Raw genomic sequence first — 69975 nt, forward strand, 5'->3', positions numbered from 1 at the left:
TTCTAGTGTAGCCTTCAATTGCTACAGGTATTGGCCTATTACCACCATCAATATGGTTATGGTTTAGCTTTCAATTGTTCTAGTGTAGCCTTCGATTGCTACAGGTATTGGCCTATTACCACCATCAGCATGGTTCTGGTTTAGCCTTCAATTGTTCTAGTGTAGCCTTCGATTGCTACAGGTATTGGCCTATTACCACCATCAACATGGTTATGGTGTAGCCTTCAATGGTGCTAGTGTAGCCTTCGATTGCTACAGGTATTGGCCTATTACCACCATCAATATGGTTATGGTTTAGCTTTCAATTGTTCTAGTGTAGCCTTTTATTGCTACAGGTATTGGCCCATTACCATCATCAACATGGTTATAGTTTAGCCTTCAATGGTGCTAGTGTAGCCTTCGATTGCTACAGGTATTGGCCTATTACCACCATCAATATGGTTATGGTTTAGCCTTCAATTGTTCTAGTGTAGCCTTTGATTGCTACAGGTATTGGCCTGTTACCACCATCAACATGGTTCTGGTTTAGCCTTCAATTGTTCTAGTGTAGCCTTCGATTGCTACAGGTATTGGCCTATTACCACCATCAACATGGCTCTGGTTTAGCCTTCAACTGTTCTAGTGTAGCCTTCGATTGCTACAGGTATTGGCCTATTACCACTATCAACATGGTTCTGGTTTAGCCTTCAATTGTTCTAGTGTAGCCTTTGATTGCTACAGGTATTGGCCTATTACCACCATCAACATGGTTCTGGTTTAGCCTTCAATTGTTCTAGTGTAGCCTTCGATTGCTACAGGTATTGGCCTATTACCACCATCAATATGGTTCTGGTTTAGCCTTCAATTATTCTAGTGTAGCCTTCGATTGCTACAGGTATTGGTCTATTACCACCATCAACATGGTTCTGGTTTGGCCTTCAATTGTTCTAGTGTAGCCTTCGATTGCTACAGGTATTGGCCTATTACCACCATCAATATGGTTCTGGTTTAGCCTTCAATTGTTCTAGTGTAGCCTTCAATTGATACAGGTATTGGCCTATTACCACCATCAACATGGTTCTCGTTTAGCCTTCAACTGTTCTAGTGTAGCCTTCAATTGCTACAGGTATTGGCCCATTACCATCATCAACATGGTTATAGTTTAGCCTTCAATGGTGCTAGTGTAGCCTTCGATTGCTACAGGTATTGGCCTATTACCACCATCAATATGGTTCTGTTTTAGCCTTCAATTGTTCTAGTGTAGCCTTCGATTGCTACAGGTATTGGCCTATTACCACCATCAACATGGTTCTGGTTTTATAGCCTTCAATTGTTCTAGTGTAGCCTTCGATTGCTACAGGTATTGGCCTATTACCACCATCAATATGGTTCTGGTTTAGCCTTCAATTGTTCTAGTGTAGCCTTCGATTGCTACAGGTATTGGCCTATTACCACAATCAATATGGTTCTGGTATAGCCTTCAATTGTTCTAGTGTAGCCTTCGATTGCTACAGGTATTGGCCTATTACCACCATCAATATGGTTCTGGTTTAGCCTTCAATTGTTCTAGTGTAGCCTTCGATTGCTACAGGTATTGGCCTATTACCACCATCAACATGGTTCTGGTTTTATAGCCTTCAATTGTTCTAGTGTAGCCTTCGATTGCTACAGGTATTGGCCTATTATCACCATCAATATGGTTCTGGTTTAGCCTTCAATTGTTCTAGTGTAGCCTTCGATTGCTACAGGTATTGGCCTATTACCACCATCAACATGGTTCTGGTTTAGCCTTCAATTGTTCTAGTGTAGCCTTCGATTGTTACAGGTATTGGCCTATTACCACCATCAATATGGTTCTGGTTTAGCCTTCAATTGTTCTAGTGTAGCCTTCGATTGCTGCAGGTATTGGCCTATTACCACCATCAATATGGTTCTGGTTTAGCCTTCAATTGTTCTAGTGTAGCCGTCGATTGCTGCAGGTATTGGCCCATTACTACCATCAATATGGTTCTGGTTTAGCCTTCAATTGTTCTAGTGTAGCCTTCGATTGCTACACGTATTGGCCCATTACCACCATCAATATGGTTCTGAATTAGCTAGCTTCAATGGTGCTAGTGTAGCCTTCAATTGCTACAGGTTTTGGCATATTACCACCATCAACATGGTTATGGTTTAGCCTTCAATTGTGCTAGTGTAGCCTTCGATTGCTACATCTATTGGCCTATTACCACCATCCATATGGTTCTGATTTAGCTAGCTTCAATTGTGCTAGTGTAGCCTTCGATTGCTACAGGTATTGGCCTATTACCACCATCAACATGGTTCTGGTTTAGCCTTCAATTGTTCTAGTGTAGCCTTCGATTGTTACAGGTATTGGCCTATTACCACCATCAATATGGTTCTGGTTTAGCCTTCAATTGTTCTAGTGTAGCCTTCGATTGCTACAGGTATTGGCCTATTACCACCATCAATATGGTTCTGGTTTAGCCTTCAATTGTTCTAGTGTAGCCTTCGATTGCTGCAGGTATTGGCCTATTACCACCATCAATATGGTTCTGGTTTAGCCTTCAATTGTTATAGTGTAGCCTTCGATTGCTGCAGGTATTGGCCCATTACTACCATCAATATGGTTCTGGTTTAGCCTTCAATTGTTCTAGTGTAGCCTTCGATTGCTACATGTATTGGCCCATTACCACCATCAATATGGTTCTGAATTAGCTAGCTTCAATGGTGCTAGTGTAGCCTTCAATTGCTACAGGTATTGGCCTATTACCACCATCAACATGGTTATGGTTTAGCCTTCAATTGTGCTAGTGTAGCCTTCGATTGCTACATCTATTGGCCTATTACCACCATCCATATGGTTCTGATTTAGCTAGCTTCAATTGTGCTAGTGTAGCCTTCGATTGCTACAGGTATTGGCCTATTACCACCATCAACATGGTTCTGGTTTAGCCTTCAATGGTGCTAGTGTAGCCTTAGATTGCTACAGGTATTGGCCCATTACCACCATCAATATGGTTCTGGTTTAGCCTTCAATTGTTCTAGTGTAGCCTTCAATTGCTACAGGTATTGGCCTATTACCACCATCAACATGGTTCTCGTTTAGCCTTCAACTGTTCTAGTGTAGCCTTCAATTGCTACAGGTATTGGCCTATTACCACCATCAACATGGTTCTGTTTTAGCCTTCAATTGTTCTAGTGTAGCCTTCGATTGCTACAGGTATTGGCCTATTACCACAATCAATATGGTTCTGGTATAGCCTTCAATTGTTCTAGTGTAGCCTTCGATTGCTACAGGTATTGGCCTATTACCACCATCAATATGGTTCTGGTTTAGCCTTCAATTGTTCTAGTGTAGCCTTCGATTGCTACAGGTATTGGCCTATTACCACCATCAACATGGTTCTGGTTTTATAGCCTTCAGTTGTTCTAGTGTAGCCTTCGATTGCTACAGGTATTGGCCTATTACCACCATCAATATGGTTCTGGTTTAGCCTTCAATTGTTCTAGTGTAGCCTTCGATTGCTACAGGTATTGGCCTATTACCACCATCAACATGGTTCTGGTTTAGCCTTCAATTGTTCTAGTGTAGCCTTCGATTGTTACAGGTATTGGCCTATTACCACCATCAATATGGTTCTGGTTTAGCCTTCAATTGTTCTTGTGTAGCCTTCGATTGCTACATCTATTGGCCTATTACCACCATCCATATGGTTCTGATTTAGCTAGCTTCAATTGTGCTAGTGTAGCCTTCGATTGCTACAGGTATTGGCCTATTACCACCATCAACATGGTTCTGGTTTAGCCTTCAATTGTTCTAGTGTAGCCTTCGATTGTTACAGGTATTGGCCTATTACCACCATCAATATGGTTCTGGTTTAGCCTTCAATTGTTCTAGTGTAGCCTTCGATTGCTACAGGTATTGGCCTATTACCACCATCAATATGGTTCTGGTTTAGCCTTCAATTGTTCTAGTGTAGCCTTCGATTGCTGCAGGTATTGGCCTATTACCACCATCAATATGGTTCTGGTTTAGCCTTCAATTGTTATAGTGTAGCCTTCGATTGCTGCAGGTATTGGCCCATTACTACCATCAATATGGTTCTGGTTTAGCCTTCAATTGTTCTAGTGTAGCCTTCGATTGCTACATGTATTGGCCCATTACCACTATCAACATGGTTCTGGTTTAGCCTTCAATTGTTCTAGTGTAGCCTTTGATTGCTACAGGTATTGGCCTATTACCACCATCAATATGGTTCTGGTTTAGCCTTCAATTGTTCTAGTGTAGCCTTCGATTGCTACAGGTATTGGCCTATTACCACCATCAACATAGTTCTGGTTTAGCCTTCAATTGTTCTAGTGTAGCCTTTGATTGCTACAGGTATTGGCCTATTACCACCATCAATATGGTTCTGGTTTAGCCTTCAATTGTTCTAGTGTAGCCTTCGATTGCTACAGGTATTGGCCTATTACCACCATCAATATGGTTCTGGTTTAGCCTTCAATTGTTCTAGTGTAGCCTTCGATTGCTACAGGTATTGGCCCATTACTACCATCAATATGGTTCTGGTTTAGCCTTCAATTGTTCTAGTGTAGCCTTCGATTGCTACAGGTATTGGCCCATTACCACCATCAATATGGTTCTGAATTAGCTAGCTTCAATGGTGCTAGTGTAGCCTTCAATTGCTACAGGTATTGGCCTATTACCACCATCAACATGGTTATGGTTTAGCCTTCAATTGTGCTAGTGTAGCCTTCGATTGCTACATGTGTTGGCCTATTACCACCATCCATATGGTTCTGATTTAGCTAGCTTCAATTGTGCTAGTGTAGCCTTCGATTGCTACAGGTATTGGCCTATTACCACCATCAACATGGTTCTGGTTTAGCCTTCAATGGTGCTAGTGTAGCCTTCAATTGCTACAGGTATTGGCCTATTACCACCATCAACATGGCTATGGTTTAGCCTTCAATTGTTCCAATGTAGCCTTCGATTGCTACAGGTATTGGCCTATTACCACCATCAACATGGTTCTGGTTTAGCCTTCAATTATTCTAGTGTAGCCTTCGATTGCTACAGGTATTGGCCTATTACCACCATCAACATGGTTCTGGTTTAGCCTTCAATTATTCTAGTGTAGCCTTCGATTGCTACAGGTATTGGCCTATTACCACCATCAACATGGTTCTGGTTTAGCTTTCAATTGTTCTAGTGTAGCCTTGGATTGCTACAGGTATTGGCCTATTACCACCATCAACATTGTTCTGGTTTAGCCTTCAATTATTCTAGTGTAGCCTTCGATTGCTACAGGTATTGGCCTATTACCACCATCAACATGGTTCTGGTTTAGCCTTCAATTGTTCTAGTGTAACCTTGGATTGCTACAGGTATTGGCCTATTACCACCATCAACATTGTTCTGGTTTAGCCTTCAATTGTTCTAGTGTAGCCTTCGATTGCCACAGGTATTGGGCTATTACGACCATCAATATGGTTTTGGTTTAGCTGTCAATGGTTCTAAAATATAGCCTATAATTGCAATAAAGTTTTCTTACAAATCTGTAACAAACATAATACTACATTCTCTGTGAATTCAAATTCTAGGACTATGTCATGTCTTATTACCAACCGAGTTTGATTTATATTTATTATTTTTCATTAATCATATATATACGTTTATTGTTTATTCATGTTTGTTTTGATTGTTTTTAGAATAGTTTTTTTTTTCTTTTTAGATTATAGTTTTTAAATTTCTTTTTGTAAGACCCTTTTTATCCTCTCCTAAGGATGTTATGCGTCTAATAAATATTACATTGTATATGCAGATCATTTTTATTGGCTGTTTTACTTGAAATGAACCCTTCTTACAGCTAATCAGCATCAAGCACACATTGAAATGAACCAATCACTTTCAGACTTGCAAATTTTTGCAGATCACTGCATATACATCACCTCAAAACAAGTCCTTGCATTTTTTAAATTCTTAAGAGCCCCTGGAAAGAGATTACATTCCCATTTTTTTTTAGGTTCTCTAGAGGGGCTGAAATTCCTTTCAGGACCAGTTCTCACATCTTGAAAATTCCCCCTGTCAAAACACAAGCCAAGATGGTCCATGCATGGGTTGGCTGCTGAGGACGTTTTGTATGGGTGTTTACAAAGTAGCTTAAACTTTTCTGTTGATGCACTGTGTTTTTTTTTCACCTTCAAGATAAGGTCCATTGAGCGAGAACTTTACAAGTTTTGTGTAGTTTTCATTTGACTGTACCGGTTCTTGAACTTCTTGAAAGTGTACTGGGGGTTTACCTCACACTTCATTGGGCTCCATTATAAAAAGTAAATCTCTTGAAATTTGACAAGTGCTCATTATGACTGTCCCATTTCATCAGGGAGATTTTTTTCCAATCTCTCAATGATGTCTGGACTGCTAGAAATATATAATACATGTATGTGGACAGTCAAATTTGTTATGTTTAATGTGATGCTTATATCATTGTGTTTTGTGCATTTATAGTTTTTTCCTTTTGTTTATTTTAGCACCCTACCCCTCGTGCATGCACACACACTAAGATCAGATGTATTCAGTAATATTGACTTCCACCCCTATAATGAATGGTATGACCTTGATGTAGTACTTCTGGAATCCAGCTAAAAAAAAAAAAATTGTTGAGGATGGAAGGAGAGACTGGAAGGGTCATGTATCGGTCATCTCTTCATTTTTAACGTGAACATTCTGAAATGAAAACATCTACCTGTATTTTTGGCTTTTAAAAAATTCTACCTTTACAAAGAGGTGTGGATTCTCTGGTGAATTCAATCATCCAACAATAACCATTGAAACTTGTTGAGTGATCTATTTTAGTTTTGACAAGTCATCCCTCCTTCCATTGTAAGTCAAAATGCCTATTTCTTGCATTGAAAATAAGTTAAAGTGCAATGCCCTGAGGGAACTTATGTTGTATCCATCAATCAGATTCAACTCCTGAACTGGGTTGTTAATGCCTCAATATAAAGACAGAGTGTTGGTTTTCTGCTCACCATGATGAGCTGCAAAGTTTGTTTAAGATAAAAAGACCCTTTAGTATAGTGTTAAATTGAACTGTAGTTTTAATATTCGCATATTGAGCTTGTCTAGGATAGTTGAAAAAAATATGTCTCAAAGTTGAAATGTTACAGGACACTTTTAGTTACAAGTTTCTTGATATGATATGTTATTAATGTTGAACTCTGTTGAGGAACTTTTCCTTGAGACGCTCCATCATAAACCAAACAATACAAGTCACAAGTCATGTGATACAAACTAGAATATAATGTAATAAGATATAATGACAATTGTTTTTTAAACCAAATTTCACAGGAATCATTTCATTCAATAGAATAACTATGTGCAAGTTCTTGCTTGTAAATTCTATCCTATTCTATTCCATTCAATTCTATTCTATTCTATTCTATTCTATTCTGCACAGTTCTATTCTGTTTTGTTTTACTCTATTTTGTGTTATTACAGTATTATTACTATTCTATTCTATTCTATTCTATTCTATTCTATTCTATTCTATTCTATTCTATTCTATTCTATTACCCACTATTACCCACTATTACCCACTATTACCCACTATTCTCCTCTAAACCTGAATAGACAATAGACAGTGTTCAACTTGGTTGCATTTTCTCACCACGTACTGGTATAGATGGTTAAGATGCACTCCACTGTCTTGTATGGTTTACTATGCTAAAATACTCAAGTATAACCGTTTCTATTCTATTCTAATCTAATCTCAACTCTAATTCTATTCTATTCTATTCTATTCTATTCTATTCTATTCTATTCTATTCTATTCTATTCTATTCTATTCTAATCTAATCTCTTCTATTCTATTCTGTTCTGCACAGTTCTATTCTGTTCTGTTTTACTCTATTTTGTATTATTACAGTATTATTACAGTTCTATTCTATTCTATTCTATTCTATTCTATTCTATTCTATTCTATTCTATTCTATTCTATTACCTACTATTATCCTTTAAACCTGAATAGACAATAGACAGTGTTCAACTTGGTTGCATTTTCTCACCACGTACTGGTATAGATGGTTAAGATGCACTCCACTGTCTTGTATGGTTTACTATGCTAAAATACTCAAGTATAACCGTTTCTATTCTATTCTATTCTAATCTAATCTAATCTCTATTCTACTCTATTCTATTCTATTCTATTCTATTCTATTCTATTCTATTCTATTCTATTCTATTCTGCACAGTTCTATTCTGTTCTGTTTTACGCTATTTTGTATTATTACAGTATTATTACAGTTCTATTCTATTATATTCTATTCTATTCTATTCTATTACCTACTATTATCCTTTAAACCTGAATAGACAATAGACAGTGTTCAACTTGGTTGCATTTTCTCACCACGTACTGGTATAGATGGTTAAGATGCACTCCACTGTCTTGTATGGTTTACTATGCTAAAATACTCAAGTATAACCATTTCTATTCTATTCTATTCTAATCTAATCTAATCTCAACTCTAATTCTATTCTATTCTATTCTATTCTATTCTATTCTATTCTATTATATTATATTCTATTCTGCACAGTTCTATTCTGTTCTGTTTTACGCTATTTTGTATTATTACAGTATTATTACAGTTCTATTCTATTCTATTCTATTCTATTTTATTCTATTACCCACTATTATCCTCTAAACCTGAATAGACAATAGACTGTGTTCAACTTGGTTCCATTTTCTCACCACGTACTGGTATAGATGGTTAAGATGCACTCCACTGTCTTGTATGGTTTACTATGCTAAAATACTCAAGTATAACTGTTTCTATTCTATTCTAATCTAATCTAATCTCAACTATAATTCTATTCTATTCTATTCTATTCTATTCTATTCTATTCTATTCTATTCTATTCTATTCTATTCTATTCTATTCTGCACAGTTCTATTCTGTTCTGTTTTACTCTATTTTGTATTATTACAGTATTATTACAGTTCTATTCTATTCTATTCTATTCTATTCTATTACCCACTATTATCCTCTAAACCTGAATAGACAATAGACAGTGTTCAACTTGGTTGCATTTTCTCACCACGTACTGGTATAGATGGTTAAGATGCACTCCACTGTCTTGTATGGTTTACTAAGCTAAAATACTCAAGTATAATCGTTTCTATTCTATTCTATTCTAATCTAATCTAATCTCAACTCTAATTCTATTCTATTCTATTCTGCGCAGTTCTATTCTGTTCTGTTTTACTCTATTTTGTATTATTACAGTATTATTACAGTATTATTACAGTTCTATTCTATTCTATTCTATTCTATTACCCACTATTATCCTCTAAACCTGAATAGACAATAGACTGTGTTCAACTTGGTTCCATTTTCTCACCACGTACTGGTATAGATGGTTAAGATGCACTCCACTGTCTTGTATGGTTTACTAAGCTAAAATACTAAAGTATAATCAGTTCTATTCTATTCTAATCTAATCTAATCTAATCTCAACTATAATTCTATTCTATTCTATTCTATTCTGCGCAGTTCTATTCTGTTCTGTTTTACTCTATTTTGTATTATTACAGTATTATTCTATTCTATTCTATTCTATTCTATTCTATTCTATTCTATTCTATTCTATTCTATTCTATTCTATTCTATTCTATTCTATTCTATTATCCTCTAAACCTGAATAAACAATAGACTGTGTTCTACTTGGTTCCATTTTCTCATCACATACTGGTATAGATGGTTAAGATGCACTCCACTGTCTTGTATGGTTTACTAAGCTAAAATACTCAAGTATAATCGTTTCTATTCTATTCTATTCTAATCTAATCTAATCTCAACTCTAATACTATTCTATTCTATTCTATTCTATTCTGCGCAGTTCTATTCTGTTCTGTTTTACCTTATTTTGTATTATTACAGTATTATTACAGTATTATTACAGTTTTATTCTATTCTATTCTATTCTATTCTATTACCCACTATTTTCCTCTAAACCTGAATAGACAATAGACAGTGTTCAACTTGGTTGCATTTTCTCACCACGTACTGGTATAGATGGTTAAGATGCACTCCACTGTCTTGTATGGTTTACTATGCTAAAATACTCAAGTATAACCATTTCTATTATATTCTAATCTAATCTAATCTAATCTCAACTCTAATTCTATTCTATTCTATTCTATTCTATTCTGCACAGTTCTATTCTGTTCTGTTTTACTCTATTTTGTATTATTACAGTATTATTACAGTTCTATTCTATTCTATTCTATTCTATTCTATTCTATTCTATTCTATTCTATTCTATTCTATTCTATTCTATTCTATTCTATTCTATTCTATTACCCACTATTATCCTCTAAACCTGAATAGACAATAGACAGTGTTCAACTTGGTTGCATTTTCTCACCACATACTGGTATAGATGGTTAAGATGCACGCCACTGTCTTGTATGGTTTACTATGCTAAAATACTCAAGTATAATCGTTTCTATTCTATTCTATTCTAATCTAATCTAATCTAATCTAATCTCAACTCTAATTCTATTCTATTCTATTCTGCGCAGTTCTATTCTGTTCTGTTTTACTCTATTTTGTATTATTACAGTATTATTACAGTATTATTACAGTTCTATTCTATTCTATTCTATTCTATTCTATTTTATTCTATTACCCACTATTATCCTCTAAACCTGAATATAGACTATAGACTGTGTTCAACTTGGTTCCATTTTCTCACCACGTACTGGTATAGATGGTTAAGATGCACTCCACTGTCTTGTATGGTTTACTATGCTAAAATACTCAAGTACAATTGTTTTTATTCTATTCTAATCTAATTAATCTCAACTCTAATTCTATTCTATTCTATTCTATTCTATTCTATTCTATTCTATTCTATTCTATTCTATTCTATTCTATTCTATTCTATTCTATTCTATTCTAAGCCTGAATAATGACTAAGAAACTTTCTAAATTAAATTCAATTAGATGTACCGGGATGTACTATAATAAAGATTCTGAGTACCATTTATATTGTGACTTAAATCATTCGTCTGATGACAAGGCTCTGCTTGTGCAATGTTTGAAAACATGTACCAATCACCGATCCGTGAAGACCAATCTCTTGTACAAACACAGGTGACTCACACATAGAGGGGCTGTGGAAAGACAAATGTTTATATTTACATATTGACTTGATCACCTGACCCGTAATGACGGTCATTGTGCTATAAGGTCAGATTTCAGTTTTTCTTACAATCACACGGCGTCGCTACCTGTAAAATTACCCGATGTTTGCACAGGGGGTGGGTGAAGGTCTTCCGTGTTCAGTGTCAATGTGTGCATGGATGGAAGAAAGTAAATAAATGTCAATATTTTACCTGTATTTTGTTTGCATTGTACATTCACTGGTAGAAACCCACTGTTGAATGTGTTTTCTTTCTCGGTTTATCAATGGTCAGTAATAAATTAGGTCTATTGATGTTTTGAAGAATTTACATATAGAAATGAACAAAATGTATATTGCTTGGCAGACTGTGAAATGAATATGCATATTTTTAGAGGTATTGCACTACAATTATACTCCCTATAAACAACATGGTAAAAACTTAGATTGCAATAGAATTACATCTCACACATGTAGACAGAGAGTCAGTTATACCCACAAAGTTTTAAGTTTGTTTAGAGTTTTTTTTTTTTTAAATCAAACAGTAAACACAGGGGTTGAAGGTCCCAATAATAAAGCCATGGCAGTATGGTTGACGTAGCTGACTGAATGTGGTATTTCAGACGTTGTTTAGTTTAGTTGATGCCTTTGCAGGTGCCCATGTACCCTGCTGTCTTTAAACAAATTACAATCCTAGTGGAACCCTATAGTACTCCCAGTTTCTGATAATTGTGTCCTTGATTGTAACTCTATTAACTTTCCTCTCAGGACATGGCCATCCGAATTTCTTAAAGTTTACGTATTTGTTTCATTGGCTACATGAGACTATGAATGTGATGGCTTCTTTGAGTTGTCATTATGGATAACAATAAAAACACTCTGTATGGCGAACATAATTATAATTATGTATCAAGAAAATCATACATACTATAGCACCCATTAAATACATCCACTGATCATCCCCATCAAAAGGCAATTCTGATTCGAACAGTTACATACTGGAAAAAAATATACTGATGCATCTAAGGAAATAGGCCAGAAACAGAAAGTTTATTTTGAATGGCGTAAACAAGATGTAATCTTTAAGGGCAGGTCATCCCAAGGATCCAGGTATATGGTCTTCACACGGCAGTCAGTGAAACATAGCCCAATAGCTGATAGTTTTGAATCTATATTTTTACCTTATCTTATGGAATATTGATGGATTTGCATATGCTTAATACTGACATTTCAGGGATTGTTGTTTATATTCATTTTAATATTGCATGCAGAAAATGCTCTTTAAAATATACTTTTTCTCATGCTTTTGATTTGCGTGTAAACTATTGTTTTACATCTGGTTGTCTGACATGTACAGTTATTTTGGAGTTGCCGAAAATCCCCAGATAACCGTATTCAGGAATGCGGGCCTTGGAGCAACGCATGACTGAGTTCAAAGAAACTGTCATTGTGAACAGGTGAATAACAAAAACATAATGTCACCGAAGGTTATCTCATGCCGCTGCCTTGAAAGAAATAATAAAGTGATAAAAAACCTGAATAATTGATTGTGAAAGAATATAAAAAAAAAAGTATGTTTTAAAGTATGAAAGCCTTAAAAGGGAGGAATTGAACATACATCACGCCCCAACCTATGATCACTTTCTTCAATGGTGTTCCCTGGGGAAAGTCAGCGTGGAATCAGTGGTTGGTGCCAGTAATTGCTCTGATCTATGTTCCAAATTAGATATCAGTGCAGAAAGGTGAATGGTTAGGTGAAAAAGAAATAATTGCGTTTGTTACATGTAAGCAAGAGCATTCCAATTAGTGTCAAGATTCGACACGTCTTTGTGCCGCAGTATCAGCGCTATCTCGTGCTACCGAGCTTCATTATAGCATTATTTCCATGGTAAACCCATGATCTAAATTTGATGATAGATCATCACGCTCGCTGAATACGTAAGAAATCGTAGTAGTGTGGGGGGGTCCATTAATTATTATAAAACATTCTTTTTAATTCACAGCGAGTGACATACTATATGATTCTCATCACTAGGCGAGTGAGATCTTCTGAAACTAACGACGGAAAGATTGACTCTTACGTCACAGCTATAATTAGCTGCTAAAACTTTTTCCTGAATTCACAATAAAACTGTTTGGCAGAAAACCAAAACAACATGAATGAAGGCTTCCTGAATTGCGTGTTTTTTTTTTCACACTTCACTGCTACATTCAGATCACGTACCTATGTACGCCGTCTGCGAACACCTGTGTCTTAAAAGGTGCCAGTGAATACGTCCACAACAAACTTTCAAGTGCAGAATGGTTCCCCTTCATTCTCCAAATTAGTCTTTAAGTAGAATTACAAACTCTTGCCATCATACTAAATGACAGCAGTAAGTGGCCATTTCTCTAACTCCAGTAGGAACTCTTTTAACAAAAAAGCCTTGATCATAAATTTAAAGAATTGACAAGCTGCCTATTATGGTTGGGAAATTTGAGGTACCCTTTCTCTGCACTCTGCACTCTGTGTGAAAATTTGACCCAATTTGTCAGCCACCTGTTGCAGCATTGCCTACTGGTATGCCATATCTTTCTTGACTTTGCTTTATAGCCATTTGGCAGTTGCCAGTGACCAACTACTTTTAGATTCAGATAAAACAATGTAGGTAATTTTCTCCACTATTAGTTAAGAGTAAAGTCAAAGCAATTATTATTCTGTGAATATGATTATTTGAAAACTTATTAGCCCTACAGAAAGGTATATACAACTGTAAAGCATATGGCTTTATGTAAATGCTACACTGAAGTCAACAAAAACATGTTTTTACTTATAAATATACTTATAATTACTTAACATTATAATCATTCATATCTAATAACCCACACTTTCTCATTATAATTACAGAGGTGTTTCTGTGGTCAAAATAAGTAATATTTTAGTATACAACACAATTTTGGGTATATATGCGCTTCCACTGGAGATGCGCTTTTAATTGGGAAAATATGGTATTTCAACTAAAATTGCTGTGTTTTTTGCATTTTATAACTTTGTAAATGACCAGTTGTGCGACCAGATATTTTTTTTTCTTGCATACACTAGCTCTAATAGCACAAATGTGGTATACAAAATGACTGATGTTGCAAAAAATTGTGTTGCCATAGTTACATAAATGTAATCAAATGAATCTTCAAATATGCCAATTAGATATTTGTATATTCTTTACAAAACTGTACATGCCTGAAGTCTGAATATAATAACCAAAGATATCAGGAGGATTTATATTCAAGCTTTGTTGTGACAGAAAATTTGCTGCTCATACTTTTAACTTCATTAATATGAAAAGTAATTTTCATCTTCAATTATTCCTAGCAGTATAGTTACGTAACAAAAGGTAATAGAGCACCTGATCTTTCACATCGTCAAGCGTACATTAGTCTTATCTACGTCTTATCGTTAAGGAAACTGATCTTAGGCACTAACAAACGAGTGTGAATAAATGAGTTGGAGTGATTCAATTATTTAAATTTTTAAAATCCTTTTGAGTTTATTATATAATATCAAAATATAATGTGAAAAAAAATGAGTTGTCAATTTAACCAAATTGATGCTGTGATCTCCAGATTATGATCTTGTAACCGACTTAAATATTATGTAATAGAATGCTAATCTGTTTTAACACCTCATGTACTGTGATAATCTGATTCTAGTATGGGTTCTGATTAATCTCTGTGTCTGTAGCTTTTGACATCCGTGTGTTGAATCTCGGAAGCCTCAGTACCCTAGTGATCATCATTTTACAGAATTGTACCACCCCATGCTGTGAAACTCCCCAGTCTGATGATCAATCAGACTGGGGAGTTGACCTTTGACCTAAAAAACAAATTGTATATTTACTTCAATTTGGTTTCTGTTTATACAGAAGAATGTCTAGCCATTTTTAAAAAAAAAATAATAATACCGGTACATCAATTTTTCATACCAATGAAATTTTGATTATTGCTCACTTTATTTTTTGTGGCAGCTAGCGGAATGGAGCAAGTCAGCCTAGCGTAGTGATTGTATAGGCAACTACTAGACCAATGGCAATGTACTTTCAAAAAGACAACCTGTCGTCTATTGTCAAGGTACACCAAATTTAATAGGGTGGGAATAACATGTTTACAAGGTTACTGTCAATGCCATTTCAACTGCTCTTGATTGTCTGACTGACTGATAGTACATATGGCAACAGATTTTCCCCTGTGATAACAAAATCTCTTATTTCAAGTTTAAATGCCATGGGCACACCTTGTCATGGTTTATTGTTAAAGGGCAGTGAGCCAAATATGTCAGTCATGAACAAAGTTGGGCCAGATATCTATTATAACAAGAATATCGTTTTATATTAAATGATCTAAAAGGAAGTCAGGAACAGAACAGATTGTACTAAGGGATGAGCCATTTGACTTTATGGGGGGGTTATTCCATGCATGATAAAATAAATTTCATTGAAAAACTATTATGTTTAAATTCTAGCATGCAACAAATCTTTACAAAATTTTTTATACAGCATTATCCCCCCCCCCCCTCTCGTTTACAAATGACCTAAAAACATTGTTATTACTCCATTTCAGAAATACAATCTTTCAGCCGATTAAAAATTCTTCACTAGGCAAGTAATCACGCTTGCATATTAGAAAGTGTTTATTTTATTTTTTGATATTGGGGAAACAAATTCTTTTTTCTCATGTTGGATTCTGTAAACTCCTGCTGGGAATACAAGTACAAGTTATTCCCTGTTTGGTGTCTGTCAACGCTGAGTACTTTGTTTGCAAAAGGTTTACAATTTAAGTGATTTGGGAGTACTTGAATACTCTTGCCATTGTCTTTAGGAGATAATGATCTGAATTTAGTTTGCTCGCTAATGTTCAGCTATTTGAAAAATGTTTTAATTATTTTTTAGAACGATAAATAATAAACAAAATCAGGGCTGATTTTATAAAAAGGCGAAATAGAGACTAGACTGAAATTGCAAAACGCTTAGCTACCGCTTTCAAAACATCCTAAATTGTGTGGCGGGGCAATCTCAACTGGATACAGTCACGACTGTTAACCTTTCCACCACCAGACTTTCACGCCCAAATTTTTCTGCACTATTTTTCTTATATTCTTCAAAATATATTTCTGGTAATGAATGAGCTCTTTGTTTTTGTTTATTGCGATTTGTAGTTCAATATTTCTACTATTTTCCCTGACCCAACTTTTATCTGCGTATTTTGTTACTCTTCAAAAAGATATCAGTCGTACATTTCGTAACGAACCCCTCTGTGATTGAGAAGTCAACATAATTATTAATGACGTAAGACATTTTTGTTGAGGTTTCTTTCGTTTCAAATTAATAAAACAATATTGATAACATTATTCAGTTATTTAGATTGATACAGGGAGTTCATGACAGCCAGGTTATTGTATGTTCGAGATATTCAAATAAAATACTGTAAAATACCTTACTTTAGATGGAGTTAATTTTCGCTGAAAAGTCTTTTTGGGTATTTTGTATGGAATTTATTTTCACTGATTTTTGATGAGTTGAATGTAAAATATAGGAAAAAAAGTATATTCGCTGGATTTTATTTTCACTGAATCACTTCTTCAGTGAAAATAGCGAAAAATTAATTCCAAGCGAAAATAAAGTATTTTACAGTACCGTAAGTATGGTTATTTCCTCTATATTTCTGGTTGGGAGGGAAGGAGAACATTGTTGGAATACTGGTTTTATACACGGTAGTTGAAAATCCCAATAAATACTGGATTGAAAAAAAAATTTTTAAATGATTCCATTTATCCATTTCATTTATTTAGTTAGAATATAATTTTTAATTGATCAATTTTTAATGGGTGATGGTCGTCATGTAGCACATGTTCGAATTTCATGTAAAAAACAACATATTTTACACGCATTGTGTATGTCGCTATGAGTCCCATATCGAACAGAACGCAGAGCGATGACCATATGCATCGCCTTTTAAGTCCTTGAAATTTAAATGAATGTGCATGAGAATGAGACTGAGTGAGTTTACATTATTATTTATTATTCAGCACAATAACTCCCTATAAAGAGTGGTTTTCTCGTCGTTTAATAAATCTTAATCATAAGATACAAATCTTCACTAATTTCTGAGTCAGACAAAATTGTGTATTTTTGGATTAGTGATCTGGTCAACATGATCCTTACAGGGTGGCAGTCGTCACAGCGAGTCATGTCGATGTGAGTCCCATATTTCAGTAAACAATGCATGTATAAAATACATGTTTATGCGAAATTCAAACATAACAATGACCTTCAACATTTAATACAAAGAGTCATGGTATTAAACATAAATTACTTTTAAAAAATTAAACCGTAAAAATTTATTGCAACAAAGATATGAAGGTCGTAGAATATTGAATAAAAATACCTAAAAATAAAAATACCGCATTCCTATGCAAATCAAGGTACCATAAGAGCATATGAAGTTGCTAATAATTCCCTGATATCCTCTATGTTTAACTAAATGTTGCCATGACGATTCCTATACATTTGCTCATAATTTCAATGAATTTATCATCAATTGTCATGTCAGTAGAAATATACGCTAAAAATGCTGTACTCGACCTATATTTATTAATTATTCAAAGCTGAACGTAAAATCTAACACGATATTGTGATAATGTACGAGTTTGTAATATCCGTGATCTGATATATACATTATATGGCACGTACTTGGATTATTTTATAACTTTGTTGGAATTTGACTCTAATTGCCGCTGCATTGCCTCGATATGATTTACTGGAATTTCATCAATTTGTTCTTAATATTGTTAGTACATTACATCTTCTGTGTAACATGTCATTGTTTTGGCATTTTCACTCCGCATATATCATATTATGGTCACGTAGTTGAGATGCACTTTCATCAATTTTGCGAAATTGATGAGCACATTTGAGATCACTCTTTTTTTCTGCCTTTTCATTTTGCTAGCATGGTATATTTGCATTGTACATTTCAACCAACATAATGGTAATCAAAATGAACTGTAAAAATTTCCATCAGACTTATTTCCTTTGCATCCATGGTATACAATAGCATGTAAGACAACTTTTTAAGAACCATATCAGTTTTTCGATATGGGGCTTAAAAAATCTGATAATATTCTCTAAAAGTTGTTGTTATAATATTCTTGAAAAGTTTTTTTATATGACTCTTGAAAAGTTGTCAGATTCCCCCCCCCCCCAAAAAAAAAAAAAATTGGAGCCTTTATCTAAATCTGGGATTTTAATCAGATTAGTGAGAGTCATATCAAATGACTTTTTCAGAATGATATTCTGAGATACAAGAGAAAAATTCTCAGATATGTTGTCAGATATAGTTTTAAAAAAGTTGTGTTACCGGTATATGGTTCTCAAAAAAAAAATTTTACCCTGTATCTACATGGAATTTTAATCAGATTGGTGAGAACCATATAATTGGTGAGTGCTGTATAAAAACTATTCCATCAATGTCAATAAAAGATTTTATCCAGACTTGTATCAGCTGTGTATCTTCATCAGAATTTTGTCTTCTTGTACTTGATAGAAAAAAGCCATTTATGTGATTAATATACTCTAATAGCTTATCAAAATCTATTATTTATCGAAAGCGAACAGCTTTGAAACTTGTTGGTACGTAAAAACTATGTAAACCATCCAGCTACCATAATTTTAGATGGAAATCCGGTTACCATAGAGACCGTCTCTGTCCTCCTCCTCATAGGTCACTGTAATGTCAAGTTAATTATGGTCATTGTCCTTTTATTGAACTTGTATAAGCAAGTGAAATGACATTCATACTATGCACGCTGTGGTTTACCACGAATAAATGACCAATTCTGACAAGGTTTATTGACATATTGTCACTTGTCGAATTGGTAGGGGGAAATTGAGGTAGTACGGTAGATTTATTCTCACGGAAGGCTATGTTAAATTATTTATTTTATGCGTGTCGCTGTAATGTCAAGCCGAGATTGAAAACTACTGATAGCAACGTTTGTGGCATGTAATTTGTACAGACTTGAGTGGACTATTGTGTAATATATGACTGATACAATGTGTTCAAATTGTCTGACGAACCAATCACATCATTAAGGGCTGCACCAATTGAAACCATGGGGTGGGCCAGACAAATTGATGACATGAATGTTACTGTTTCATCAGAGCAATAAAGCATAGTTAATTAAAGAGTCAGAATTTTAAGTTTTGTATACACATGAAATGAATTAAACATTGTATTTGTCACATGGGAGTGATATCGAACATGTTGCAGCAACAACTGTGTGCTTTAATTCGCATTTGGGGGGGGGGGAGCAGTAACATGGCAATTGTTTTTAACACCACCATAAATTACACAAGGGGTACCCCTTGTTTGAATAACACGCCAAAACTAGTATTAATATCATCACTCTCAGTCTGCTGCACAATTCTGATTGCATAAATTGTCCGAAATTGAACGCACAATGTGTTCACATGTATTTCATCATCATTTAGCTATTTTTAGATTGTGAAAATTCCATTGTTATTTAATTCTACAAATACCACCTTACGCTGTAATGATAGGGATTAAAATACTTCTGGCCCTTCCGTGCATACTGGGGCAAAGGTCAATGCAAATAAAAACGCCATACATCATGGCTTACAATTGAAATGCAATATTTAATATTTTATTTATTTGCTCATTTTACTGTTACATTCAAATTGATTTGAACAATATGGCAGCAAGCAACAACACAATGTGTTTTAAGTCATGCACATTTCAGATAAAATTCATTTGAAGAATTGTCACATTTTTCCTTTATTTTCCAATTTTATTAATCAATTAATTAATTAATTAAATGTTTATTTATTTATTTATTTATTTATTTATTTATTTATTTATTTATTTATTTATTTATTTATTTATTTATTTATTTATTTATTTATTTATTTATTTATTTATTTATTTATTTATTTATTTATTTATTTATTTATTTATTTATTTATTTATTTATTTATTTATTGTATAACAGTGAACTTTGTATTCAATGTTGGGGTCATAATAAGATAATAGAGTAATATTTAATCAAGTTCTGATATTCTGAATACTGATAATATTGGCACCTGGAACTGAACCCTGTGCATTTAATTCTGTCTATTAAAACCAAACCTCAGCATTACTCAAATAATTTATTTTACCTGGAATAAATTTTAGCTGAAAATACTTTATGGCTTTTTTTGATGAGTTGAATGTAATATATAGAAAAAAATGTATATTCATTGGATTTTATTTTCACTGAACTATCAATCGAGAATATAGAAAAACAAAATTCCAAGTGAAAATAAAGTGCATTAAAAGTACAATACACTTCTGTAAACAAAACAAGTCTGTTAATCATTTGGGATTCAGTTTTTGACGTGTTTCACCAGTGTGCTTTTAATAATGTAAAGTAATTTTTTTAAAGAGAAACTGGACTTAAAATTAGTTTCCCATTCAATTTCACGAAACCAAGCCTGGAGGTTTAAAGCATACGAAATAAATTCCCACGCACAGATGCAACAAAAGAAGAACATTTTTTACAACCCTGTGAACTTTTCAGCGTTAATGTCTTTTTTACGTCTATCTAAATGATCCTAATAAACTTGAAATTGAAACCCAATGGTTTCCACTCATTCAACCATTATCAATGCCAACTCATTAGTCCCATTCATCATATTCAGACAATTGCTCTGTCGGAATGTAGTAATTATATCCCAAAAAAGCAGGTATTCTGAAAACTCATGATTTCCCACTGTTTTCAGGGAATCGCCGCTGTGTTCCCACTCATCATGACTAAAGAAAAAATTCAGCACCATAGTTAATTTGTTTTTTAGTAGCATTTTGTCGATTTGTTGACAGTGTTTCAGAAATGTTACCATTAAAGTGATCAGTCAAGTGAAATAGAGAAAAACATCCAAACAAGGCTTCCGTATTTTTGCATTGGCAAGTGAAAACAATTTTTTGCATTCAACTCTTTGACGGCCCATCATTTAAAAATCTTCATCAAAATTTTTAAAAATAAAAAAAAAAAAGGAAAGGAGTAACAAAAGTTGATTTGGGGGTTCAAAGAAATAAAAATAAAACACAATTTGTCACATTTTCTAACAGTATTAAATTCAACAGAACAGATGCTGTGATTCACCACTTTATACCATCTTGGAATCAACAACTCACAGACAGAAAGGAATTATAAGTGCCGCTAAAAATCATACCTGTATATTTGTATGATCCTAAGAATCATGATTTGGTGTAATAATATTCATGCATTCTTAGAGATAATTCCCTTTGATTGACATCAATAAAATGTTAGTAATACAATACTTATAATACTAATGAACGGTTGCCATGTTCAACAACTTGTAGGTGATTTATGCATTCTCTACATATATGAACAATCATTAAACATAATAGTTCATGCTAAGTCTAAATGTTTTCATGATTTTTTCCATGGAAACTGACCACAAAAAAACCTTTTATTTGAAAACAGATTCAATAGGATTATACTTTAATCTTGTAAAAACTGCCACAATGAGCTAAGCTGTGAGTTGTAGTATTCTGTCATCTGGTAACGAAAAGATCTTTTTTATGTTAATTAGCTTTGTTATGCAAACACACATGCACCTGATTGGTTGAAGTTCTCCAGGTACCTGTCATGAGTTGCCTGCATGATATACACAGTTATCTGCAAATGAAAACAAAAATTACCAGCTGTGACCAAAAGGTAGTTAGGGAATATCAAAAAATATTATAGATGAGGTGCGTAACTACGTATAACATTCATACGTTATGAATAATTCCCCGACCACGGCTCAGATGCTGACGACCCCCGTAGGATTGTTGCTCAAACCATGTATCAATAACGCTATCTGACATTTATATTTTTTTTATTTTATTTTTTTTCCAGGTGACAGTTTTTAATCAATATTAAAGGTAACGTGTAACTTTTTTTTTTTATGGGTAAATTACAGGTGTGTCTTACTTTTGATAAATTAATTCATAAAATCACAAATTATACTTCATCTGCAGTAGTTATTCCTTATTTTGTTTTCATGGTTTTCAGTTAAAAAGCACGTACCTGAGCCTTGTTTAAGAATGCTCGTAAAAAAGAATGACGCTGCAGAGTTGGTCAGAATTTGATTGGAATGTTATGTATAGTTACAAGGGCTTGGGGGCTGTGGGGAGGGGAGGGGGAGGGGGAAATGATTAGGGCTTATAAACTGCATGGAAAGGGATCATATTATGAACTGCATAGGAAGCCTCATTTGGGCTTACATTTTGTGTGAATCAAAAGGGGGGGTGTCATTTTTAAGACCATACACAAGCTGTGTGAGGGGTCACCACTAACAATAATCGAGGTTCATTTCCATATATTTAAATTTAGTACATGAAAATAGCGATAATTATACACCATGTTAAATATATTGCGCAACCAGCAGAAATCAATTTTACATCAGATTAGATCGAGTTTAATTGAGCACTGACATCAAATCATTCACAGTTACATTGTCTCAATACCCCACAGGTATAAAAAAAAAAGAGAGAGAAACAAAAAATGGAAAAAAAAAAAAGAAGTTAAGTAATGATTAGAAAGATAGAATTTCTACAGTCCTTATTTCCCTACAGTAGGGAATATTGTTGCATTGACGTCAACTTCCATATATTACAACATTGTGTTCTATTCCTATTATATACTACTCTGACTGAATCCAAGCACCATATTTTCCTTTTTTTTTAGTTTTGTATGTTCATAATCTTTCTATCTGTTGCTACCGGTAATTACTGTAATCCATACTGTGCATACACTTACCTTCTTTTTTATTTTAATTTTATTATGCTTTCATTTTGTCTTCATTTGTATTTTGTCTTGCCATTTTGAATGTATTTGAAAATTTATAGGGCATGATTTCAATAAAGGCATCATTATTATTATTATTAGAGGTGTTTCTATGGTGATAATAAGTAACATTTTAATGATTTTTGTATACAATAAATGCAAATTTCGATTTATCGGTATATGCTCTTTTATTAAAGATGCGCCTCTAATACATTAAATATGGTACCTCTCTCATAGCTACCACCCCATTCACTCTAACTGTTCTTCCAATCATGTATTGATGCCTTTATATGTTTGAGCTCTTTTTTTATTCTTAGCTTTTAGTTTTTTTTTTCTATTTTGCTTTTTTTTAAATAATAGTTTCTTGACCAGTGATACTTGTTTGTTTTTCTTCATGCAAAAATTTGTGTCAAATGAAATATCTACTTTTTCTGAGAGTCGCTTGAATTTGGAAGGAAGTCTTAAAATTAATTAAATACGGCACAATAAAAACAAACCAAGTGTATCCTTTTAATTTTCTATTGCATTGGAAAATACAACAATTCACCTGTTTGTTTGTTTGTGTGTTTGTTATGTAAATTTCACTTGTCTCTAAAGTTCGCATCAAAGTGTAGAAATTCATTGAAGATTAGTGTATACCCTGGGTGAGTGTGCCACAGACTCAATGGTAAGACCAATTCCACTGGCCGAGATTCATTCACTAATAATGAATGCAACTTTGGGGGAAGCTTGGTTAAGGTCTGCAGGTGCTTGTGTTCGACCGAGCCTGGTTGACCCCAGGATAGCGCATTACAAATTGCCATTTGATAGGGAGATGGCCACACAGCCCTGTCATGTAGTCCCAAACATGAATATGACTTATGTGGCAAAATGCACTGTGTCAGCACTTGTACTTACAAAAAAAAAGTCGGGAGAGACAACAGTCCAGAACTGTCACCTGGCACAAAAACATTAAAAAAAAAATTTAGAAATTCATTGTCAGATTAAATTTAAATGAACAACTCTATATATGGACTGACCTCCATATATGGGCTGGTCTCATGAATCTTCATGTTAATTCTGGGAGGTATTCAAGTGAATAATTCTAGTCTTAGAAATAAAAAATGCATGTCAACTTTGGTCAACATTTACAGATTTTACACCCACATAACTATTTGATAATTGTAATCAAGACTTGAAGTCAATAGAAAATTATGCCCATTTGGTCCAGAATTTAATAAAAATATAAAATAATACATAAAAGCGGGAAACCAATAGACTGTTTGCTGAGGCTCATCACAGCTTTTATTGGGGGGGGGGGGCAAAATTTTCAGGAAGAAAAAATTAAAATTACAATACAGGTCAATTTAAAAAATACAAATTAAAAAAAATTTAAGCCTGCATTGATTTTACAAATCAAATTTATATTTTATATTGTTTTATTTTTGGGTGGTGCAAAACTAACCCAAATTGGAAATCAATTGAATTAATTAGAATTCATGAACTAAAAATACATTGGTATTTTTTTAGTGTTTCTTTTTATGTTCTAGTTCAATAGGTTCATGAATTGCATTTTGCCGTAGTACCGTATTCCGTGTTAGGAACTACGTGACAGGGCTGTGTGACCATTTTCCCATTATATCAAAAGATATTTGTGAAGACAGTTTCGTGTGATAATTATGCTACCAGTGTTCCCGGCACCTTTAAACTTAAATGACTTAGAACCGAACGTAAACAACTTTTCATGAATTCATCCCACGTACATTCTGTTGCAGGTGACGCTTGTTAATCAGGGCCGTTCACAATGACTGACCAGCGTGTGGTATGCACCCTTTGCATGCAGTAGTGAGAATGGAAAAAAAAAATGAAAGAAAACTCAGGATGCATGCATTTGCCATCACTGGAATCCACAGTAGATTGGAAACAAAGTGCCCTCATCAAAAGTCAAAGGTTACAATCACAGTACAACTAAAGCACAGAGTGCTGACAAGAGAAAACCATAAATTGCTACATTCTCTTTACTGACATATACCTAATTAAATCTTCTATTCAGACTATATCAGCATTCATGCCATGTTTATTTATTAGTGTTTTTGTAGCGAGTGACTGAGCATGGCTCATTTTAACCTCAACCGACCGCAGCACAATGAATGTATGGTAACCACACAATAGACAGTGTTCAACTTGGTTGCATTTTCTCACCACGTACTGGTATAGATGGTTAAGATGCACTCCACTGTCTTGTATGGTTTACTATGCTAAAATACTCAAGTATAATCGTTTCTATTCTATTCTAATCTAATCTAATCTAATCTAATCTAATCTAATCTAATCTAATCTAATCTAATCTAATCTAATTCCAAACTATTCTAATTTTCTATTCTATTCTATTCTATTCTATTCTATTCTATTATTCTATTCTATTCTATTCTATTCTATTCTATTCTATTCTATTCTATTCTATTCTATTCTATTCTATTCTATTCTATTCTATTCTATTCCACTATCCTAGAAGTCTTGTATTGGCCTAATCTATCATTTCATCACATTCCTTATCTCTGCTGAACCATTTCCAATATTAATAGACCCGATTGGTTCCATTGCCAGTAATTCCCAAGGTATGATGTAAAAACATTAGTCAGTGAAAGCGTAAATGGTGTGTCACATTTTAAGTTGTATCAATTTACCAAAATTTATATAGCCTTGGTAGTTGTATGGGAATTCCTCTACCTCTTCTCTGCTACACAAACAGCTCCATAATTGTTAAAGGCTAAAGGTCAATATTGGTCCCTATCCAGGGTTCCTATTACCACCCACACTCACATTGAGCTACGCCTTTTCTCCCCTATCCTGATTCAACCTTTTCTCATCCAGGAGCCATAGCTGCAGATACTATATACCATGTCTTCATTCCATACTCAACCACTCCTTTTTTGATCCAGGAATCATAGAAAAAATTGAATTGGAATGAAGACATCTGTCTATGTCCAACCATACCTTTCCTAATCCTGGAACCATACCACATCTTCATTCTAAAATACTCAACCACTCATTTCCTGACCCCAGAATCAAAGAAGGGATATATTAATCCCATTTCAACTTTTTCTATACCCATGCAACCACATCTTTCCTAACCCAGCAACCATAGCTCATAGCCCATACCTTCATTCCATTTAATTCTTTCCTACACCCAGACACCTGTTGATTATCCCTTATTCTAATTGAACTACTGGTATAACCCTTTTTCCTTGTCTACCTGTTCAAACAACATGCATCTAGACCAACTGATATTTCATTAATCAAATAAGTGCAATTTTAAATTTCCTTGTAATATCACAATCCAAAATGACAATCATTTTGTGAAATGAATTCAATAGATTTGAGTCTGAGTATATAGCTATAGTTTGGTAATCACTGGTTTTGTTGATAGACATTACAATTAATTGTTGTCAGAAGGTCATATGATAATTAATGCCCAAGTTCACAATTTCTTTCATTCCATCCCACCTCAAGTAAGCATATTTGTTTTAAGAAAAATCGGTGCTGTGTTTATTGTTATCTTTTTCATATTTTTAACCCTTGTAAAAACCAAAATGTTCTCGAAATGAAATGTGCATAAATTCCCCCAAAATGCAACTCTAGCCTGTTTAAAGCCAAAATACAAAAACATGCACATGCATGTGTTGAGAGATACTATAACAAATTCATGCCTGTATTTACGCAGTCTGTATGTCACTTAGTATTTAGTTTATTTCCCACATACAGGACAGAGACATTGTTCAGTTCAATAGACTGTTTCTTTCAACAAAGATTAGTGAGAACTGAATACAATGAAGACATTGTACTGTATTGTCATACGCAGCAAGTTTATCCATCGATTCCATCGAGCATTGAATTCCACCGGTGCTCCAATAATGCTTGTATCAGTGCATACAAGCTGACATCTCTGATTCAAACTTTTTTCTTTAAAAAGAAAAATAACTATGTATGTATATTCACCTAGGAGGTATCTTCAAAATTATAGTGGAAATTTAAGTTCTACAGGTATACAATTTTAGCAAAATAAAACAAAAATAATAGTTGTGTATATGTATAGTCATGCTTGGAGTCCCATTAAAAGAGACAAAAAGTTTGATTTTTTGATTATTCTCATGAACTTTCGTTTCTGTATTATGCAACACGAGATAGACGTGGTACATACCACACAAACAAACTCAACAGTCTGACAAAAAAAAAAAGAAAAGACAAATTTAGAAAGCCACCAACAAAACGTTGACATAAATTTTATAGCGGGTTGTAACTGATCGGTTCAACCCAAGGGCAGTGACCTACGTTGTGGGAAGGTAGGTCGAAAGCATTGATATCATGCTACTCATTAGCACTGATGCCTAGTTACAATCAAGTAAAGACCCGTCTGACTTGCAGTATGGTGGTACCAAACTATGCTGTACCATCATGCAATAGAGAAGGTTCAACGGACCCGTCACAGGTTAACGGAACGTTGCAGATGAAATGCGTAAACAAATTTTTACAGTTTTGCAATTCTGATAGTCTCAAATTGTGGGGGGATGTCGGAATATCACACAGTAGCAGTACGGAAGATTCTATTTTTTCTGAGGGGAATAGGCCTTAAAGGTGGGGGTCAAGCACCTTTAGGTCATACAACCTTTTGTTTTCTACTTTCCTAATGTTCACTTATTCCATTGTATATTTATAATCTGAAAATATCAATTTTGTCCCTTAATATGATATATTTTATCTGAATGGTTTATTATTAATATGAATTTGTACCACTATGCAGAAATACACTGATCATATGAACACTGCAGGTTAGAGAACAAAATGATTTAATTAGCATGTGTGGTTTCAATCTCTTTACGCTGCAGGTATGCGGCATTAATCAATTTGACTTACAATATGAAATTTGAATTAATAACTGGTTATGCATAAAAAATAAGAAATTTGTTTCTTATTTAGAAATAGTTCATTATTTAACATCATTTGTATATCTATATATCACTGTGACTTGATCGTATCAACATCCCGCAGATTTGCGATGCATTTGCAGAAGTTGTATTCAAATAGGATTGCTTACTTCTTTCACTGAGGTTTACATGATGATACATCAACTATATTTGTTTTTCATATTTAAATTTATAGAAATTGTGTTGAAATGTAACGATCTATTTAATTAATAATATTGGCAATGCATAGGTGCATATCAATCACTATAATGTGCTAACCCTATTGTGCGATCTTTTGTTTTTGTGACCGATAAATACGTACTGTTGCATAAGGCATGTCAATGTATGCACGTAGCAATTTGGACTTTGCTCTATTTCATCAGATTGTGTTTAAAATATTATTTGTTTTATTTTTTGTGCTTCCCAAATTCCAATTGTGTCATATTAAATAGTTCAATTCAATTAAAGAATATGAAGATTTATTAACTTTTTACAAGTTTTTTTTTTATTATTTTTTATAGCCCTGGTTAAATTGTATATAACCAAATATCACCTTTAGTAGTTGTCTGTAATTTACTTTGACCTTTCACCTAATTAAATCCCAATTGTGGCCTGACCAAAACTGATAACAGTTGAGGCCATAAAATTCATAGAACAAAATTTTAATATTTTTTGATTAATGAAATATAGATCCCAACAGATCAATCACAGAACAACATCCTCTGCTATTAAAATAATTCTCGTAAAATTGTATTTTTTAATTCATTTGCATTTGATTTATTTGCATTCGATCCCAGCTCAGCGCACAGTGGATGTCATACATTTTTGTGCTAAAATTATGCAAAATTGCATTGAAGATTCAATCGTTTTTTGTTTTGTTTTTAAATTTAGAGCAAAAATTTGGTAAATGGAAAATTACTTCCTAAAAGTGATGGATAATTCCAATGAAATTTATTCTCAGACTCATGAATAATTGAAAGTTAAAACTGATCTAAAATTGATTGTATTGCTCCTACAGAGCAATCAAATTAAAGTTTTAGTAATTGTGTATGCTTCAAATCTATTGATCTTGTTTGTATCTTACAGGTGCTCGGGGGGTGGGATGTGCAACATTCCTGAATGCTATTGTTACAAAGATCAAGGGACAAACAATGATGATGAAAAAATGGAATGCTATTTGAGGGGGAAAAACAAGTCTCTTGATCACTCTCTCAAGAAGATCTCATCAGCAATCATTTGCGTGTAAGATCTATTAAAAGGCATTCACAAAAACAAATTTAAAATTTCACAAAAGTCTCACTACTCCATAATTATATGATTTTCGCCGGCTTATGCAACAAAATAAAATCAGTTTACAACCGAAAAGCTTGCGATTTATATGGTATATATATATATATATATATATATAAGTTTGAAACTATTAAAAAAATGCAGTTCCTCTTCCATTTAGCCAAGTATATGTCACATACCTGCTATGCATCGTGGCTGGGGGTATACATGTATATGTCTTCGCCAACTAATAGTCTACATGCATTGTAAACAAAACTGGGAGGGTCTATTTCAAAAGGTTCCCAATATAATGTACCATAATCATTTCAGAAAAAATGGTACCTATACATAAATCATCTCAGTTAACAATTCGTTGTATTTTTTTAACAATAAATGTCCGTATGACATTCCATTCCATTCCTACCACATCAATTAAGTTAGAAATAAATGTCATTCTCATCGTTTAACTGAATTCATCACATGCACCCATTGCGCTTTCATTTGTTAGGTTTGTCACAGTACTGTCAGAATGAAAAAGGTTTTTCCTGCCTGAGGCAGTACGGCTCAACAAAAAAAGCTGCCTTTTGCAGATACATGGCTTTAACAAACAGATAGGTTTAGAGCATTCTTCATACCTATCTATTGACCCATGTATTATCTCTAGGCGCTTTTGTAATTTTTTTTCACTATGACTAAATTTGCTTGAGCTATGAATATTTTATACTTTGTGGTTCTGTCATTTATACGTACACTTTTTATTAGCTATTTTTACCAGTCTAGTAACTTTAATTTGTCAGAACACAGTGAAGAAGTTTATCGTACTTGTTAAAACTTTATGAAATCTTTTTTTTTTCTTCAATGTAATGTAGATTCAGCCAAAATTGAGGAAGAAATTTTTAAAAATTTGCAAAATGTTGGTCCAGCTCAGTGTATATAGAACACTTCTCTAAACTGAACACCTCTGTAAACTGACCAATTTCCCAGCACTTATTGGTGTTCAGTTTGAACAGGTCTCAGTGTATACAAAACACTTCTCTAAACTGAACACCTCTGTAGATTGACCAATTTCCCAGCACTATGTAGTATTCAGTTTAGACAGGTCTCAGTGTATATAGAATACTTCTCTAAACTGAACACCTCTGTAGATTGACCAATTTCCCAGCACTATGTAGTATTCAGTTTAGACAGGTCTTAGTGTATATAGAATACTTCTCTAAACTGAACACCTCTGTAAACTGACCAATTTCCCAGCACTATGTAGTGTTCAGTTTAGACAGGTCTCAGTGTATATAGAATACTTCTCTAAACTGAACACCTCTGTAGATTGACCAATTTCCCAGCACTATGTAGTATTCAGTTTAGACAGGTCTCAGTGTATACAAAACACTTCTCTAAACTGAACACCTCTGTAGATTGACCAATTTCCCAGCACTATGTAGTATTCAGTTTATACAGATCTCAGTGTATACAAAACACTTCTGTAAACTGAACACCTCTGTAAATTGAGTAATTTTTCCTGCCTCTTTAGAAATGTTAAGACTTAGTTAGGTAAGCTGTTTGGCCCCATTCTGCATGTAGATGTGGCCTGAATTGTCACCAAAATTAAAATAAAATAGTTTACACCAAAGTTTTGGCAAGAATGTTCTATTTAGTGCATATGTCAATGCTTGTTATTTTCAAAATAAAAAATATAGCTGTTGATAACACATAATTTTATTTATATTTTCTGGTGCAAATATGTGAACATATCCAAATATTTATTTCTGGAATGTGTAATATTACTTGACCTTTGAATGACCTTTGTCACAGGCGTCCAAATTCTGGGTTGGTTTATCAATAACGTCACATTCTTTGCGCCTCACCTAAATAGTTGCACTTTAGTAGAGATTGGATCAGTTGATGAATAAATGTGTGGATATAGGAGATATGTATCTGTAACCATGATCACACTTTATAAAAGGTATCCTACAATCAGAAATCATTGAGAAAACTCTCCAAACTTGCCATGTTTTAGTCCATATTTGTACACAAACACCTATTCAGGGCTTTGAATTACAGATTTTTTTGTTTTTTTATTCCTATATACTGTCATCCATTGCAAATCCTTGCACTGAAGATTAGTATGCGCATAATTTTGGTCAGCAAATTAGAATCCATGAAGAATCTTCGTCCAAAACTCAAATGGTTGACAATTTGAAATGGGGGAGGAGGGGGGGTTATGTAGGAATCTTTTCACATTTACACATATGTCCAGATATTTATATTTGTATACTGTTTAACAGTACATATATTTCAGTGTCTGTTTTGGAAAACATGGTCTTTCACACAACTGCTTGGCTGGTAAATGTTTGAATGGAATTTAAAATTATGCGATACGTACGTGTAGTTGTTTTCTGTGAGCCAGCAGCCGCCTTCGTCATCATGAACCAATTGTAAACGAGCCTATTAGCCACTGACGTATTGAATCATACAGAATATATATCAAGCATCTCAGAAACCTACAAATGGTCGATTTCACTATAAATTGACTCCTGTACTATAAAGGTCACAAACATACATTAGCACACATTGTAACAAGTACAAATTAACTAAATGACCGAATATAAATAATACCCACTAAAACTAAATCAGAAAAGGAAACTGTTTTTTTTAAGCATTTTTTTCAGAATAAAAGGCCTCCCCAACATATACTGATTTCAGACCATACTCCATAAAACTATTAGGGTTACAGATGATAAATTAGGTATCTGTCAAGTTTGTATTTTAAGTTCACATTATAAGGTGTCTTTATCGTCATGGTTACAGAGAGTATTGATGGATTTAACTGACAGTAAATCAGTATTCATAGACTCTTGTCATTGTCATCAACGCCAGGTGAGACGAATCCACAAAAGCAAGATTAAATGTGTGATGACAAGTAAAATGCATTATGGGAAATTGAAGGATGAATTTTTTTTTTTTAGCAATTATCAAATTACATTTGTACAACATTAATTACTGACGGATCAGTAAAAATGACAAACGTCTGGCAAATAACGTTCGTAATCAACGATGAATATTTCATTTACGAAAAGATCAAACAGTCATTTTTACAGCATCTTTGATCAAAGATTCAGCGTTTTTGAATGTCACTGGGGTTTAAGTGTTACTCAGAGTTTTTCACTATCCCCGTCTTAATATCAGTTTCACCAAAATACAAGGCAACATGCCCTGCAACATCTAGGAATTGCAATGCATTATGGGTATGGTTGCTAAGCAATATCCTGCATCTGATTATATGAGTAACCAAATGACATTCTCCCTCATGGGATTGCAATGAATGATGGGTATCTGAGACACATCCAAGACAACGGTTGCTATCCGATATTTTGCAAATTATGGGTAACCACGCAAATATGTCCAAAATACCTTGCATTTCAAAGACCAGGCATACTGCAATAATTTTCATTGATATATCAGAAAATATTATCATCCGCGTATTTTAAATGAAAATCACCAAGTGGTCCCGAAATAGCATTATGAGGCGAATATCAACTTTGTTGGTAAATTTGGCCCTCATTTTAGGTGTGTCTTTTCCACTCGTTGGTTCTGATTGAAGGACTATAGTTTCCAGTCTGTACAATGTGTGAGATCACCAGATAACAATATCACTTAGTGAAATCAATGTTTGAACTTCCAGGCCAGCCCATGAAATGTACATGCTTCAAACACTATTTGTCCAGTTGCCACACCACAGCCTGTGTGGGTTTTTTTTAACCAATGACAGTACAGAGCATACATCAGACGTCAAAACATGGCAATGACAAACAGCTTTATTAGTGCAGGTACCCACAATACCTCAAACTCTTGTCAGTTCAAGTAATATTTAAAATTCTCAACCAAAAAATGTTGATGTTGCCATGTTTTTGCAGGGGGTTGTTATGACGACATAGCTAGGGACTTTTCACACATTCCAGGGAACAAATTGTGCGTGTCCTACCTGAGTCCATATTAGGAATTCTGGCTTTTGTACTGTTTAGATAAACAGATAAAGTAAACTACTACATGCTGTAGAGATTAAACCAATGTCACATTTGAGCACTGTTAAACTAAAAATTCAGGTTGCAATATCCTGTTTTATATTTTGCATGGCTGCCTGGCACCATCTGTTATTTTCAAATGGCAAAATATCTAGCAACTTATTTTCAGGCCACTATGATTGAGTTTTATGTTATGCATCTGTGATAGAGTCAAAAATGTTGATCTTTCTCGATTTAAGAGCTGAACTTGAGACTGTACTTAATTATTGTATTTTTGTGGTTCTAATTTGTTGGGCAATTGAAAGAGTTCAATCATTCATTTTCTTGGGGGTGGAGATAGAATTTGTCATGTTTTTTGACTCCATAATCACTGAAATGTTGATTCTGACTGGAAATCGTATTACTGCATTTAACAAATTGTTTCACTGCCCACAAACCATATTCTGTGTATTAGCAGCTAATACCATATTTGACAGAATGTATTTCTGGCCACAGACCATAATCTGTGTATTAGTAGCACCCATACACTTATGTATATGACAGGTGTAGTGAGTGCCAATGGTCAAAACAAGATGTGTTTTACTGATCCACCATACAATAAATGATACTAAGTACTTGTATTAGATGTGGTATTGAGAATATTAATTCATGTGTTAACTTTAATTACTTTAACTGGTGGCCTTTGTTTTCATGCCTCACAATGGGTCACAACAGAAAATAGAAATGAACAAACCATTTAGGTATTAAGAGGGTTGAGGCCAGTACGTAACTCAACAATATACATTGATTGGGTAAAACATTTTCAGGTTTGTTGCAAGAACAGTTCGACAATGAAGTTTTTTGTCTATATGAATGTACATACCTCAATGTTAAAGTTCTGATTTATCGGTACTTATGAATATCAGAACTTGAATTTAAGAAGCCATCACATCATCTCAATGCCTAAATTGATAAAATGCCCATGACATTTAGGAATATCGAAGACATCAACACAATAGCATTATGATGTACAAACCACGCTAATAACAATACTGTAAAACGGGTCTTTTTAGCTAGCATGTTATTTTAGCTAATTTAGCTAATTTAGCATTTTGCTAATTCAAGATGTCACTAATTTAAAATAAAGTATATTCTCAGAATGAGATTGTTGGAATTTTAGCTAAATTAAGATTCAGTTAATTTATGCATGGAGTCAAATTCTCTAAAATGGCATGTAGCTATTTAAACATGTTTTACAGTAGTCAAGAGCTGCACACTGATATGCAAATTAGGTACCTCCACATATTAAAAATCTCTCCCATACTCAAACATAAAGTGCAAACATAAATTTTTTTTTTACAAGCCATTTTTTTTATTTATTGAGCATTTTTAGAGATATGTATATGTACACCATCAAAGTACCATATATACAATGAGTAAGTGAAAAGGCGACTGAACTTTACATGCAAAAAGTAGATACTGTAAAAAAAAAAAATACTTTACATTTGACAGTTTAAGATAATCAATCTTAATTACCGAATGAATAGACAGAACATAATAAAAACTGTCACACAGGTTGAACAGACACCATGGAGAACGCACACCTACATTCGGTGTTTGGTTCATCCCTGAATTCAAGGGACATTCAATTGACACATACAACTTGAAACAATCACATGCACTGTACAGAGAGAGACAACATGTAGATTTCAGTTTGGTAAACAGGGTCCAAAAATCAGAGGCACTTTAGGATGTGTATTAAATTGGCAAAGCAGTTGGAATATGCTTTCTTTTCAACGAAGTACTTATTTCAGTTTGGGCCAGATGGATTTGATTTTGGACCTTTGGACATAGAAAAGACATTACTTTTGAACAAATCACCTAATTTTTAAAAGTCTAACACATACAACAAGACCTGGAGGAGAAAACTTTAACCTCACCTCCCCATAGAATCGTACAAAGTTCCATGATTATCATTATAAAACCTGTGGAATATTCCACTTGATATTCGGTGGTAGGTAGGATTTTAATCTAACTCTACTGTTTACACTCCGTCATCGCTAACAATGAATGCCACCTAAGAATTGACGCCCTCCGGTGACAAAGTGAAAGCCTGACTGACTGGCAAAAGAACAATTCATCTGCGACCAGTTCCCTTAACCTTTCTTAATGTTTAAGCATACAGCGGGGGAATGTTTCCCCAATCATATGCAAATTATGCACATATCTTTAAAGATCTAAAGTAGGAAAAAGTGAAAGAACCACTTTTAAAAGTAACAAAAATAGAAATTTAAACTTTACAAATTACAATAAACATGCTCTTGATTTGTCTTTTTTTTAACGTTAAAACTTGAAAAGAATCTTGATTACACCTGTTTTTTGTCAACGTACTTGAGTGCTTAGAAAACTTGAAATGTGTGTACCCCCATCATGGAATGAAATAAAATTCTGAGAATACTTTCATTTTTTACTTTAGAAAAAAAAAATTAACGAAGTGTTTTTTTTATCGTTTTATGCTAAATGAAATATACATTGCACTGTTTAAACAGCTAACATGCAAAGTTTGTCTGTTTCAATAGTACGGGGAAAAAACTTTCCAACTTTTGCCCAGGGATGAGAATCGGTTCTAGATCATGGGGAATGGATGTGTGCTACGGTGGAGATTGCGTTTTTTAGCTCAAAATATTGCATCAATAATAAAAATTGGTCTTGCACAAAAAAGAATCCTATCACCCAGTTCATATGAACTGCATATAACCCAGGGCATTGGTGAAAATATTTTTTTTTTCCCCGAAATCTTATTTCCCCCACAAGAGTCCAAATTGTTTAACAACTAACTGAAATAGTTAGTTTTAAATTTGTTTTGATACCAGACATAATGCTTTCATATCTGTTCAGAATTTCCTTTTAACTGGAAAATTACACCTGTAAAATTGAAGATCCATACATAACTAATAAATGTACATTTTCTCCACCATACTATTGAAACAGACAAACACCCCTTTCTAAACATAATACTGGTAAAGTTGTTTTTCAACAAATTATTAAATTTTTGCAGACCAGCTGCTTCTTGATAATGCAAAAAAAAAAAAAAGATTGTCTTAATAAATTTTTGCTGAACTACATAAATCAGTCCTTCTATAGAACAAAGTAATTTGATTGGTTGGAACAGATCACATGATCATTATGTTAGTGATAAGCAGCAGCCAATCACAGATCAAAAGTGAGAAAACCAGAGAAACTTTCCTTTTGGGACATTAATTTCTATCCGTGTGTACTCCAGTGTACTTTGACATCTCAGTACATTAAGAAAAGTGCTTTTAACTATGTTTCTCACCAAACAACCACCACTTTGTTCTAGTAAGGAGTTTTGTGGGATTATTAAAACAGAGGCTGTACCTTTGGAATGTAATGAGGGGGCGGCAATGAAAATTTTTATCATCAACAAACATTTAAAAGCAAGCAATCCTTCAGAAGTTGTTAAAAAAAAAAAAGTCTGACTTTTTTTTTTCATTTGTTCCACGTGAATGAATTTTTTGTATGAAGATTTCATGCAAGGCTGCCAACTATTGTACAGATCTAAGCTGAATATAGGTATGAGTAAACAAGTGAATCTTGGTCCAAGCAAAAAAAAAAAGGGGGGAGGGGGTAATTAAATAGCCCTTTTCACACTAAAGCTTTTATGTTTATTTCGGTCTTCCATTACTCATCAAGAAAGAATTTAACAGGTTAAAAAACTTGTCTAAATAGTAAATAACCCTAACATTTCCACTTATCTCTATTTTATTTTGAGGTTTTGATAGCCGTGTTAATACAATATGGTCTTTGATAAACGATTTTTTCTGACTTTTTATGATATACTACAACATTATTTTTTCAAGCAAGTATAAATACCACAGCAAACGTTTTCAGTCTGCATCCAAATTAGGGTAAAGGGGGAAAACTTATAAAAAAAAATATAAAAATAACTGAACAGTCTTTGGCAGGAAAAAATGCTGGCAATGAGAGCAAGAACTTTTTACATTGAAATTTGTCTGTCTAGTGCCATATTCTTTGATGCTGTCAAAAACATACAACGAAATTAACTGAACGAAATAAAGATTTGTTTTTCACAGTGGATGGACTAAAATAAAAAAAAATTGTACAGAAAAATGCTTTTCAATTTGGCAGTGGTTTTTAGCGTGAATTGAATAATAGCTGAAAAAGGCACTCAAAAATTGAATTAAATTTTCATGGACTTGACACATCAGTGTCAATTTCACCTGCTTTGACTGCAGTCAAATGAATTTTTTTTCTTTGCACTATTATAAACATTTTGAAAGCCAGGAAATAGACTTCCTTCCAGAGAAGACATCCCTCATAAACAAAACACAGCCTCTGTTCTGTCACCCACAAAAATAACCAACTCATCCCTCCCAATAATGATATGTCCAAAACACATCAACAAATCATACCCTACAAATAATGGTATGTCCAGACACATCAAATGATATCCAAGGAATCTGCATAATGGACCATTCCAATATGAGCTATGTAGGGATGAGAAGGTCAATGAAATTATTTTTCAACTATAATATTTTAGGTGATTAAATGAAACTAAGGTAAATTAGTAAAATTTATAAGAAATAAGATCGCAATGGATCAAAAAAAAAAATTATACAATATGCAAAACCAGCAGCATAAATTAATTACATATTAACAATTATTCAAGCAATGTCCATTTCCTAACAAAATTGAAACACAGCATTGAGTATTAAATACCCCTTCCAAATAATAGAATCTCCCTCTTTATTTGTGAACATATGTTGCAGCAACATACAATTTATTTTTTTTCACCCCTAGACAGCCTCATGCCAGAATAATATTCTAAATTTAGCTTCATAACTCTTTAGTTGGATTTGAATGTTATGTAATAAATAACAGCCATAAACGAAGACAATTTTTGCTCGTACTTTGAATTAAATTCTGTTTAAAATTCTGCACATCATGCGTATTCAAATAACCAATGGAGTGTTTCATCCTCGTTCCTTTGGAATCTGTTTCCATGGAAACCACAACCTTCATTCCTGATTTTTTTTTTATCCCCTTACCTATCAACATAGAGTGTGAAATACACAATTTCTACTTTCAAAATCATTTTCATACATACGCTCGTTTTGCCCTGTTTAATATTTCAGTGTTGGAGTTTCTCCCCAGATGAAAAAAAAAAGTATTTAACAGACCAACATCTTTACATAGAGGTCCACGAAATAACATTGGTCAGGCCACTCAACATTTTGGCATGTGCAGAAAAAAATTTGTGCGTTGCCCACAATTTTCCCGAGACAGTGTTCGAGACACCAAACCAAGAAACAATTCTTGTACAAATACAAATTTAAAACATTCACATTCAATTTTTTTTATCTCGTGTCCTGCGTGCGCGAACTTCACCTCTGTATCATTCATGGCTTTCAGTTACTGGCCTTTGACCCTTCACCGGGCATGATTCACCTGCTTACACGAGTCGTGGCAACATTCGACTGTTGCTATGGTCGCTGGCAATGATCTAAAGATGCCTCTTCATGTGCAGCGCAAGGTGGTCGGATCGTGAAAAACATCTGTCACAATGATTGCACTTAAATGGTTTGGCGCCCGTGTGTTTTCGGTAGTGTCGTGTAAGTTCATCAGATCTGGCAAACCTCCATTCACAGCCTTCCCATGAGCATTTGTAAGGTTTTTCTCCTGCAATATAAATCATAAATTTTGATTAGTGATAATATTAATATAAATAATCTATCAACCATATATTTAGACAGTATTAACAAACAATATCTTACCCCTTATCTAGAAATAATTTACATTCAACTGTCGATATTTGGAAATAAAATGCCCTTATTTGGGCACAAGATTGCATCTCTACATAGACTTTTAATCACCCAAGTGAGTTACTGTTGAAAGTCAAATTTCCGGCATTTTTACGAGTCTATCAAGTCTTCAATCTCACCATCAGCCAGTGGATTGACTAAATGGTATTCTACTTGAACTACAGACAGTATTATTCAGATTTGTTGTCAGTTTTATGTTGGATTTTTTTTTTTTTTATCACTTTTCAATTTACATAAAAACAGAAAATAACTTGCATTACAAAAATGGTTAAAATTAAGTAATTGATTATTTTAGCGAATATTGACCATTCACCACATTTTCTTCTAAATCAATACTTCTATACATTTATAATTAAAATATAGCACTGTGATTGGTTAATAATAGACATGTGGGACAAAATAGAGCACTGTGATTGAGTAATAATAGACATGTGGGACAAAATAGAGCACTGTGATTGGTTAATAATAGACATGTGGGACAAAATAGAGCACTGTGATTGGGTAATAATAGACATGTGGGACAAGTATTAATTATAGATGTCACTAATGCATTATGTATACAATATGTATTCTTTAAAAATGTATAAAAATAAAACTTACTCATCAATACTAATGGTACATTATTGGATTAATTTTATTTCTGGGTCAGAACGTGTACACAAAAATAAATAAAAAGAATAAAGCATTGTTCTAACTGAAAGGAAACTATTTTTACTACACCATTATCACAATCAAAATATCTTTTCAATTATTTCATCAGTCATTACTCATACTGACAAACAAAATCTGAATCAATAAGGTTTCGCTGTGTCTTCACACAAAAAAAAAAGTAATTGCAAATAATCTACGATCAAATCAACAAACTACAACCATAGAGGAGTTTGACAAGTTAATCAAGTAATTGATGTCATATAACCTATTTGCATAAATTACTCATCAATAACATTTTTTTTTACCATACTTTCAAGGACAAGTTTGAGTATCTAATGACAACATGCTTAGTCATAAATATGACTAAACAAATAAAACTCATGAATATTCATGAGCATACTATAAACGAGTTCATTAGCCGTTGAAATATGAATAAGTCTAAAAATGCTTAAATTATTCTGTTAATAATCGTATTATTTATTTTGTAACAGCTGTCAATAATTTCATTTATAAGAAATTTCTATCAATTTCAATTATAATAAATTTCAACCACCAAAAAATGAAAAAATTAACAAGTAAACATTTTTTTATCATTGCCCCAGTTAAACTTTCAATTAGCTCACAGATGTACAATGTGTTAATATTTGAATAATAAATAATAGAAAATGTTGTCTTCCAATTAATTGCCAAAAATATTCTATCCCTAGTCTTTATTTGCATACTGTGAATATTATAATTTAAAAACAATTATTATTTTTTTTCAATTGCATTGCATATAATTGAACTACCTATTTGAGTCAATTTCAGCTAGCACCCTGTTCAGTGTTTTAGTAACTTAATTCAAAACATCAGAGATATTGGAAAAATTCTTCAGCTAATTATTAATTTTATAGTCCCATTACGACAACAGTATGGTATGCAAAACCACCCACCAGCATATGTATATTGTTGGCATTCATTTCACTAAACCCTGGAAAGACAACCTGTTGAATGAACTCCATAATTATGCAGCGACAGGTGCAAGCCCCCTTATCTTAATCAAAATAATCATAGCCATAGCAGCAAGTGACCCTAACTTCCTGTGTTATTGTAATACATCGGATATCATTGATGGGTATCTTAAGGGGTCACTGCAATGTCAGCCTGTTTCTGACATTCATACAGTTCCGTATTTGATGAATGGTAATTCTGTTCAATCAGAAAAAAAAAAAACTGCACAATACAAATCAGAATTCCTTAATACATTAAGCAAGGACATGCTTTAGTGAGTCAGAACGATATGACGCCATCCTGGATAACAAATTAGCTTTTCACACACATACATATAAGTTCAATGACCAGTCACCTTTTTTAAAAATTTATTTGGTAGCCATGGCAACTGAATCTCACAGCACAGGTAACTAACTAAATTATTACAGCTCAAATGTCAGATGCCACAGAGAGAAAGTAGAATCTACCAAATTTTTTGAAAACAAATTTTTAATAATTTTTTCTATTTTATTTTATTATATTATTGGTTAAAAATGGTTCACAGGTATAGGTTGCTAATATACACATACATATCAATCAGAACCAATATAGTAATTTTACGTTTTTCAAAAATTTATAATTTTTTTTTTATTTTTATTTTTTTCAATACTCAGATATGTTCATTATTCTATATACCCTGAAATAAATTATCATTTATTGAATATTTTTTCAAAATATATTGATCAAGACATCAGTGTGTTCATTTGGTCAAAAACTAACAGTAGAAAATACATAAAAAAACACAAAAATTTTACCAAATTATTGATACTTTTTTGTCAGTAGTCGCGACACTACTCATGGCAAATCCTTCTTTCTGAATACTAATTAAATTACTAAATAAATATTGTAAACGTTTTATAGATTCTTTTTTGGTAAAATCACAAATAATTTAAAATTTGATACTGATTAACCGAAAAAAACAACAATTTGAGTATCCTGTCAGCTGTTGAATAAATAGAAAATTGACAAAAAAAAAGGACAGAGTTGTTGACCTCTACACAATTGACCTTTCGCAGATTAAGCAATTAGTAAACAATGGATACCACTTTGTTGACATAACAGAAAATATTAACACACGATTATGGATTATGTGTCAATACACATGCATAGGACTATTAATTTTAGAAACATTTCCATTTTATTTCACTTAATCATAAAATGTCTTGCATTCATTTTTTTTTAACCCTTTTCCTACCAAATTGTTTATGTAACATTTTTACATATTTTTTTACATTTTTTTTGTAAATTTTGGACCAAATATACACAATTTTTTACTGATATATCAAAATGTTGAACAAAAAACACAACAAACAATTCAAAACAAAAATATTGAATTTTGTCAGGTCGCAAAACCATGTGCATAAAAGGTCTATTTTTCTTTTTAATTTGCCTTGAATGTTTACTTGGGTTGAGAAATTATAAACAAATTCAGAATTGTCGCCCACAGTATTCCAATCCATCACAGTGCGTTTAAAGAAGATACAATGTCATTTGATTTTTTTTTTTTTAAACAGAAAAAAATACTATTTCAAACAAGGCTCTAAAAACGAACGTGATATAAGCAGCACGAGACACGTTGCTGGAATTATAATAATATGAACACAAATTGTATAGTAATGTTATGCGTGAATCTTGGCTCTGTGCCAAAATGTCAGTGTTTAAATGTTATCCATTTCAGTTTGAACAATTACTACAACATTTGTGGTTTCACAGTGACTCATCCAGAGTGTGCAGGCTTATGTAAATTGCCATGGCAACCGTTTGTCACATACATTCGTATTATGTTGAAAATCAACCATCATGGGGCCGAAGAGATTTGGTCAATGAAATGACTAATCCATAATGCTGCGTATATCAGTTTATAATATATGAAAGGCAACTGTCTGCACGTAATTGAAAATGCTCATGGGACGTTTCATATTTCTAAATGACCTTACCTGTATGCGTGCGCTGGTGGGCTTTAAGATGTGAACTCTTTGTATACACTTTCCGGCAGCCATTAAACTGACACCGATGAATTCTGCGTTTGTTGTCAGGCGATTCAGCCCTCTTCCCAAAGGGTCTGGATGCAGTTACATTTCTCCCTCGTTGTGTACGCGTCGTTGAGGTCGCCGATGTGGTTGATGCCGCTGTTGAGGCTGCCACTGAATTACTCGCCAGTTGTGGCAGTGCTTTTACATTTTCGGGTGATGATGGAGGGGTCAAAGTCGATTCTGCAACCTTACTAAGATGTTTAAAGACAGACTTGAAAGGGTCCGGGGTCACAGGGGTCGAAGGTGAAAGTTCACCTGAGCTATCCCATGATGCAATACTAGACGTTGAACTTAGACTCAGTGTATCAAGCTGTTTGTCGCTACTATCGCTATCACTAAGATTCGCAGATTTCTCATCTCTGCTATACTGAAACGGCAGAATAAATTTGTTCCATGGGTTTTCAGGTTCTTCTATCTTTTGGTGGCAGTGTATATGTTTCGGCTCGGGTTTCAGATATCTCTCCATTTCCAGACATGTCTGTAAGGCCAAAGGAAACACAGTTGTAATAAAATATTGAGCATGATACAAATAGCAGATGAGAATATCAAATTACAATGACAATAACTATACACTACATAAAATTTCCTCCCAGTAGACCACAGGAGAACCCGATCCCTATCAGTCAATCAAAAATACTTAAGGCATTTATCATAAAGATTGATCGCTCTAATCTAAAGCAAGACATAACCCTCAAGTCTAACAAATTATTCATAGAAAGACAACCATATGTATACATACTATACACAACATACTCTCTTTCAGAAGGAAAGGAAGAGACAGACAGATTATACTTGGTTGCTAGGAAACATCGCTTTTGTTGTTAGCAACTTTATCCAATCCAAAAAGGTGACAGTGATGTATGTTTATTTTAATGAAGTTTTAACTGAAAAGCCAGTCTGATGAGAACACACATTGAGCACAGTCTCTCACAGTCTCATTTGTAATCAACATTTGCTTATAGGCATTAAATGACAATTTACGTTCGTCTGTTATTTCAATTCGTCATTTCAAAACCATAAACATTTTCGCTCAACTAACAATTTTCATATTTTTTTTTTTTTGAAATTGCAAAACGTTACGAAGCAATGAGAATGTAGTGACTCAAGGGCGATTTCCCAGTTTATACGAGAAATTGTATTTATAGTGATTAATAGCATCTCCGTGACTTGGTATGCGTCAGTGCTCACTTAAGATGAAAATCCCTGTGTAGCATCTTAATTAAAGTGCTATAAATGTCTTGTCCCATCTTATTAGCTATGGGTCATATGCATTTTTACAGAGTGCATAAAACACATTTGTTGTTTACACAAAATTCAAGCATCCAATTTAGCAATTAATTACCATGACAACAAGCTAAGATGTTACCATCTTATACCACCGTATACTAGATCATATAATAGAAGTCGTATTGGGATCATTCACACATCTCTCCTTTACGAAAGCACACGTACCACTAATAGAACAGATATACCGTACGTAGTACACTGTATTTTGCATGATGAAACCAATATACATGTACCTGAATGAAAATTAACATTCACAGAGGAGTTCAATTGGAATAAATTCCTAATAAGCAAATGTACATCCATAAACTCCTGGCCATCCTTGTGAGGAAAAATTGTATCAGGTTTTGTTTTTTTCATATTCCTTCACATGCACAAAATGTAGAGAATATTTAAGAGAAAAATATGGCAATGCTTGTTGCACTGATCAGAATACTTTTGAAAGTAGCCACTGATACAATAATACATCACTGAAAAACCACACTTAAAACTGTTTGTTGTAGTAGTTGTTACTTGATCAGGAGGTTTCACCTCTGTGACCTGTCAGTTACCGGACTATACCATTACAATATTGGCAAGGTTTAATGTGATATTAATTGAAAACTACACTAAAAGCTTTCACCCTCTTAAGTGTACCCTTCCCTCCCCTAAAGACAAAATGAACATTTTTTTTATAATGAATGATTTCATTGTCTAAGAGAGTGTAACCCTCCGAGATAGCAGTATCCCCAATAGAGAAACTTGTGTTAACACCTGCGCTACAGACAGAAATTTATCAATTTTTCAACTGTGCGATAACAGTCTTTAAAAGCCAGTGAAAATACTTAGATGAAACTCAATATTTGTTAAATTTCAGGAGACCAAAATTGTAAACAGGCACATGTTTTTTCGATAAACACTACAGAAAGCATGACAACAAGCACCTGTCAAGTTTCAGGATTAAACTCTAAGTATGTACAAACTTGACCCCCTAGGTTACTCTTTTTTTCTCTTTAGGATAGTGGTTTACAGTAAAGGCATTGCTTGCAGCATTGATTGGACTAGCATAGTAACTGTGCCAAGGCCCAACTAACAACATCATAAATAAAAAATTTCCGAGTCCAAGAGGTCAGGCCATAAAACTTCAAACAGCATATTTACTATGTTGTCTTCACATTAATTTGGAGTCTAAAGACAAATAAAATGCCTTCATATACAATGCCAAGCATTTTTAGAATTATTAGTTCCTCATTAAACCTGTATGAGGCGAGTACACTTAGAATCAACCGCACAAAGCGGTCAGACAATACACACTGCCATTCCCACATTCAATTGCACCTCCAGTGTTGCACACATACAGGAAGCTGCGACAGCTATTGCCTTTATTGGTATTATTGTTGCACCCAGAGAGACTTGGAGGCTGTCCAAACATAGTTGCATTACTCTACGCAATTAACATAACAAGGTGTCCAGTCATACCTGTGTGGACAGGAGTGTGATAGATTTCACGTAGACCAATCTGACAACGAAGTCATGCATACATGCTCGTTTCTACATTGAACGTGCTGTGCAAACTGAAGTGTTATTATCTCGTATCTGCTGGTACTTTGTTAACATGCTATATCTCACCTCAAGCCATATTTTTTTCAACACACTGGATTACAAGCTATTTGTACGATTTTGTTCAATGCTATTTTAGGCACCCCCCCCTATTTCTAAATAAATTCTTATCCTAGTCACTTTCATCCTGATGTATATTTTTATGAAATTGGACATCCCGTTGCATTTTTGTTAGTTGCATGCTCATGTTGCAGAGGGCATGCACGATGACCGGTAGGCCATAGCACCAATACCATCACAGCATGTGAAGCCAGCAGTTGTACCAATCGAAACAACAAAACAAAACTTTCAAAAAGAGTATAACTATGATAATCTAGATAGTGTTTCAGGATGTCCATGAGTATTTATAATCCTTGAACAGAAAAAAAAAATCTCAATGAGGAATTTTGCATAAGCCAAGGTCCCCAGATCTTCCCTGACCTTCGATCAAATTACACTTTGACAGTTGTAACATCCAACCATGGCTCCCACTATCAATTGATTAAATGGATGACATCTCCTGCCCTTAGCTGTCACACAACTATTCACATAAAATCCCAGCCACAGTTCTGATTACTCAAGCCTGACGGTGTGGTCTTTAAACCTATGCTAATAACAGCTATGTTCCAAATCACTGGAACAGGTTCTCTCTTTACCACAAAAACAATGTTTTTCTTTTCTTGCATCATAAGATGGCGGTAACCGGATTAAACCGATTTATTAAGTAATCTGATTTATTATCCAATTATTAGTCACCCCAATCCTATTAATTTTTTTTTGCCACTTTCAATATGATGAAATGTTTTCTTCTTGATTTTACAAATCAAGAGTCACTTCGCGCACAGGCGCACAGGTGCACAATAAAACAGGTGTATATTTTTATAGCTGACTAGAGTTTGGGGGACTGGGTACAAATTTATTTGAAAGTTTATTTTCTCTTTTTTAAAACTATCGATAAATTGGAGCTTACATGTTAACTGTTAGAGAATGAGGATATGCAAAGTTTTGGAATATAATCAATTAAACCTCCCAAATAAACTTGATTAAACTTAATTAAAGTAGACAAGATTACAACAGCTCTGCTTCCGGGCTGTATAAACCTTCAACTAGTGTGAAGTGTTTTTTTTTTTCACAACTGCGAAGGAGTTAGAAATGCTGTCAATGGCAGTTTGGATTGCTTGTAAACTTTGTTTCACAACATTTAAAAAGTGCAAGAAAACCATGTGACTAGTCTTTTTCTTTAAAAAAAAACAACTGACAGACTCCTTGAGTACCGCCAAGAAGTCAAGAAACTGTTCCAACACGTCTTGTTGTGTACACCGAATACAGAATTTCAATTGTACCTGCTCAGAAAGCATTATGTTTGAAGGGGTTCCCATTGTCGGTGCCTTGTATGGGAACCCAGTAGCTTTTTGCATATTGAAAAACTTTGAGCTTCAGTTCATTCTGTGTATGCAGAGTTTGAGCAATGGAATGCTATTGGTGTATACATGAGATTGAATCAAGGACAAGAGGCCATTGTGACAAAACACACTAAAGATACAATACATGTTTGGTATGCAGTTTCTTCACTGTTAAATATATAATGTGGGAACTGGAATTGATTCACAGACTCTTGACTTTATGCGTTTAAATTCCAGCAAATCTACCGGAGTTAAATCATGCCGAGATCGACAGCGGTATTATGAGTGCGTTTGAAATTATTACGGTACCCTGGCGCCCGTGGTGCCTGAGAAATATACAAATAAAACATAATGACCTGTTTATCCATATATGGGCATTTGTTTATGGGGTCAGCAAGGAAGCTGTTTGAACACACACACGCACGCACCAAACGTTCACATAAGAAGAACAACTTTGATCGCGAATGCCAACTTTGCTGGACATGTATGTCTATTTCAGTGATGTAGGACAAGGGATTGTGTTTTACTAACTCCCGGGAGCAGACTTCGGGAAATGTCATTGAGCTCCGACAGCTTGTTCTGTCGTGCAAACTGAAACCTCCGCTTCCGGGTCAGTCGACGTTTAGACATCGCAGTCTCGTCATTAAGATTCGGAAAACAAGTCAGACATCGGGCAAAGCCATTCACAAAATATCAATTCTCAACACGTAGAGGTTTGTTTGAAGACTGGTAATAAATAAAACATTCGATATACTGCCCGCACAGCGAATAATTCAAAGTCAACTGACAGGACTGACAGGGATGTAATAATAAGGAAGCCACGCAAACGCTCAGAAGACGGGTTTCGCATGTAGAGCCATTATTTTGATTATCGAAACCATTAAAAATAGGGAAATGGCGGTACTTCCGCCAAGTACAAAACAAGTCACGTACAGACGTTGTCGATCCGTCCATACTTATAATAATAATTGCGATGACAGTCATGGCATAACAGCCTTCAGATCGTAGTTGGCACTCGCACAGCATGATCCGATGCAGACATGATATACGTTCAGTCTGCACCGCGCATGCTAAAATTACAACCATAGGAAGTGAGTAAAAATCACGCGAATTGCGTGGTTTTCCCACACCGGAACGCGACAAAAACCACTTCCACAACACCAAATATGGCCTGCAACAATTTTTGATCATTTTGCATGATCGGATGCCAAATAAAAATCAAATAGTCTGGAAAACTGACAGCATAATAATATCGTACTTACTTGATGCCAGTGCTCTTCGAGCGATGGCAATGCCGAGAAGTAACCAGTACTATGAACCACTTCAAGTTCATTGAAGATTGCAGAACTTGGTAGTATGTCCATCTCTACTGCTAGGAAAACTCCACAAAAATGTGGACTACAATAGGGAATGTTTTGTAGACTTGTACAGTTTGTCAAAAACACGTACTCGTTGCAGGTTGAGTATGAACACAAGAGCAGAGCTTCGCGGTGATCACGAGTGCGAGTAAACCTAGGACTATATTATGTAAATGAGGTTAGATGACATGAACATCCCTTGTTTTGAAAACCAACCAATGACGAGCAGACTATTGTCAACCAAATGGCGCCTAATGGACCGTTAGCCAATTGAAATATCGATTACATCTCGCGCCAAGATTCCCATTAATGGAACTTATAACAACGTATATGTGATTGGCACAGACGCGATATGGCGTGACCATATATGGCAAGTGGAGAATGTTAATAAGGCAGTCTATTTTTAGCCTCCTATATAAAGCCGTGCAACGATGTCGCGAACAGTTCTCATTTGCCGTACGTGAGTCACCCAGTAAACATGCTCGTACTCAATTCGGACAAGGTGAATGTTCTTTTAACCCAGAATTTTATTTTCTCAAAAAAGAATTAAATCTATGGTTACACGAAAATAAGCTACATGGAAAACGTTAGTCACCGTGTAGCACATTTCGTGACTTGTAATCAGTTTGTGCCAACCCCCTGACCTCTCGTAGTGGTGCCGAGTAAGTTAACTTTCGTAACTTCCAAACGTCTGCGGTGCACAATCTTTAGTTATTTTGTCGATACAAGTAACTTTGATTTATCGCCGATATAGTATTATATGATACATGTTCCTATAGTAGCGAACAATTGTATTTAATCTTTGAGTTCCTCCATTGTCCCTATGGTATACGGATCCTCTGAATAACGATACCCGGACGATACGACGGCAACTCATCCCCCATTGGGGCTACACTGACCTACAAACCATGGTCTCTACCGGTACGTCCCGCGATGTCTTTCACACCATGGAAGCGTTGGTACTGTTAGTTCCTTGCATGTTCATACCAACCTCACTACATTAACGCCTCTTTTGATCCTCATCAAATTACCACCCCCCCCCCCCCCGCCTTGCTAAATCAAACCAGCTTTCACAACACACAATTTCGGGGTACAAAACCAGAGGGACGTTATACATTACAGGGAATACCGAAACAAACAGAATAATTCCCCCATGTTGCGATGTCAATACAGCCCACGTTTAACAACTGTGCAAGCCTATGCAAGTTTGATCAAGCACTGAAACACGTTTGTTTCAAGGCCAAACAAACATGTGTGCCCATATTTTATGCATCTAAACACAATTATTTGCTGTAATCAATCTGCCGGATTATTATATTTCAAACGTATCACATTTCCACCAAATGAACCGAGGCCTACTCCAACACCACCCGTTCACGGGGCTGCTGCTTTGCGGGCGTATAAAGGGCGCCACCATGGTCAAATATGAGTTTTTCTCCAAATCGCCGTTGTGTATAAGGGTAAACTAGAAACGTTCTTCCACTAAAATTTGTTAATAAAAAAAACACAAATATTCATGTAGATGTCCACATGTAAACAACGTAATATAATTTCTTTACAGCAATTAAACAAAGAAGAAACATTCAGTAGGTTTAATTTCATATTGACTGGTGTTTTGATTTAGCAAAATAATGCCATTTTTGCATTTTTTTTAGCAACAGAACATAATATTAAACAAAATGCGAATCATTTCAAAGACAGTATTCCATTTATTTCGACTGAAGAATATTCTTTTACTCTCAGGGTTCTAATTTCCGAGACAAAAAAAATGTGCATTTGCTATTATCATGCAAATTAGCGTCTTTTTTTAAACGTGAGACGATCAAAATACAGTGAATGGCAGAAATTTTATATACATATTTATAAAAAAAATATTAATACAGATCCTTAGCTTTTGTTCATTTTCAAATATTTGAATTGACTGTTGTTCGCTGAGATAGCCGGGTTGGTGATTGCTCAGGAGTGATCAACATTGTCTCAACTAGCTAAAAGTGACATAGTAAAAGCGACTGCTCAACCCTAATTCAAATAAAGTATTTCCTGATTGGAAAATGATTAATCAAAACTCATGTTGATGACAAAATGCCATTTGTGCATTGATCCATGGTGTCAACCATCGCATTTTTTCGTTTTGAAATGTCTTTTTTTTAAAACATTTTTCGTTGTCTTGCATTTTTTGGCTCAGAACCCCCGCCCCCACTGTTTCAAATGATCGACCACTAACAGTCATTTTGATTTATGAAAATCATATTTATAAAAACGTTTATAACATCCCCCAGGTTTCTGACATTCACTGTGGTCATTTTACAAGTATTTTGTTCTTTTGTATAATACCATCATGTACTGAGTTTCTGTTTTCTGGTTATCTGATTACCCATAACACCTCGCGTTTACGCAGGACTCGCTTCAAACATAAACTTTGAAATTCACTAACCTGAAATTCAAATTATGACACGTTTCACAAACATCATAATAGTTCCATTTTTTTTAAATATCAAGACCTTGTAGCATTCTTTTAGTCAAACATTAACAACTTGAACGAAATTTATTTAAAAAACTGTGCACAAAATTGTATCTTTTTCTAGAATAGTTTTGACAGTTTACAAACTGTGCCAAAGTATGTTTCAGTTCTCGGGGGGGGGGGTAGCTCCACGAAAATGGCAGATTTAAAGGGCGGTGGTCGTCGAGCAGCCCATGTTAGAATTTCATGTAAACAAACAATGTATTTTACACGCGTTGAGTACGCCGCTATGAGTCACATATCGAACAGGACGCGACGCGGCGACCACCCACTTTAAGTGTCTCTCTATAGTGTTTACAGAGATCTCAAACATACATCCATCCCGTTCAGAAACTTAATAAAGCTTTGAAAAATTGACGTGGCAAATTCAATAAATATTTTGTTCCGACTTTATTTTCACCACTATTTCGTCCTCGGATAAGGAGAAACTATGACAGACTCGCTAAGGTAGAGGCATCTTGCTAGGCATGAGATTAAAACAAGCGTGTGATTCAAAGCTATGAACACTGGGAAATAAAATGAGCACTGTGTAATTTATACGTGCAATTTTAGTTATCAGTTTTCGCCACATTGTGACGACATATCAATGACCGAATAAACAAAATCAAATTTCAATCACACTGTAGATGGCGCTAGACTAAAAAATACCGGAACTCCAGGAAACTGCTCCATCAATACCAGGTTCATCGACCTTATACTTCAAGCCTTTGTTTGTGTGATTCGTATTTTTTCATTCCAAAAATCGAAGTGTATACATTTCAGAGAAAGATGTCGGTTCGTACTATAGTTCCTGTCTTACGTATACCGGTTATATTGTTGGCGTAACACATTCCGATATCACATGTGGGCAGTGTTATTTTTAGTTCGAGTCCTTCCAATATCAAAAACTCGTGCTTTTAGTTGCTGTAACTCGGAGTAATAAACAAACCCGTTAGTTTAGAATTGACTGTGTTAACTTTAAATTTCATCATTTCTGAACGTCGGATCTACGATAAAAATAGCGCAAAACGAGAGTTGTTTGTCCCATGCGACCACACCCACATGGAAGGCGGTCATATTATATACAATGTATATGTACGCCGAGTTGGCTTCCGTAAAGACGTCCAACTTTACCCTTTTCTGAATCATACTATGCAATTATCCCCAAGACACAATTTTAAACTACTTGTCAAGACAAATTAAAATAATACCTGCGGAATTGTCGACCACACCCATTGAATCACATCGTTTCCCCCCGATCAATGTGCGTCGTGTGTTGTCGTTGGTATGCTTCTAAGACGGTGTTTCATAATATATGGACGTACAAGACGAGTGACTCACGTCTTCGGCCAGCCTCATCTCATTGGCTATCCAGGATCTGGTAATCGTAAGACACACGCACGCATTCCCGGTGGGTAACGGGGCCAGAACGCGGCCCAACGCCGGGTCCACCTGCTATATAGAGGGTCCCAATGGTACATAGTGCAGGCATGCATACACGAACAATCAACCGCGAAAAACTCGTCAAAATACAGCACGCAAGACCGTTACATGGTAAGCATCGGCCTGGGAGAGAGTTGTGCAAATCAACGTTGCCTCTCTCTGTCCTAAATTTCACACATTCGAATCCATAATCCATCGTACACGCCATCACGGCGAACAAAAGCCCAAATTGTTCGACTAACGCGTTAGTTAGGTGTGGTATACATACACAGTTCATACACACAACGGTCACTGCGTATGCATGCATAATTAATTTCGTCCGGCGTTTGAAGAATACTGTCGCCTGCTTTTCTAATGAGTCTTTACATTTAAAGTCTGATCACGAACACAATTATGGTTAATTCGATTTATAATGGCGTGTTCATCATTTAGTTGGACGCACGGAACGAGCCTGTTGACGTAAGCCGGTGACCGGGCCACCATGAACTTCTTGACCCAGTCGGTACTTGTACACATTGTACCAGTTATTTTATCGAGTGTTTCGAAACGAATAACATCGTAATATATCAGATTAAATTGGCGTTTCGCGTACTAGGGCATTGACACACGCACCCGGTATTGGTACGGATCATGTGGGGTTAATCCCCCCCCCCCCACCAATAAACAGTTTATTTTGAACAGCCTGAAATGTACAAGGTAATATATTCACAGTGATAGAATGGGAAAAAAACGCTGCATTACTAGCCGGAAGTCGTAACGACTTAATGACATCATTTAGCGGCTAACGGCATAATATCTTCGTCAGCCAATGTGGACGGCCATGGATTCCCATGGCTTCGACGAAACCAGGCGAATAGGACGATGACGTTGTAAGTACGTACCGACTGCTAATTCATCTTCCAGATGATTTTAGTTCTACCAAACACATGTTCAATATACGACTCTGGTCGCGGCGGAGAATACTGGCATAATTTGTAATGAGAAACACGTTTGAATTGTTATTGAGTACAAATAATGAACAATACCGAGCATAATGTCAAACGATTTGTTGTATGATAAATTGAAAATCGGCGCAAAAAAGTGCTACAAATATGGATATCAAGTACATCTACAGCAAGACCGCTTGGGTATTCCCCGCCTTTTCCGAAACAGTCGAAATAAGAAAATGGGAAACCCTTTTCACAAAATTTTGAGAAAAACGTACCCCCTTTATCAGTTGACATGATTCGTTTTTTTAACATGAGTTTCTAGTGCGACCAACTCAAAAAAGATATTTTCACGAAAACCGTTTTTGTCACCCACAGAAATAGCGATATTTTATTCTTGGGAAAGAAGTTTTGACGATTGTCACGAACTAACCACAGCTGGCCACGAACTTGGAGCCCAGACTGAACACATACAATGTAGACTACTTTAAAAGATTCTCCACTTTTGACGATTAAAAAAAAAACAGTCTCAATTTCAGTTTTCAGCACACTGTTATGTATTTACCAAATGGAAGTAACTCCCGGAGAAAAAACACCGCATTTGATTTAAGTTGATAAATGCTCTGGCTAAAATTGAAAAAAAAAAAATCATGGTACTGCGTACAAACATTGCCGTATATCACGTGGTCGTATATTTTGTAAAAATGACAATCTCAAGAAATTGTTGTTCATTGCATCCATCATCATGGCGTCATTGCCACAAGAGGGCGCGGTAAACGACGATGCATGGCGTCTCGCATTTTCAGTACGATTGATGATATCAGAATATTATGAGGATACTGCAAAGTATGCACGCAGACAACCGGGAGTATCGGTCGCGTACTGTAAAATGCGTACTTTGCAGTATCCTCGTATTAACCTTATTAGTATACATCATGGGAATGCCGAAATCAAAACAAGTTTAGAACATATTTAGTAAACTTCTGTGTAAGGGGTCCGATAAAACCTCTGGGGCAGCCATGTTTTTTTTTTTTATTATTAGAGGACTTGACTTGACTCCCCGTACTTTCACGCGAGGTTGGCTGTTCAGCCGACCACGAACTTCGTTAATACTGGATTGGTAAAATTTGATCAATATAGTTCAGGACCAAAAGCAACTGAAAAAGTTGTCAATGACCTAGTCAGTGTTTGTATTGTAGTTGCGTAATAGATATATATGACTTAATGTGTAATGTACGTTACAAGTTTAAACTTGATTGGTTCAGGCATGTATGAGATATGGCTATGTTGAACTGCATTCGTTTAAACAAAATGACCGCCAGAAAGCCATATGATTTTGAATTTGATCGTTACAAAATACATGTGCGTTCCTAACATGTAGTGGTGAATGTGTGCCACATGAACTTGGTCGATTAAGGCATATCAAACATATGAATCAGGAATTGCATTCTTTGAAACAAAGTGGCAACCAGTCGGCTGTTCAACGTTCAAGTTTGAATAGAATCCATCTATGTATGCTGGAGATTGGGTTCCGAAAAGCCGTTCATGCCTTAGTGAAATTCATTCGCACAAATTTTCAGCCGGATTATTCTGAAAAATAATCTAACATCTAATCGTATATAATATATCCAACCTGGGAAAGCAAGCAACTATTTATCGTTATGTGAATCATGAAATGAAGAGTTGACGAGTCATGTAATGTGTGGAAAGGGTTCGGTATACACCTTCCCTGGACGGCGCGCCCTCTAGCGACGAATCGATCTATGACAAAGACCTCGATATCGTTTTGATCTGTAGTCGTCCATGAACAATGATTATGTTTTTCAAAGTTCCTATAATTTGATGACGAACGACAACACGTTTTGAAAACAAATGCCTTCATCCACTTCACAGAAGCGTCACAGCACCAGAGGGCGCAACTTATAGGAATGTTGTATTTCTTGTTTTGATGCGCATTTGAAAATTGATTTGTATTTGTGAACTCCCAATCACGTATAAATATGCCAGAATTTGCGATAGGTGACAATTAATAATTAGCAGACAATTTCAAAATAAGAAAATCATAATTAATGTAGAACTTCCATATTTTTTAGCAGACACTCCTAATTAGGCACAAATTACAATAAAAATAGTGAGTGTGCACTCATGAGGTATGAGATATACATGTATTGACTAACATTTGAAATAGGTGACATTTAATAATTATCAGACAATTTTAAAATAAAGAAATCATAATTATGGTAGAACTTCCATATTTTCTAGCAGTCACTAATTAAGACACTAAATACATTGAAAATACTGAGTATACTCCTAAACCACTCATGTGGTATGAAATATACATGTACTGACTACATTTTGTGATAAGTGACATTTAATAATTAGCAAACAATTTCAGAATATAGAAGTAATATTGATATTTTTCTTGTGTACCAGCAGCCACTCGGTAAATATGACAGTACTTACAGTAAAAGTATTAGTAAAACCAAAGAAACACTTTGAAGGTCTTCCGGTTAATCTTGCCTTCCTTAAACAAGCCAAAACGTCCTGTACAATATGTACATGCTCCCATGATTTTGAATAAATTAAAATCTCAACTTTAAGACCTATCAACAAAATATGCACCATAAAAGAAAAAAGAAAAAGAGACTAGTGCGTTAACAAGGCCGAAAAGCATTCGCCGAAAATTGAAATAAACCATCAGGTGTGAGTAAGGCTATGTTCCAATCACTCGTTTCTTCACAATGACGTCATATGCAGGCACTAGATTGAGGATTCCAAAGCGTCCAGCCATCGATGGTTTGGGACGATCAGTTGGGAATCTGAATTCAAACTCCTGAATCATTCTGCTCAAAAACAGAAATATTTCCATACGTGCCAAGTCTGAACCAATACAATCTCGTTGGCCTGAAACAAAATAAAGCAATGTCACATTTTTTTCGAACAAGGGTCAATAAAACAAAACAAAAACAAATAGATGAATATTCCAAGAATTGATTTAAACCATTTGTCTATAATGCAAATTTCTATAACTTTGTGATTCCAGGCCAAATAGTAGTAGTACCACTCACCTATTCCAAATGGGAAAATCAAATCTCTGTTTACTACGTCACCAGACTCATTTAAGAATCGTTGTGGGTTAAACTCTTCTGGATTCGCCCAAGTCTTCTCATCATAATGGACAGACCACCAGTTAGCAAAAACCATTGTGCCCTTTGGAACTGTATAAGCACATAATTGTGTATCGTCAGATGTTGATTTTATATCGACATACAATATTGTGGAAACACGAAGTGTCTCTAAGATAAATGCATCAAGATATGGAAGAATGTCCTGTCTCACCAACACGGTGCCGTATAATTTTCCATTCTTGAACTGATCTCATCAAAATAACACTGCTGAATATCTTCAAATAAGCTCAAGTAGAGCACCGCCCATAGTAGAGCCTGCGTAGAAGTGTCCGTACCTGCAATCATTATGTTGATACAATTACATGGGAATTGTTCAGAATCATCAAAGATGTACTCTTTTCGTTCAGCAACGGGCGTTTTCAAATATTTCCATTCTTCTTTGAGATAAATGTCAAACATCGATGTTGGCTCCTCCTCACCAGGTTTGAATATCTGTCGATGGTGAGCTAAACACTGTGTATACTATTGTTTTAATTTATTGTAATTACTTTGTAACTCGCGACGTTGCTTTGATGGTAGAGCCCAAAGGAGAGGAATAAAGGTTGCCAAACTTGAATCCATTAATTGGGTACCGATATCTCTCGTCATCTTTAGACGATCCTTAAATTCTTGATTGTCATAGTCAAATCGTGTCCCATGTAACATCCGACAGATGATATTTGCCACAGCACGAGTTAAAGTACCATTGATGTCTGTTGGAATACCACTTGTCTGTCGAAGGGCCTCTATCAGAAAATCGCATTCTTCTTGAATCAACAGTTCTCCCTTTGTCTTTCCCATTCCCATTTTCTGAAGAGCAAGAATTGTAAACTTCCTCACATATTGCCACATCGGTGTGGGTGCATCAAATACTCCTATCATAGAGAATAAAATTGTGTACAAATATATAAATATCACAATAATATTATATCACCTAAGTATAACCTATAATAGCAAAAAATGCATGTCTCATTGTAGGATTAACACGCCATTGTTAGCTTGGGCACCTTCATGTACAGCCATAAACAGTTCATTAGGATTATCATAAAAACAAAAAGTGTTGGCGCTAGTAAGTCAAAGAAACTCTTATTAGCTTTTCAATAAAGCAGAATAATAAGCATATATACAGTGACAAATCCTTGACCTGTTACTAAGTAAACAAGAATAATAAACAATTGCATTGTCACTGTTTTTCGTTCTATAATATGTCATCCAACTGAAACTTCTTATTTTGGACCTATAGTTTAATACTAATTTATAACAGTGTTTGGGTGGTTGACAGAACCAAACATCCACCCGCCAATGAGTGAGATTGTATACTGGACACGTACATACAACATAGTTCAATATTGGTGACCTTGTCCTTTGTTATATAATAGTATTTCCTAGTTATAAATAATAGTTTGGTCCAATATGAATATGCATTATCACAATTAATTTTTAATGTTTTAGAATTGAAAAAAGCATTGTGAAAACGGTCTACCTTGATTGATGTAATTAACTTTACAAACACATTGATAATCAAGGACATAATTTCCAGTTGGGGGACCAGGAGGAAAAAATTGTAGATTCATTGTTTTATTCTATTATAGCCCATCTTGTTAACATAATATATGTGAGGGGGTATAATTCATTACATATATTGGGGGAAAAATATCGCTTTACAAGGGAAATATTATTCATTGTTTTTGAGGGGTATACTTCACATCACTTCACATCACATATTGAAAACCTGTTCAGGGAGATATAATTAAGAATAACTACATATATTGGGGTAATATTAGCACATCTCTGTGTGAGGGGGATATAATTCAGGCACATATTGGGGTAGCACATTTGCATGCAAGAGGATATAATTTATGGTTCACGTTGAGGGCGGAATAACTCTTTGAGGAACGGGATTAAAGTCATGGCAGAATATATTTTCAAGTTTGAACTACAGTGTGAATGACATATTGGTGTACTTTTTGGAAAACATGTATTAATTCAAGTATAGCAAAAATATTTGCAGAGGGCTATACATGGTATGGTTTTCATAAACTCGCTCTCGAATCACAAATATATGCCAACTTGCATTCAACTGAGGTGCAACACGTCGAAAAAAACCATTACAAGCTCAGAATGAATGTAAATAGAATGTAAATTGAACAGATATGGAATTATTTTTGATTTGATAACTTTAAACTAAACAGGCATAATTTTCTATTACCCACAGATCTTGATCAAAAGCCTGGCATATAAAATGGGATATTCATTGGATTATCTGACATCATATTTTCTGTTAGGATAGTTTATGTATTTTATTGGTATGTTTACAAATGTGTATTAGACTGTGCAACAATTCGCTGAGTTGAGTTGACATTGAAACCCAGTCTAATATTCCCATTGAATTTGGAAGAAACACTGATTATAACATTGGTTACAAGATAAATAATTTACTTAATTGAACACATACAGCAATTTATATTCCCTCTGGGGTGTATACTTGATATCACATGAATGGTTTGGTGCACACTGTCCTGTAGTTGGCTGCTGGTACATAAGTGAAATACACCATGAATATGATTTCCATATTTTGAAATTGTCTGCTAATTATTAAATGTGGCCTATCGTAAATTGTAGATAGTTTTATATTCTATAAATTGTAAAGGTGCCCATTTAATATTTTTACTGTAATTAGTGTTAGAGTGTCTGCTATTGAATAGGAATATTCAGCTATAATTATGATTTCCATATTTTAAAATTGTCTGATAACTATAAAATGTCACCTATCACAAATTGTAGTCCCTGCATGTATGTTTCATACAAAGGGTATAGATGCACAATCAATATTTTTGATAAAAATATTAGGAATAGTCTTTATATGCACGTACATAGAAATACACTCTCAGAGAGAGTGAATAGATTTGTTAGAATTGCTCTGATAAAATGAACATCATCCATTCACATTAATATATTGAACTATTAATTAACGATAACTTATGGAGTTCATTACAATTGGCGACAAGATGTTGTTTTTAAAGATCGCAGAGAAATCGAGCACTCTTCACGGACATCTTGCATCGGTTGCGATGTCATTATGTCACCATAGTCTACGCTACTAAATCATCATTACATTTATGTAAGACGAAACTGACCTTTTTAAAGCAAGCAATAAACATCACGGATGAGTATCCAAGCGTAACAGTACCGTGATACTGATGAAAGGCCTGGGAAGAACACTACTGAATGTAACTAAAAATATATGCGACTGTCATTACATATGTATTATCTCAAACCAATAATCATTACTACATTACCTTTCCGGTTGCTGATTTTTGCCAGAGTCCAATTTGGTGGTCTTCCGGCGAGAGAATCTTCAGAGAAAGACTTCTTTATAACTTCTGCGTTGTTTAAAACAATGACTAGCTCAGTACCCAGTCGACAACTATAAATGTCTCCATACTTTTTATACCATCGATGATATGCCTGGTGTGGCGTCTCACCAAGGGAAAGTAGCCTTCCTAAAATAGGCAACCCAATTGGTCCCGGTGGAAGCTTGTGAGCTCGACTCAGGAATACATAGAGTAGTAGTAGTAGTTCTTCTGTGATTTTTTCGGCTTGGCCGATTTCGCTCAAACGCAACAGGTAGGTCACACCTTCGCCCTAGTTATTGGGAAAAATCTGAAAAAAAAACAGTTGACCAGATAAAAATAAACATATTTTCAAACATTATGCACGTACATTTTTATGACATTTTGGTGTAGATTTGATCCTTCTTTTGTGGTCATTTTCGTTTTATTTCGCTTTTTCTTACTCAGACAGTCTTGGCTAGATAGTGTTTAAGTGCTTTGTCAATGCTGGAACATACTCAACAAACGATTTTGATATATAGGAAGCCGACCAACGCGTTTACGTTGCTTCTTGATTGACAAGTTACTATTGCTGACCTGTGAACGGTGCGGCGGTATGCGACTTCCTGTCCCAACTCCCTGTTTACATACCTCAAGTGCGATCAACCAGCCTCGCAAATCTACAAAAAAGCAAACAAGACTTAGACGCTTCCAGCATGCCAAGCGGAATAAAAAATACAATTGTAAATAATAAATAAACCTTTTCACCTTTATCTCACAAACATGTCGACTTCATGTCAACCTCTGGCCTCGCAGCTTCCACTGACATGACGTACTGCTAAATATTTTTTTTGTATTTATTTTTTGGGTCATAATTCTTTTGTTGACTTTTGTTGACAGATTTCATTGTTTTTTCGCATTGTTGACGAACAAAAAACGTTTTAACACAACACTTGTTTTACTTCAAAGGCATTTTGACAGTGAAGCAAACAATTTTTGTTGCTCCATACAGTAATGATAACCATAGCATTGCCAGTGATAGTACAAATGTCATCGATGCATTGGATGACCGTGCTCAATAATGGAGGTCCACTTCATTTTCATCCGCCTCTCGCCTGTAGTTAAATGAATCCTGCGCAGATTTACAGCAGTGTTTTTTTATAACAATGCGATTTCACCTCCGGCAAGGCAATCAATGTGTTTAGAGACTACATATTTACAAAACTTCTGAAATGAAGTGACTTTTAGATTTGACTATCAAAATATGCTGAACTCGCTACCCCATATTTATGCTGGTATTTACACAATGACGTTTGATATGAATCAGTTCCTTATTAACAGTATGATTACTCTTCATGATATGTTATTACATAAGGCGGCAATCAAAATATTATTAATCTTATATGTAATGTGAATTAACCTTCCCGCTAAAACAATTGACAAGTCCTTTTCCCGTCACGAATTAATTAAGTACTTTTCACTCCCAATATGTTTTATTAACCCATGATAATAGTTGAAATGTGCATATATTTCATATCAAACCATAATTATATCCAATGCTAAGGTTGATCGTGTATGCACGGGTCCAGTCTACAGTCTTAATCATTTAGTCCATCACCCAAAGTTAGTGTTAAACTATAAGAAATTTAAGTTGGATGACACTTGTGTATTATTCTTGTAACTGGTGTAGGATTTTTCACTGTATATCTGCTTATTATTCTGGTGTATTTGAAAGCTAGTATGCGTTTCTATGACTTTTTTGTTTTTATGATAATCCTAATGAAGTGTGTATGGCTGTACATGAAAGTGCCCAAGCTACCAATAACGTGTTAGCCTGACAACCACGAAATACACTTGAAAATGAATTATGAATGAATTGATGCACCCACACCGATGTGGCAATCTGTGAGGAAGTTTACAATTGTTGCTCTTCAGAGAATGGGAATGGGAAAGACTAAGGGAGAACTGTTGATTCAAGAAGAATGCGATTTCCTGATAGAGGCCCTTCGACAGACAAGTGGTATTCCAACAGACATCAATGGTACTTTAACTCGTGCTGTGGCAAATATCATCTGTCGGATGTTACATGGGACACGATTTGACTATGACAATCTAGAATATCAGGAACATCTAAATTTGATGAGAGATATTGATACCCAATTTATGGATTCCAGTTTGGCAACTTTCATTCCTCTCCTTTGGGCTCTACTGTTACAAAGTAGTTACAATAAATTAAAACAATATTATACACAGTGTTTAGCTCACCATCGACAGATATTCAAACTTGGTGAAGATGAGCCAACATCGATTTTTGACATTTATATCAAAGAAGAGCGGAAATATTTGAAAACGCCTGTTGCTGAACGAAGGAGTGCATTTTTGATGATTCTGAGCAATACTCATGTAATTGTATCAACATAATGATTGCAGGTACGGACACTTCTACGCATGCTCTACTATGGGCGGTGCTGTATTTGAGCTTATTGGAAGATATTCAGCAGTGTTATTTTGATGAGATCAGTTCAAGAATGGTAAATTATACGGCACCATGTTGGAGAGACAGGACCATTCTTCCATATCTTGATGCATTTATCTTAGAGACACTTCTTTTTCTACAATAGTGTATGTAGATTTGAAAGCAGTGTCAGAAGATACACAATTATGTGGTTATACAGTTCCAAAGGGCACAATGTTTGTTTCTAACTGGTGGTTTGTCCATTATGATGAGAAGACTTTGTGAATCCAGAAGAGTTTAACCCACAACGATTCTTAAATGAATCTGGTCACGTAGTAAACAGAGATTTAATTTTTCCATTTGGAATAGGTGAGTGCAACTACTACTATTTGGCCTGGAATCACAAAGTGCCTTATAGAATTTGGCATTATAGACAAATGGTTTAAATCAATGCTTGGAATGTCAAATGTTGTGCGACTGTCCTGGCATGTCAATGCCGATTTAACATCGCTCATGGTGGGTTACTGAAGCAAGTCGTTTTGTTTCACAATTTAATTACAAATTGTTGAAAAAAGTATATATACCTTCAAAGATTTTGTTTTGCATGTTTTTTTCAAATTTGTTTTAATTTTGATGAAATTAAGCCGACTGTCGGCGATGCTTGTATAAAATCACTACATTTCATCTGTTTCTCAAACTTGGGATACAAACATACACGAGTTACTGATGTATATTGATATGTTTTAAATTTTATTTTAAATCACCGACTTTGTCACTGATTTAGTAGATAGAAAGAAAAACCTGTGATATATATATACATATATAAATGTTTATTTCATTAGAAAAAAAATGAAAATACAAGTAGTTATATAGATAAAAATAAAATAAAAAATACTCATTGAATTGTTCAGCAACATCGATTTTTTATTTGTTTTACTTACCATTGACTGACAGGTGGCCAGTGTATTTTTTATTTTTATTTGATTACATTTCTTGTATTCGTTATATTTGCATGGCTGATTCTGTTCGAATAGAATGTGACATTGTTTTATTTTGTTTCAGGCCAACGTGATTGTATTGGTTCAGATTTGGCACGTATGGAAATATTTCTGTTTTTGAGCAGAATGATTCAAGAGTTTGAATTCAGATTCCCAACTGATCGTCACAAGACATCGATGACTTGACGCTTTGGAATCCTCAATCTACCATATGCATATGACGTCATCGTGAAGAAACGAGTGATTGGAACGATGTAATCCATTGGCTACACCTACAACAATAATAACTGTAACAATGCTAATAACGTGGATAATAAGATACATTTTATAATGAAATATTATCAAACAATATTGCTGGTCGCTAAAAGTAAACTTAACAACCATAATATGCCAACTCGACAGCAGCTCTCAGAAAAGATGCTGAGCTTTGCTATATTTGTACATTATCCATATCAACACTCATCTTCTCACTGAACGCATTATCTTCTTCATTTGCACATCATATTTCATTAAAACTTGTGAGTACGATTACTCTAACACATAAAAATTACTAGACAAAATATGAATTAGTTATTATCAGTGTATGTATATTGGGTCGAGTCTGGTATCTCTAAGTGCGAGGGTTATCAGCTAAGTTGCCAGACATGCGTCTGTAATCCAGAGTTATGGGGGAACCAGAATTTCAAATTACAGCGCATGACATGGTGGGAGCGTGTGAAAATCCTTTGCAATCTGAGTAGTCGCTGGATTGGTGTGGCTTGCTAGCTTGTGTATATATCTGGTAGCGCCGCTTATGTGTGGGCTTCGAATACGAACACAGCGTTCAGCACCATCAATGTGGTTTGATTGACAAACGGTGCTAAATGTTACTTTGCCTAAAACGTAAATTTCAATTGACGTCACTGTGATGACGCATGCGTTGTGGAATACGGGAAAAAAAGCCCCGAAGCATGCGCACACAATATGCTAATAACTTTAACGAGGTTATGATGAAGACATATCCCATGAATATGAGTGCATTTGTTAATAGAAAATATTGTCAGGGAATTATTTAGCTACTCGGACATTCGTATAATTTCGTGTATATTCGAGAAACGTCTCTCGTCCTAGGAACCTACATTTCGCGGAAACATTGCAATCCATATATGGAAATAGTACGCGTATAATTTCTGTTAGCCTATTACGTACTGATTTTGAAGTCACGTGATCAAACAATGAGGCCATCTTGTTATTTCCCTGGGATTTTTAGTGAGCGTGTCTTGTAATTCGGAGTGTTACGATGAAGAATACAGTTCTTGGTGTTTTATTCCCGAATGGTGTGTGTGTTTTCATTAATTTCGCCCCCGTTTACCATTCCTCGACGGATGGGAGTGCACTGGTTGCTTGTGGTCGTCTAAGTGAGATTTATGTTAGTGTTGAACCGGTGTTGTCCGTGAGAGTCGATATCGTCAACCATTGATTGGCGCGAACATCGACAGTTTCTTACAGGGTGATATAAATTGTGAGAGATAGTCCCTGAAATACTCAAATATTGCTCTTACAACATGTACTATGAAACGCTGAATTACGTATATTCGGTCTTGACCCACTCTGCTTATTATTTGAAGACGCTTTCTATCACACTAAACTGGTCACCAAATTTAACAAGTGTCTCCCCTTTTTACACTGTCATCCGGCGCGAGCGTTGGCAAGCCTAAATAGATTTCGATTGTGCACAGCGCCACCAGTGGCTGTCCCGGCTCCAAGCGACCAGTTAATTTGCTTTGGATGATTAAACCAGTTTAAGTGCATATATGATGTGAGACGTATATGTAAAGTTTTGATGTGATCGGTCCAGTCAGTAAGAGATATGGCCTTGGGACCACATTTTTACAGCAGATAGGCCGTCACTCGACGGTCATTTTTAAACCGATCTGAAAAATGTGAACAATATTTCTCCATGCCCGACCCAAATCTTGTTATGGAATGGCAGAAAATTGGGCTAAGCATACTTGAGATACCAGGACAAACGGACACAGGAAGACGCGGGCGAACTGACTCACATAGTGTGAAACTTTAGGTACACGTTTTTGGACAAATTAGGCCATCACTATACCAGCACTCTGTGAAGAGCATAAGTGTGAGATGGAGAACAATGCTAACAAAGGACAGATTAATAATAATATTTTTTTTATTAGCACTTACACATTACCCCGAGAGATTGGCAATGGTTGCAAATGTATAATAAGAGTGCGAAACTAAGCTTATACTGACATTAAAAAAATATTGAAACTAAATTATTATACTACAAAAGATAGCAGACAAAATGCAAAACGTAACTGTAAAATTGTCACTGACCTTGCTGTCTTATTTTAACACACTTAGGCACTTCGATACAGAGATGGTTGGATCACAGTAGTTTTGCAGGGCCATGAATTATGTCTTTGGAGACACATTTTGGTTTTTGCCTTTTCAAATAAAACATTTTTTCGGGGGTATATTTCTTGCATTACATCATTAGGTGATACCCATCTTCTACTTCGCACCTATCTTAATTTTCAAGTCATGTATACTGAGACGGAATTTTGTGAAGTTTTCGCACATCTCATTATGTTGCAGGGTAACAACGTAGAATTCAAAAACAAAATGTTATCTATGTGTATGTTCTTAATTTATTTTTTTAATTTTGTTTTGATATGAATGATGTATGTATATTTTTTATAAATTTGTCTTAATTGCTTTGTTGTTAGATTGCATTGCCGTCGACCAGGTTGTTAATTTCTTTATTTTCTTCGAAAGGTTGTTTCAATATTGTATTTTCCCAGTTCTTTACACGATTAAAAAAATTAATCATTTGTTTTCCGATAAAAGTTCAGTGTTCTCCCCAGCATTTTTGGGTCGAGTAGTGGGTAATTTGCATACTCATTTGCATAAATTAGCATATAAATATTCAGCATCTCAAATTGAAAACACAACACATGAAATTCTTTTTAACAAGCAAGTTTATTGCACTTTGCTACAAATTACGAATGTGATATAGCTTTAAATAACGTTTAGCCGTCTATTCTGTTTCTTTGCCCACAAATCTGCTGCTTTGTCAAAATCAAATGATATTTCAGGTGGCCCTTCTAGTGTTATATACAACAGGTGGTTTAGTGTATCTTCTTTCATCCTGTTTCTCAGAGTGGTCTTTACCCTATTTAAGGCAGAGAAGCCTCTCTCACAATCTAAAATGTAAAATATAATTGGATAAGTAAAATTGATAAATGCTTCTCATGAATGATATCTTTTTAGCTGTTACTTATTCACTGTCAATCCAGTAAATGGTGAATGTTTTACTTAAACATAAAATTGAAACTCACCAGCAGTACCTTTTGGTAAGATCATGGCAATACATGCCAACTTCTAAAGATTTGGGTAGACAGGCTGGTATAGTTTTATTATCTTTTTCACCACATCAATATATTTACTATCAGTCATCTTCACCATCTCTGGCTTTATACTATCCCATTCAATAATTAAATCATCTTTATTTGGAATTATTTCTAGATAATGCTCACCAAGAATCTGAAGAAAAAAATGAAGATAATCAGTGTACATTGTGTTTACCTGGAAGTTGTACATCTAAATAAATAGATGAGTAGATCTAATATGAAACAATTTATAATAAAAACCTTTCTTATTACCTGTAGTTGTTGCTGTTGTATTGTATCATCCACAATATCATCCATCTCCTCCAAAGTGCTGGGGTCAAATACATTGAATGCTTGTAGTAATTCAATATCAGGAAATCTTTCCTTTAAATTTGTTGTTATATTATCTATGTATTTGTCATAAATCTTTAAAAAAAACAGAACATAAATTAACATTATACCATTTATACAATATTCAGTTTTGCACTAGATCAGTAGGTCTACTTGTAATACAATTTTGTAAGTAAATGTGACATACCTGACTCTTGAATGATACTATCTTGTGTTCTGTGGCATTGATGTTGTGCATTGACAGATCACCAGTCAACCTTGTTTCAAGCTGTTGCATATATGTACCCGGGACATCTTTGAGGTGATTGATGGCCATTATTGTACTATGTAATACTGGCTCAATTATTGAAAGGTTGACATTTTTTTTCTACAAATAAAATAAAATAATCAGCTTTACAGAATTAAAGAATGAGGAGAGTATGATCAAATAAATAAAATATAAAATGCAAGCTTGTAAATTTTAATATTAAATATAATGTAAAAGAACATGGAATACCTGGAAGACCAAGGACAATCTTGTAAGATGTGGCAGTATGTCACTAAGCATATGGATACTTGCAATAAAGTCATATGACTTAATGAACATTGCCAGACCTTGTGCCGTAGCATCACCTCGTTCTTCACTCTCCCTCTCTAGACTCGTGATGACAGCAGATAGCGTTCTTCGAACAGCATCAACTGCCCTTTGATGTGATAGCCACCTAACACTTTTTGCTTCCTTCATTTTAATCTGAGGCTCAGATAATATGGCCTGAAATAAAGCATTTACAAGTAATAATTATCCCCACACTTGTTTGATAAATATCTATATAAAGCTATTACAAACTTAGTAATTCAGAAAGGGATGTGAAGCTCACCTCAATTTGTTTCAATCCAGACATTTGCACTGCTGAGTTTTGATAAAAATAATAAAGTTGTTGTAGAATGCTTGAAAATCGCTTTAAATATTTAATCCCATTCATTGCTTGGGCTGCTGCCAAAGCCAATCTGTGCGCTACACAGTGAATATTTACAAGCATTGGATTTCTTTCTCTCAATCGAGTTGCAACCTAAAGAGATAAATCAAATGAAATGCTGGTTACAATAAATTTACATCATTGTATTATAGCTGTGTCTAGGAAGTTCAGGATTGTGTACACAGGATTCTTAAAATATACTCACCCCTGTTCTTCTTCCCACCATAACTGAAGCACCATCTGATCCTAAAGCAGCCATCTTGGGTTTTATTTCGAGTGACTCATCTTCAGAGAAAGTTACAGTTGCTTCTTCAATGGTCTCTGCTCTCCCATCTTTGATATCCTGGATATTGATGAATGAAGTTCTTAGCTGAAAGTGATCAATACCATATTTGGGTAAAACATATACAATGGCAAATAAATAATCATTACATTACAGAAACAATGTCTGTTTTATAGTTTTGTACTGAACTACTTCACTGATTGACATTATTATTTATGAGCATAGAGAAGCAGTGACATTGTGTTAAATATGTTTGCTTTCCTGTCTGAGATCACCCATTAAGAGGTGGTAAAAATAAACAAAGGGAGATTGCATGCAACAAACACTGTGTAAAAGTCTGTAAAACAATATACTCACCTCGGCATTCTTGTCAATAAACCTTGCATACATTATAAGTTGTTTCAAAATATAAATATCAGTAGTTTCATCCAACATCATAGCATAGAAAGGACTATCTCTGAGCTGCTGCATAATGTTTTGTTTCACTACAGTACCAAGGACTTCAACCATTTCATGTATTGTACGTTCGGAAGTATAACACGCATTTGCTCAATAAAAAAAATAACTAAGTCACTGAACAAATAGAATAAGTGAATAAATATTTTCACAATGAATGAATGAAATTCAGATGCTCAAAGTATGTGCATCCCAATGATTGAACAAGTTCCACCAGACTCTTGAACTTCGCGCAGAGTTATGGGTAAATCAAGTGCGCATACTCATTTTCAGCCAATCAGGCGTGCCGTAACAGCGAGTATTTCCTTGATTTACCCAGGACTCTATGCGAAACTCCCTTGATTCTGGCTGCTGGCCATTTTCGTTCATGAAATCGTCGGATATCGTCAGATAACGCGGGATTTGTGCAGTTTTGAATAAAACCAAGTTAGCGATTATGAACAATGGTTATTAACGTAACACCTGATCCCCTCTAAAATTTTTGTTTCGCATTTTAAGGTAAGAAATCGACATTTGAAACCGACAGGGTGTCGATTTACTCGGTGCCGTGTTTCACAACTTGTTTATTTATATACGTATAGCGGATGATTTTTATTGAAAATTAGTATTTATTGATTTTCAGCCCCCAAGTGACTGTGGTCTCGGACTTTAAGTGTTTCGTTATACTATAATTCTCCAACGTAGTGCACGGTGTTTTCACCCAAACATCTGTTCCATTTTTTGACCTTACTGCATGCCTTCCACAAAGAAAACAAAACAATCCTAAAAAAAGAGGAAAACATGACTTAAAAATTAAGTTGAAACGATCGTGTACAGGGATTCAAGAAAACATGGCGGTTGACCTAGATTGTCTTCCGGGTCAAATGTCGGATCATGTTTTGCGTATTTTTCTCGAAATAGCATATTGATATAAAAATCTATGATAATAAGTGCCAATACTTGTAAATAAAAATAGGGCAAACACATACAAATTGAAATGAAATGAAACAGTTAATAATATGTCCGCCCGAGGTCGGGATCACATGGTCACGTTTACCATGGTACGTCCATGCGTTACGAAAATTATAAATGGGAGGAGGAATAAAGTTCTTTACCTTTTTCATCTGGAGTTTGACGTAACCATTCGTAGTTTCCAAGCCATGTTTTATCAATTCCAGTTTTTCTTTTCTTTGAATGTATCACTTCTACAGCGGGTAGCACGTTTTCATTATTGGTAGGTGCCTTGCGTTTTCTCTGGATCGCCGTTGTTGAA

The 69975-nt window shown here is 34.8% G+C and overlaps 1 protein-coding gene, 1 long non-coding RNA gene and 1 pseudogene across 3 annotated transcripts; 1 reads left to right on the forward strand and 2 right to left on the reverse strand.

The window, feature by feature from the left end:
* Positions 1-21900: 21900 nt before the first annotated feature.
* LOC146729016 (uncharacterized) lies at positions 21901-25084 on the forward strand. The gene is made up of 3 exons (XR_014928278.1): positions 21901-21976; positions 22125-22150; positions 24809-25084. It is a non-coding gene; the product is annotated as an uncharacterized LOC146729016 (long non-coding RNA).
* Positions 25085-34612: 9528 nt separating this feature from the next.
* LOC100375327 (Krueppel-like factor 6) lies at positions 34613-52501 on the reverse strand. Of its 2 annotated transcripts, none has more exons than XM_085496011.1 (3): positions 52176-52501; positions 42746-43319; positions 34613-38985 (listed from the first exon to the last, which is right to left on the reverse strand). In XM_085496011.1, exons 2-3 carry the CDS (start codon positions 43305-43307, stop codon positions 38810-38812), a joined length of 738 nt encoding a protein of 245 aa, XP_085352137.1. In that variant the 5' UTR covers positions 43308-43319; positions 52176-52501; the 3' UTR covers positions 34613-38809. The 2 variants fall into 2 exon arrangements, with proteins under 2 accessions (XP_085352137.1, XP_002736455.1); XM_002736409.4 differs by lacking the exon at positions 52176-52501 and adding an exon at positions 48369-48608.
* Positions 52502-66306: 13805 nt separating this feature from the next.
* Positions 66307-69975, reverse strand: part of LOC144363504 (zinc finger protein 862-like) — a 3707-nt pseudogene continuing 38 nt past the window's right edge.

This window comes from Saccoglossus kowalevskii, chromosome 22 (assembly GCF_978046115.1).
Source record: "Saccoglossus kowalevskii chromosome 22, keSacKowa6.1, whole genome shotgun sequence".
Taxonomy (NCBI): domain Eukaryota; kingdom Metazoa; phylum Hemichordata; class Enteropneusta; family Harrimaniidae; genus Saccoglossus; species Saccoglossus kowalevskii.

Excerpts from the sequence above, each read along its gene's own strand:
- LOC100375327 (XM_002736409.4), bottom strand. The coding sequence starts at position 48,470 with ATGGACATACTACCAAGTTCTGCAATCTTCAATGAACTTGAAGTGGTT. Across the intron at positions 43,320-48,368 it reads TCGAAGAGCACTGGCATCAA|ACATGTCTGGAAATGGAGAG; the intron begins GTAAGTACGATA and ends TTGGCCTTACAG. Across the intron at positions 38,986-42,745 it reads CCACCAGCGCACGCATACAG|GAGAAAAACCTTACAAATGC; the intron begins GTAAGGTCATTT and ends TTTATATTGCAG.